This window comes from Protomyctophum parallelum (genome assembly GCF_964188405.1).
Source record: "Protomyctophum parallelum genome assembly, chromosome: 22".
Taxonomy (NCBI): Eukaryota; Metazoa; Chordata; class Actinopteri; order Myctophiformes; family Myctophidae; genus Protomyctophum; species Protomyctophum parallelum.
Window position 1 is genome coordinate 34,874,367 of NC_139714.1, and position 63,740 is coordinate 34,938,106.

At 43.0% G+C, this 63,740-nt stretch overlaps 4 protein-coding genes across 4 annotated transcripts; 2 read left to right on the forward strand and 2 right to left on the reverse strand.

The window, feature by feature from the left end:
- Positions 1 to 655: 655 nt before the first annotated feature.
- Positions 656 to 1,324, reverse strand: LOC310853800 (thioredoxin domain-containing protein 9-like; the record flags this gene model as incomplete). Its single annotated transcript, XM_083758262.1, has 1 exon — positions 656 to 1,324. One exon carries the CDS (start codon positions 1,322 to 1,324, stop codon positions 656 to 658), a length of 669 nt encoding a protein of 222 aa, XP_083614388.1.
- Positions 1,325 to 2,446: 1,122 nt separating this feature from the next.
- Positions 2,447 to 17,923, forward strand: tmem209 (transmembrane protein 209). Its single transcript, XM_083757763.1, has 16 exons — positions 2,447 to 2,500; positions 4,213 to 4,380; positions 6,272 to 6,330; positions 6,705 to 6,836; positions 7,211 to 7,443; positions 7,885 to 8,089; positions 11,345 to 11,520; positions 11,982 to 12,053; positions 12,689 to 12,785; positions 12,969 to 13,094; positions 14,024 to 14,121; positions 14,989 to 15,103; positions 15,743 to 15,840; positions 16,720 to 16,793; positions 17,703 to 17,757; positions 17,815 to 17,923. The coding sequence occupies exons 2-15, from the start codon at positions 4,241 to 4,243 to the stop codon at positions 17,755 to 17,757; spliced, it is 1,680 nt and encodes a 559-aa protein (XP_083613889.1). The 5' UTR covers positions 2,447 to 2,500; positions 4,213 to 4,240; the 3' UTR covers positions 17,815 to 17,923.
- A 2,845-nt stretch (positions 17,924 to 20,768) lies between these two features.
- Positions 20,769 to 24,760, reverse strand: cdk21 (cyclin-dependent kinase 21; the record flags this gene model as incomplete). The annotated part of the gene is made up of 7 exons (XM_083757388.1): positions 20,769 to 20,840; positions 20,944 to 21,076; positions 21,521 to 21,571; positions 22,387 to 22,496; positions 22,917 to 23,084; positions 23,888 to 24,023; positions 24,504 to 24,760. The coding sequence occupies 7 exons, from the start codon at positions 24,758 to 24,760 to the stop codon at positions 20,769 to 20,771; spliced, it is 927 nt and encodes a 308-aa protein (XP_083613514.1).
- A 6,771-nt stretch (positions 24,761 to 31,531) lies between these two features.
- Positions 31,532 to 33,247, forward strand: LOC310853151 (cell surface glycoprotein MUC18-like; the record flags this gene model as incomplete). The annotated part of the gene is made up of 1 exon (XM_083757389.1): positions 31,532 to 33,247. The coding sequence occupies one exon, from the start codon at positions 31,532 to 31,534 to the stop codon at positions 33,245 to 33,247; it is 1,716 nt and encodes a 571-aa protein (XP_083613515.1).
- Positions 33,248 to 63,740: the final 30,493 nt, after the last annotated feature.

Below are 63,740 nucleotides of genomic sequence, written 5' to 3' on the forward strand. Positions count from 1 at the left end.
TAGTTTGTCTCACTTTTTCTATACATTTGATTCATCTTTATGTGAAAACATAAAAATTCAATAAAAAATAAAAATAAAAGCTTGTAGATCAGCTAAGGTAACGATGCCCAACCTGTGTGCAGGGGCCCACTGGATGTCCTTGAGGACATTGCAAGTGGGCCCCAACTAACTGGCAAACTAAGGTTTCATTGTTAGCATAATAATAATAATAATAATAATAAATAAAAAAGTCATTATTATTAAGTGTACTACATTAATCCCATTGATCCAAGCCAGAACACAGAGAGCAATTGATCTCGGGAACCGTTGGCCAGATTACAGTGAAACTGCACACACTCCCTGGATGTCAGGTGTGCATTTTTGCAAAACACATTTTTTGATATCACTCCTACAGATTTTGTCCTTTTTTGTTTTTGAGTGGTGCTAAACTCTCCAACATGTGGCTTTGTGTAAAACAGTGAGCACTCACAGTGGCCCTGGGGCCACACATGGCCCTTGCTTGGTGTGGCGACCATAATGGCAGATCATATTATATTCTCAATCCTTCTGTTGATTATATATATATATATATAATAATATAAGTTACATATCAATTGTGTTGACAAAAGCAACGCTTGTTTTCCGCAAACTATTTGCAGAAGATTGGCAGCGCATTCTAGTCCTCTTCAGAACCTGAATCTGAATCATTGTCTCTACCTCGGATTGTCTTCTCCACCCTTTTGAATATAGAGGCTGACTTCTGTGTCTGAGTCTGTGACGGAGGCTTCAATCGGTCTCCGGTGTAGTTAATCACATCTGCACGCGCAAGTCTCCATTCCAGCATCTCTGTGGAAAACTCATCTGTATTTCCGAGGTCGGAGAATCCAGCAACATAGTCTGTGGTTTTGCCATCGATCAGTAGGGCCAGGGTAGGAATGGTCTTGAGCCGCAGCCTCTGTGAAAGGAAAGGGGCTTTCTCCACTTTCAGCTTGAGGAATTTGGTTTCAATATGCTTCTTGGCCAGGATAGCCAAGTGTTTGTCAAAGATTTGGCATTTGATTGTGGAGTCATTGTAGAAATGACAGACCATCTTCTTGCTTACCTTGGCCTCGTTGAAAAAGTCTTTCTCACTGGGGATTTCTCTGTATTCTCCATGGCCGTTAGCCAGCCACTCTTGCTTCTGTTTCTGGGCTTTCTTGAGGGCGTCCAGGCGCCTTTCCCTCAATTTGTCCAATTCCTCTTCACCCAATTGGTCCAATTCTCTCAATTGAGCATCCACCTGTTCCTCGATCAACTTTGCAGACTGCTCCAACACCTTAGCTATGATCTGCTGCTGACTTTCCATAATCTTACACTGTGAGAGCTATTCCGCCACTAAGTGCAACAGGGAAAACAACAAGTTAAGGTCATGCACAGTTGAGGTCCAGACTCTATGAGTGACCCCTTTATAAACACATTATATTACGACAGTCATACGACACTCCTTTGATCTTCTTCGATTGGACAAGGTGGGCAGTACAGTACAGGCTATATACTGTATGTATCTGAGTACTGTGCTGTATAATATTTGTATGTTCACAAAGATTTCTGATGAATTAAAAATGGAGGACCCCAATATAAATAAACACGCCATTGTGCCTTTCTATAGAGCAGGGGTGCCCAAATGGTAGATCTACCAGTAGATCACAAAAGCTGTGCAGGTAGAGCACATGACATGCCCTTAAAGGATATTTAATTAAAAAATAAGGAAAAAAAGAATATATATATATATATATATATATATATATATATATATATATATATATATATATATATATTTTTGCATATGTCACTTAAATTAAGGTGGCTTGATTTATTTACATCAAAAGGGCATGCGAGCTCAAACCCACAATTCAACATTTTAGTTTTAAGATGTTGATATTGATTTTGTATTCATCTTTAGGGCCCCACCTTGGAAAGCACAAGTGTATTTCAAAAAGTGTTTTTTGACAGCAGAAACTGCCTGTTATAATTTCACCCCCCTTTTGATTGATTGAAATATTTATTAAGAGTTTGCAGAATTACAGTACATTTCAGGCACAACTCAATACAAAGACTGTTAACTGTGAGTGGACGACCCAATAAAGCATTACACTTGTTTACAAGAGGGTCCACCTTGTTCAAAACATTTAGAGACGTACAAATAGACACTGATATATAGCCAAAAAGAACAGAACAGGAATTCATGGTGTGTGTGTGTGTGTGTGTGTGTGTGTGTGTGTGTGTGTGTGTGTGCGCGCAAATATAATATTATAAATTGATTTATTTTCATATAGGCTACCTGCATTATAGCCTCGGTACCAGGCTTTCATTTTTGTTGGTGCAAAAATGAAATATAACCTGCAAAAGTTGAACTCATGGTTGAACTACAAAAACAGTGACGTTTATTTCCACCGGAAGTATTAGGTGTAGTTCTTGACATTTTCCTTCCGGGTGAAGTACAAACTGATGCAGTGCCGCTGTTTCCTTCCATCACAACGCGGTATGAAATGATGAATGAATACTAATAATATACCTAATACTGTACTAATGTTAACGTATCCATGTGTCCGTTAAAAATGTACACGATGTGCGATGCAAGCCTGACCTCGACTCTGTTTTCCTGGCAACTTCCACTGTGTTTACGTATCAGCTAACGGTGGCTAACCAGCATCCAGCAATGGAAGCATGTCAGCCTCCGTTTAAGTAAAGTATACAATGCTTAAACATTCGGCAATTTAGGTCAAACATTTCTACAATTGCTAGAAATTGATACAAAATCCAGTAATTCTGGGGCATAAACAAGCAGGTGAAGGATTTGGATAAGTCTGATATTGTACCGTGCAGGTTCACAGCATCATTAAAAAAAATGAAAGTTTGGATAAACATTTTGGACAAAATAGACAATTGTACCCAGATGATGGATGTCCCCGGCCTATAGTACCTGTCCTGTATCCATCTGAGGATAACATGTGTTCATGTTAATGACAGGCAGGGCTTGACATAAATTTTTTGAGGCACTTGTAAAGTACTTTTTTATTATTATTATTATTATTATTTGTGTCTAGCACAATGTGTCACAATGGGTCATGTTGTGACTTGTGAGCATGTTATTATCTTCAACCTGATGTAGGATAAAGTGCGTAAACTTATTTTGATGCTATAAGTAACCCCAGACACCTCCGTATATGACATTTTGAGAACAACTTTATTTTTGATAAACTATGGTCACAGACATGCAGGTGATCTGATATATATACACGTGTGACATGTATAGTATATGGCCCTTATCTTCATATCAAGATACATACATTTCATTACCATCTGATGAGTCAGTGACGGCCGGATTTTTATAATTATTTTGTATTCAAACATCTATACCAAAGGTCCAGAACTTGAATGTAGTAGTACTGTATTTCTTGTATGCTTTCTGAGGCAGCTTGCTTTGTGTGTATGTCTGTCCTATGGTCTGTCCGTATGAGCACGGAATGTGCTCTGCTCATTGCTCAACTGAATGTTATGTAGACAGACACTTTTCAATGATATTATTATTGGATCCATGTTTAAATGCTAGATAACAGGTTTCCTTTTACACATTTATGCTAAGTTGGTCTGGAGAATAGATGCTGTAACAAGTGATATTTGTTTTGTTGGTTAAAACAATGTTTTTTGTTAAAAAGTGATTATGAATGAATTATAATCTTTAGCATTATTTGTTCAGTAACAGGCAGGTGAGGTGTAGACATTGAGGAAAATGTTTAGCTACTGGCCCACGAACATTCTTTTGAATCGATAAATAACAGTATCCTAATAATGATGGGCCCACAGAATGCTATTTTGTAATAGACAATTTGACAAAATCATTACAAGACACCAGTAGTAGTACCACAGGAAAATAATGTGAACTTGGTTGTTAGGGCGTTTTTTTTTATGGCATGACGATTATAAAAACATTTAGTCTCTGAGTGTACTGTAAAGTGCAACCCATTCTGGGCAGAGAACCCCTTTTGGTGTTTTACCCCTTCAGGACGGGAACCGGGGTTCTTGTTGCAATGTACCGTATGTTGGCAGCATAAGTAACATTTTTGTCATTTTTAATTAGGAAATTCTCAAAACTTCAGTATTTAGAAGGCATTTCTTAGAATCGGAATAGTCCTAAATGGGTTAAGGAAGGTAGGGTGCAGGGGTCTGACACTAAGCTCTGTGCATTTTCAGAGGTTGTGGAGGACTGCGTGCCGAGGTCATGTTCACCCCCCCGAAGGACGGCGTGTCGGCGCTCATCGACCGGACGATGAGACTGCGGCGGGAGGAGCAGGCCCGCCAGGTGGTTCTGGCGTGGGCCGTGCTCAACGTCTCCCTGGCCGGAATGATTTACACTGAAATGTAAGCCGCCGTCCGCCGCCATGTGAATGATTTACACTGAAATGTAAGCCGCCGTCCGCCGCCATGTGAATGATTTACACTGAAATGTAAGCCGCCGTCCGCCGCCATGTGAATGATTTACACTGAAATGTAAGCCGCCGTCCGCCGCCATGTGAAACCTGCGCACGCACCAGGGGGGCAGTCAGACAGATATTTTGTGAAGCCTGAAACTCCTGAAAGTTCATATAATGGCCTGTTGTGGTGCTGTCATTGGACCCAGAAAAACCCATAGCTCCATAGAGGCCCATGTATTTTGGCCCAACTTCACCTAGACTGTATTACCTTAATAAACATGGTCATGAATACTTTCTGCTTCCAGTCACTAGTTTAAAGTCTCATTTCTAATGTCATAATATTCTTTTTGGAAAATTATGGTCCCATTTATAAAATAAATTACCATAAAGTCGCGTATGTTCTGAGGGGCGTGGCTACCGTTACATTCTATGATCGGGAGTCCCCTCCCACTCGAGTCAAAATAAAAACCAACGGAGAAGAAGGGGGGAAGTCCCGCCTCGTTGTCAGCTGGGCCCAAACGGATCTAGAAAGATGGCGACTTACAGTGCAGGAATAACAGGCTTCATTTTACGTCCATGTTAGACCCGGGGAACACTTTGTCCATATTTTTTATAGTCTATGTCTATGGCACGCACTCAACGATCAGTGGTGGACAAAAGTACTCGCATTTGTTACTCAAGTGTACAAGTATCAATGCTGCAATGTAGAACCACTCCGTTACGAGTAAGAGTATGGTAATCAAAACTTACTTGGAGTAAAAGTACTAAAGTATCGATATCATATTAAATTAAAAGTGCAAAAAGTTCAAATGTATAATAATCTTTTGAAAGTAGCCAAAATGTGTAACAGTGGTTAATGTATGTTTTGTAATTATAATCAAAATCTACAAAGTAACTAGTAACTAAAGTTGCTAAATAATTGTAGTGGTTTCTGTTGCTATATCAGTGGTTGTTCAATGTCAAACTATTATTACTTTATATCTAAAATGATACGGAATGAATGGGTTAAAGTTCTCAGTCGCCAGAAACTATTTCAGTAATTCTATTTTAAAGTGTTAAGAATATCAGAATGAGTCAATAGCAATAGAATACATGTTCCAGAATGCCATTTCCATAAAACTCTAATGGTCTCTGATATTTCATAGACGCAAAGGTCACACACAGTCACAAGTTTTGCCTTTATCTGCTGTGAGAGGGCTTCCTTTCACGCTGTTTCACAAATCACAAAACTTGGGCCAAACAAAACCTTTTGAGTCGTGAGATTCTTTTTGCTCCCTGCACAGTGCACTGCACACTCTTTAAAGGTATATTCAGTGATTTCACTTAATTCAAATATCACTTATTTTTTTGTTTTGTTGTGATAATCCTCCCTACTATAGAGTGTGCTGGCCATATAAGGAGTTCCTCCCTGTCCCCAGTTAACCCCTGGGGGTCAAAAAACCTTAGGTTTCGTTTTTGACTCTCTATCCTGATTGGACGAAAGGCTGGGTCCCACAGCCAAAAACGAAACCTAAGGTTTTTTGAGTGAAATCACTGAATATACCTTTAATTTCGCAGTATCTCTGATTCAGTGCTGTACCTGGTGTCATCTCTTCCCTCAACCCACACAGTGAACATTCTGTTAGGCTGGAAACAAAAATGAGTTTTTGAAAAACCTGTTCCAATGGATTCAGTGTAGTTGTTATTTATTCATAAGCTCTTGTTAGTCATCGGTTACATATTTATAAAACTCACAAACTCTTTAGCTTTATTTTATTTATATTCTTTTAATCGAAAATATGGACATACAAGGTTTTTGCCCAATAGCCACGATAGTCTTTTTAAATTGTTTTCCTTAGGTCTGGGAAGCTGCTGAGCCGATATTACAACATCTCCTACTGGCCCATCTGGTACATTGGTGAGTGCTTCTCTTAACCCATTCTGGGTGGGAACCCCTTTTGGTGTTTTAACTAAGCATTATGTTATACTTATACAAGCTTGTAGGTCTGCTATTTTAGAAAAATCGTGAAAATGCGCCACGAATCTTTGAATATATATATTCTTTCAGAATACTTTTTTATTTATTTCGACGTCAGGCCTAAATGGGTTAACTGCTTAAACCGTACGTGGCCTGCTTTGTTCCCTACAAGTTTAGTTCATGACGTGTGTCGTTTATAAGTGAACATTTTCAAAATCAGGGATTCTTCCAGAATAGCTGTAATAGCACATTTACATTATTATATTGTGTCTAGTTGTGCAGAGGCCTATTTCTCTCTCTGTCTTGTCCCACAGAACTAGCCCTGGCTGCTGTGTTTAGCCTCAACGCCCTGTTTGATTTCTGGAAGTACTTCCGATACACTATGGCCCCTGCTACCATCGCTGTAACCCCTCAACAGCATGCGCTTCTGGGCCTACGAAACTCGGGTAAGAGCCTCGTAGAATAATTTAAATGTAATTAATCATGCATTTATTGATCGATCACTAGGCCTGTCACAGTTTTTACAAAATCACTGAAAGGTTTATATTATACATTTTCAAATATATAAAAAAATGGTGAGCTTGTAGATGAGCTATATCACTATTTAAATTTGTTAAACCTTTTGGCATAGTACATTTCAATTATGGTGCCAGTCACTCATTTCTTTTGTATATGTGTTCATTGTCATTATCTGCCTGGCCCAGCTACCAATTTAGTTTGAGTCCCAAGAGTGCCTTGCTAGTGGAGTGAAAGTCATCAGCTTGCTCTGTTCAGTATGGTATTCAAGTAAATGTTCGTTGTTACTGTCGACCACTGCCAGGTATCCAGGCCTCCCCTCCTCAGAAACCGGCCAAGGCGGAGACTCCGGCCCCTGCCCAGTCTTCCCCCATGCAGGGCCAGAACGTCCTGAGCTTTAGCCCCTCACGGCCCCCCACCGCCAGCCCCAAATTCTCCCCCAGCTGTGTCCCTGGCTACAGCCCCCCGCTGGGAAGCCCGTCCACACCGAGCAGCACCGGAGGAGGGGTCTTCTCCCCCTCGCTGCCCTTTGGAAAGGTGGGTTCGTTCATTGTGCGGTAGAGAGATGGAAGTTGATCTTGGTGCACTCATCTTGTCAGTGCTGGCAAATGATTGTTGTCTGAGGGCGATTCTACAAATGCCTTCTAAATCAGTAGTTCTCACACTTTCAGGATTTCATCATTCAAAATTAAAAAAATAGCTGATGTGCAAGCTTGCAGTGTGGCACGAAGTGACGCGCTGTGAGCTTGTATATCTGCTAGCCAACGCAAAAATCTAAAATGACAAGCTTTTACTGTTAAAGTAACCTTATATCAGATGGAAAGTTCAAAGTAGTGCAATGTTGTCATTTCAGTGTAAAATGTAAACATTTCACAACCGACCAACTCCTCCGCCGTGTGTGTGTGTGTGTGTGTGTGTGTGTGTGTGTGTGTGTGTGTGTGTGTGTGTGTGTGTGTGTGTGTGGTTTTCTCCCGCCAGGTGTTGAACTACAGCCCGTCGCCCGGGTCCTCGCCGTACCCCAGCAGCCTGGGTCCCGCCGAGGGCTCCGGGGTGCGGGCTCGCTACCGCACCTCTCCCTCTGTGTTCAGCTCCCCCGGGGGGAAGGAGGACTACATGGAGGACCTGAAAACCCTGGAGCGGTTCCTCCGTGCCGAGGAGGAGAAGAACCACCGCAGTCAGCTGGGTTAGTGATCGTAAACCGCTGTAGTGTTGGGCAATGTTGCTTTAACCCATTTTGACCTGAGCTCAGATTCTATAAATGTCTTCTACATCCTGACAGTTTTCTGAAAAAACTATGTTTCTGTGTCAGTCGTTCTTCGATTTTTCAAAAATAGCAGACCTACAAGCTCGTAGATCTTGTAGATCTGCTATTTTTCAAATAGCTAAAGCATACTGTAACATAATGCTAACACCAAAAGGGGTTCCCGCCCAGAATGGGTTTTAACCCGTTAAAATCAGGAAAGCATCTATCATTTTAGCTATATAATAGAAACATATGTTTTTTCCGAAAACTGTTAAGATTTAGAACATTGGTTTAGAACACTGGTTCTATAAAATAGCAACGTTGCAGTTCGTACACTAACCTTCCATATCTGCGGCGTGTCTTTCTCTGGCCAATCAGAAAGAACCACATTGCTACAGTGTTGCCCAATCATTGGTCCGAAGCAGGTCCTAGGCGAAATGATGTCCCGTGCGAACACGCCTAACAAAAAGCATCACAAGAACACCCAGTTAGGCCCAGGCCGTAGCGTAACGGTCTGGGCACCGGACTGGTGATCCAGTCGCGGTGTGCCGCGGGTTCGACTCCCGAACCCGACACGGCCTTTACCGCATGTCATCCCCCCATCTCTCTCCCGTTTCCTGTCAGCCTACTATCTGTCCCTTAAAAAATCTATAAAAGGCGTAAGCCGCAAAAAAAAAAAAAAAAAAAAAAACCACCCAGTTAGTCCATGAGTGGTGCGCTATGAGCTTGTAGATCTGCTATTTTTCCAATAGCTAAAGCATAACATAATGCTAACACCAAAAGGGGTTCCCGTTCAGAATGGGTTAAACACAAGAAGTGGCCAAGTTGGCCCCTATTTTGTGCATCATTATAGGGGTCTATAATAAATTTCAAATATTTTCAATATTAAAAAATAGCATGGCTAGTTGGCTACAAGCTTAAAATGTGTCATAGCGAGTGCACAAGTGGGTCCATTTGCTTCAACCTTTACAAGCAGAAAATTCATTTTCAGTTTGGGATGACAATTTTATCCAATCAGGTGAGAGAACTCGTGCATGATTCAGGATGAAGAAGTGATGATGCAAATAAATGAGTAAAATTGAAACTGGAACACTGCGAAATTGAAGCTGATAATTGGGTACTCCCTCCTTGTTGGCTGAAATTAGCTACCCACAAGAAAATGTATTTTATGTTTATTAACAAGGCGCTAGAGTGCCAGGAAGATGAGACAGGTTTTACTCTGAAAAGCCCCGCCTTTCATTACCCCCCAAAACCGGGAGGCATAACTTTCCCTTAGTACCTCACACTACCTCGTCTTATGTCTCTCTAGAAGCGTTAACATTCCAAACGAGTTGCTTGCCAACCCATTCTGACCTGAGATCAGATTCATACGAGGTTTCCGCCGGACACACACTGGTCTGATTAACCCATTCTGACCTGAGATCAGATTCTAAAAATGTCAGTCGCTCTTCGATTTTTCAAAAATAGCAGACCTACAAGCTCGTATCGCGACACTCGGTGGCACGATATGAGCTTGTAGATCTGCTATTTTTAAATAGCTAAAGCATAACATGATGCTGACACCAAAATGGGTGCCCGGTCAGAATGGGTTAAGTCAGGAATGACCGCAGTGGCATGGTGGCAGTCGGCAGTGCTGTTGTCTCACAACTAGAAGGTCCTGGGTTCGATTCCCGCTGGGGACACTGGGTGCGTGTTCCCTCCTTCGCGTCATCAGTGCCCGTACCCTAGGTGGGGTTGGCAAAAGGGCCTTTCTATGTGGAGTTTGCATGTTCTCCCCGTGTCCCCTAGGGTAGGTACCCTCACATGTTCTCCCCGTGTCCCCTAGGGTAGGTACCCTCACAAAAATCATGCAGGTCTCTAAACTACCTCCCCCTGGCCAGCTGGGGCGCCTGATGGAGGGGAAAGGAACTGGAGAACTAGAGTTATGAGCAACTTTTGTTGGCCCATAAACAAGGAAGTGAGCGGCAGTGCGCTTGCGCAAAACCGGTCTAGGATCGCTGAAGAAGGATTTTTATACTGGTAATATTGTTTTATATGAAAGGCACCCCGTGGTTTGGATTCTAAAGACGTCAATAGCATAATTAGTGTTAAAGAGCTGCATAGATGGGGAGACCCCTGTTACTGAACAAACACTCAGCTTTAACTAATAAATAAAAAAACCTATCGTTTCTACCCAACAAAGATATTTCTTTCTTTTTTAAACATATGTTTATTGATTTCTTTTACAGTACAAAGAAGTATTTTCAAAACAATTGACATATATTTTTCCCCCCCACATCCCCATGGCAGCACAAATACAAATAAAATATTATCACGAAATGTTTTGACAATAATAAATACAGAACACAAAAATAAATAAATAATGACAAAACGAAAAATAAAACGAAAATAAAACACATTACATACAGTTAACCAAACAAATACACAATATCCGTCACAGTTCCCTACCCCCACCCCATAGCTGACTACTCCAATTAACCACTATACATCCAAAGCCTCTTCAATATCACCTCGCTTAATGAAGTCCAAGAACTTCTCCCATATCTTATAGAATACCGCAGGTTTCTTCCTAATTACATATGTTAGTTTCTCATGTGCCAAACAGGTTGTTAAGTTCCTCAGCCAAAAGCCGATCGTAGGGGCATTTACATTCTAGCGCAATTGAGCGTCTGGCCTGTAACAGGCAAAGGTCGGTCATTATTTTTTCATTACTATTTAGTGTACAATTTAATGGATAAATACTGAGTATACATAATTTAGGACAAAGAGGAACTGGACCTGACGTAATCTGAGAGACATAATGGACCACAGACCTCCAGAATGTTTTAATCTCCTCACATTCCCATAAACAGTGGAACAGTGTACCTTTATGTTCCCCACATTTATAACATAAATCCGGGGTTATGTAAGTTCTCATTATCCAATTATACTGAATTAGTCTTAATCTAGTATTGATAGTTTGTGTTTGTGCCTTGGAACATATTAAACCCCAATCCATTCTGAGATTTCCACTTGAAGGTCCATTTTTGTCTTATTTTCTCCGAGTCATCTTTATGAAACCCTTCTAGTATACCATACATTTGTGAGACCAACCCCTTTCCTAAACAATCCTGTTTGGAAAACCTCAACAAAGATCTTTAAATGAATGCTGAGGATTTTACTGTGTGCGTCATTATTATTATATCTTCTCTCCAGGAAGTCCAGAGTCCTCGTCTCCGACTCACAGCCCTACCTTCTGGAACTACAACCGTTCGGTGGGGGACTACGCCCAGAGTCTGAGGAAGTTCCAGTACCAGCTGGCCTGCCGCTCACAGGCGCCCTCCGCCCTCAAAGATGACACCGACCTGGGCTCCAAACAGGCTGCAGAGGAGGTCAGTGGGGCGGAATTGTAATAACGGATTCATCTCAAATGTTTTTCTTCAGTCATCCCCATCCCAAGTTACAGTCCAAATTGACGGGTGGCTAATGTTCATTTGTCAAAGAAGAGAGGAAAAGATGGCTCCATATCGTCAAATCAATAAATCAAAAGAAAAGAAACATCACTGCATATGTTTTCCCCTCTTTAACCCATTAAAACCGGTCATTTTTTATTTTGGCTATATACTGTACAGTATATACTTCGGTGTGGGAGATGTATTTCCAGGGGGCGGTTACAAACGGATTCCAACGTCCCAGCAAAATAGTCTCACTTTGAATAGTGGGCTCCGATTGGTCACCCACAACTCTCGGGTGGGCGACATATACTTCAAACAGAGGACGCCAGGAGTGCCAGACCAATCTTTATAAAGGGGTTCATGACACTGCCTGTTTTAATGTCCTTGCTCTTGTGCAGGTGTGGGCCAGAATCACCACTAGTCGACCCGTGGTGGATCGCATCGACAGCTGGACGGCCAAGCTGAGAAACGTGAGTATTCCGTACATGTGGTGTGTCGATACATTTATTCAAACATGTACAGTATCTACCAGAAAAGTAGTATCCATGAACGATGAGAGATTAGACCAATAAGTGGCACTGGCGCTGAGTCTACACTAAATCCACCTTATTGATCTGAATCAGACCGAATGTTATCACTTATCTGTAACCCACAGCCTTTCCTTGTTCAGGGCATGTGTTCAGTATGGCTCTGAACATGCAATCGATAACTGTTTTTGCTTGTAATGTTGGTATGGTAGGAAATGGGTTGAATCACTGATATGCCACTCTGGATAAGAACATTATTACTCTACATAAAACAAGTAGCAAAACATGTAATGAAATGGCTCTTGTGTGTAATTATTACTTGGGTACATGGCAGTGTCGAGCACTTGAAATAGATGTGCAAGCTCACGATGAGTTGCGAGCTTGTAGAATCTACAATGTAGAAAATGGAAATGTTGATGTCCTCACAAGTATACTCAACGACCAATGGTCGACCAAAGTGCTGTACAGCTTAAAAACAGGAAGGAAAGAAAACAAGACAAGCAAAAGAAAAACAAGTCAGATCAATACATGCAAACATAACATAAGTGTGTCTGTGTGTCTCTCTCTCTCTCTCTCAGTGGATAAGTGACACCATCCTGGTACCTCTGGTGAAGGAGATGGACTCAGTCAACAGTCAGCTCAGGAGAATAGGCTGTCCAGAGCTCCAGGTGGGAGGTAAGTGCATGATGCCACCTTCATTTCATTATTTCTTGTACTACACTTTCTTGTACAAAATGTTCTTGTACTACCCTGCCCACTTGTGGTCAAGCTACAAAAAAAGCAAGTTTTCAGAAACAAAGTAGACTAATCATAATGGCCCTAGTTTGTAATCATTATTTGTTTCTGTTCACCCACCAGAGACCAGCATTAGCAGTTTGAAGCAGGCTGCCCTGGTGAAAGCCTCCTCCATCCCCACCATGAACGCCATCGTCCAATACCTGGACATCTCCCCCAACCAGGAGTACCTGGTGGACAGGATAAAGGGTATGTCCACACAGCCACACCTACAAGCTCGTAGCACGGCACGCTATTTTTTCAATAGCTGAAGTATAACATCATGCTTAAAATACCAAAAGGGGTTCCCGCCCTGAATGGGTTAATCAAATGATAGAGTTAGCAAAACGTATCAATTTGGGATGGGGTCCTTTTATGGGGATTAAGATAAGATGAGACATTTTCTGGTCCCACGAGGGAAATGCAGTCGCCAGAGGACGTACTGTACTGTAGTCTGTGGTTCTCCAACGTCCCCCAAATTGATATGTATTTGGCCCAGACTCCCATCTAAAAATGTACTGTGCCAGGGACCCCCAGAAGAGAAGTTTGCGTTCAAATTAAAATATACATTTTTGAATAGCCGAACTATAAATGGATGAAAGTGGGTAGAATAATTGCGATGCTACATTGAAGGGATATTTCACTTAAAAAAAAAAGAAAAAAAGTCTATTCAGGCTTATGTGAACACCCTGACCCCAGAGAGTTTTTACGTTGCTCCATGCAATATTTAGGTATTTGATATTCATTCATTCAAACCCATTGTAACTTCAAACTCCATTTTAACCATGATAGATAAATCGAAAACACCCAACCTTTTATCTGGTGTCCTTCCAATATGTGAGGGGGCCGTGTTTTTACCAGCTGCTGTGTAAGCACAGCTGGTCAATGTTCTCTCGGCTGTGCTTTCACGCCCACTTGCTGTAGTTGAACAATATTATTAAACGACAGTATACAACCTCGCCTTTAAATGAGTTATATAATTTGACATTCTTCACCCTGTGTGTGTGTGTGTGTGTGTGTGTGTGTGTGTGTGTGTGTGTGTGTGTGTGTGTGTGTGTGTGTGTGTGTGTGTGTGTGTGTGTGTGTGTGTGTGTGTGTGTGTGTGTGTGTGTGTGTGTGTGTGTGTGTGTGTGTTTCAGAGCTGGCACATAGTGGCTGTATGAGTTCATTCCGTTGGAACGGAGGTGGCGATGTGAAGGGCAGGAAGTGGGACACAGACCTCCCCACGGACTGTGCTGTGAGTCCACGCACGCACACACACACACACACACACACACACACAGACACACACACACACACACACACACACACACACACACACACTCTCACACTGCGTTTAGTTCACTTTGAAGCATGAAGTGCTTAAATCCAACTATAGCAGCTCATTTTTGACCCCCTCCCGCCGATGTTTACTGTACATATACATTCATTGCTACTAGTGTTCATTATGTCTTGTTTATTATTAATTGGCCATTAATCGTTACTGTATGTCTTTAAATGTCGTAATGGATTGAATACACAGAACCACAATGTAAACAAGCCCCTAGGTCTAGGGCTTTTTCTGTTCTCCTTTTAACTGGTTCAGCCCACGCGTCATAAGCAATCCAATCGACGGGTTGCAATGACGTGTGTGTACACGTCCTAGTGCATCTTCAATGATGTCAAACGAGAGAAGAATATTCTAGAATATTCACCGTACACTTCGCTTTTCGTTCATGCGCGGTCCGTTCACTTCCTAGTTTACCGCTGCAGAAAGAATGCCTCGTCTCTCCTAATCTATGGCGCTCTCCGCGGTTTTGAACTGATGGATATACTAAGCTCTTCCATTTCTGACTTCAACATGCCTCTCGTTCAAAATATGAACGCGAGGGACCATCGAGCGATATTATGGAAACGAGATCAAGGTAAGCAAGCAAAAATATGTCTCCGTTTCTTTTTTTCCGATCCGAAGTGGAGGGCTTTACTGAGTAAAAGCGGTCATGTCTTCCCGGCACCCCCGAGCTTCTATTTTTATGTGAAAAATTTGTTTGTACCGCACCAAAAGAGCCCTTTATTCTCTCTCTTCAAAGCAGTATTGTTGTCTTATTGTTTTGTTCTCATTCAGATCCTCACGCATGTGGTTTGTACCTACCTGGACTCCAGACTGCCTCCACACCCTAAATATCCAGATGGAAAGACCTTCACCTCCCAGCACTACAGCCACACCCCGGACAAACCTGGTAGGATTTGGACCATCAAACAGATATTCTGACCACAAATAGTTCATACCCAGTCAAGACATGGAAGTTGGAACAGGACCTCTAAATGTAACTGTCTCTGTCTGATGCTGCGTTTTGTTTGTCTGAAGCTGGGCTCAGACTACATGAGTTTTAACCCATTTAGACCTGAGGACGATTCTACAAAATGTCTTCTAAAGACTGACTGTTTTCTGAAAAACCTATGTTTATATGTCAGTGGTGCTCAGCCTTTTCCATGTCAAGGACCCCCAGAACTTTCTGTATTTGGCCACGGACCCCCATCTGAAAATATGTAGTTCCAGGGACCCCCCGCCCAAAAGCAAAGATTTGAGTTAAAAACTTTTTTTTCAGCTTGTAGATCTGCTATTTTTCAAAAGCTAAAGTATAACGTAATGTTTAAAATACCCAGAATGTGTTAAAGTCTTAAACTCTGAAAGAAAGTCTGGTAGCACACTACAGGTGGTAGTAGTACCTGCCACGTATGGCAAAGACACTGTTACTTATACCTTTAACTTACAACCTTAACTGTTCCTCTTAATATTTGTGTCCTTGTATGCTCTCCTTTATTATGTGGACATGAATACATTGTTAAAATGTGTGTGATGTGTATGTTTAACCTAGATGTGAGCAATGAGAACCTGTTCTGCATTCACCAGAGCAGTAGCAACCCTCCGCATTACCAACTCATCTACCAGGGACAAATCTACAACCTCCCCAAGGTCAGCAGCTCACTCACCACCAGTTCTCATGTCTTACTTGAAACGGTGATTCTCAATTTTTCTATTTCACGGACCCACCAGTTTAGTGTGCATTAGGCCACGGACGCCCTATAGCTCTCAGAATTACAGACGTGCAAGGGTCCATTTGGTTCCGTTTGAAGTTTTGTACACACTGTGTCACAGACCTGTAAGGATCCATTTGGTTCCATCTCTCAAGTGTTATCAAGAATACATTTTATTGGCACATCACAGGTTTAAATAGTACGCTCCCATAATTTGTCATCAGTTATAGACCAGAAAGGGTCCATTTGGTTCCTACCCATCAATCATTCAGCTGGGAACCTGCTAGAACCCCCTCAAGGACCCCTCGAGTTCCCCGTATCCCACTTTCAGATCACTTTAATGATCACTTTAATGACTTGGAATACTAAATATATATTACAACTAATTGCAGCATAGGGTGCCCAGACCACTACGCCAGCGGCCGGGGCCCTAGTGTTGTTTAACCTGAGTCTGACCACTCTCTCCACACAATTCCTGCTTGTAATGGGGGGGGGGGGGGAAACTAATTACTTTCACCAATTATTTTTAACCCAAGCCTTTATATTTCCCTTGCTGGTCAGGCGCACGCTTAATAATGTAAATGAGCATGTTATGCAAAACGTCAACAGCGACTCTGCAACAGATACTCTGTGTTGCTTTGTAGTATTGTACCTTTTTTAGCTGCCTGTGTGAACGAACACAGCATAACTCTGGTGGTGCTACTAGTGGTGCCTTGCTCACTGGTCCTCTGTAAGATAGACAGGGGTCACATAATGTTTTACGGCGTCTTTATTGTCATTGCACTGACATTGCACTTGTTTTGGATTGTTATTTCAGGGCAGGAACAATCTTTTCCACACTGTTCTCATGTTCCTCTATGTCATCAAAACCAAGGAGTCAGGGATGCTCGGGTGAGTACTGTGGTTTACTATAATACTCTTTAACACAAATATAATCTAATGCTATAATCATCCCAATTTACTGTAACAGTAGGGTAAACTACAGGTCATGGCATGAAACATTTGAAAATAACTTGATCAATCTACTGCACTATTCAGTGGATTATAAATGGCTGATCGCTAGTTTGCAGTCGCTGGTTTCCATCACAGAAGAGATAACTTCTGAAGAATGACAAACTTAAAAGTAACGTTGGAAAGGGAACTTTTACTTTCAGTTCTACTCGGTGGAGCAGCCTGGACATTAGTGTCAAATTCACAACTGTTTTGAGGCAATTGAAACAACAGGCTTGGCTTTGTAAAAGGTCAAATGTTTAAAGGTTTTATGACATTCATTTTCATTTCTTTTTCTTTTTTCTTTTAGGTTTTATGACTTTATCAATTACACCCAAAAAACCTGAACTTTGAACATTCAGTGGATTTTCTGTGGTCTGAAGTTTTCTTTGGGGTTTTTTGGGCCTTTTGAGCTACAATGAAAACAGGCAACACAGTGAAACGGTGACATCTGCTGGCAAATCCCATTGACATATACAGTATGGGATTTGCAGTAAGTGAGCACCTGTTTGAGCCAGAAAACCCCAGATCACAGAAAATCTACTGAATGTTAAAAGTTCATGTTTTTTGGGTGCAATTGAGATTAGAAAACCCAAACGAAACAACAATTCCAAAACCTTTTTTTTTATGTCAGAATCCCTTTAAGCTCTGTTTTTAAACTTTGTCACTTTGAATTATTAGTTGCATGTGAGAGGACCACAATGATACACACTGTGTGTGTATCCTTGATCTGCTGTAACCTTTGTAAATTGTAAGGTTTTTGCATATCAAATCAAATTAAACAGAACTTGATTTCTGTGCTTTCCGCAGGAGGGTGAATCTGGGTCTGTCTGGGGTGAACATTTTGTGGATATTCAGAGACTGATGGCAGCTCTCTGGTCATGATGCTCTGGTCTGGTCATCTGGTCATGTCAGCTTCTGGTCATGATGCTCTGGCCTGAAGAATGTGTGAGGACGATTCCCTGTGGGGTTTTGGAATGGCCTACAATGTTGTAAAGGGTGATTTATACGCGTGTCACTGTCTTGTCCTGCACTGAAAATAGCATATCTTCAAGCTCACAGCGTGTCATGCTGTGGCGCGCTCTGCTATTTTCCGTGCACAAGCGCCTATAAAAGGGCCGTGATAATGAGGCTCTCACACAGACACCGTACATCCATAATCATCATTAGATCTCTGTTATGAGACAAAAGGGCCGTGATGAGGCTCTCACACAGACACCGTACATCCATAATCATCATTAGATCTCTGTTATGAGACAAAAGGGCCGTGATGAGGCTCTCACACAGACACCGTACATCCATAATCATCATTAGATCTCTGTTATGAGACAAATGCACACTGAAGGACTTGTGGAATCTATTAACCACTTTCAACCTGGCGTCCCTGTTTGGTGCAGTCGTACTGTTCACACATTTTCAAAACATTGCAAGAAAATCAACAAAACATAGCTGATCTACAAGCTCACGCAGTGCAAACGCATTGTGATTTTGTAGACTTAGGTTCTGCCGGAATCTGTCTAAAATGGAATAGCACAGCAGAATGTTGGATATTATGCGCTCGCCTCTCAATTGTATTCATGAAAGGAACACTTTGGAAATGTGTTCCTTTTATGAATACAATACAAATGTTATATCCGTCACACGATAATGTCCTTGTAAAACAGTGTATTTTTTTATATAGTTGGTTCCGTTTGGGATTATTTTGTATACTGAGAATATACCAGAATGGCAGACTTGTAGATAATCTACAGTACCTCTTTCTGGTTGGGCCACACAAGGGTTCCAAGCACTTGAATGTAAATATGTGTGTAGTTAGTTTGTTTTCCTAGAGCTGGAATACATTTGTGGCCGTTTTGAACACACGGGATATGATGTAAAAACTCAATTCTACTGAAGATAAACAAAAGCATAGTTGAAATATTAGAAATTGCTCATTTTGGTGCCTATTTTATATAACACAAGGTATAGTTTCAAATTATGGATTACATTTTTTTCATTTCTTATTTTTTTCAGTGAAGTGAATGGCACATAATGCTCTTGGCTTGCTACCTTCCACAGGAATAGAAATGGCACACTGTAAAGTCAAAATGTACTTTGTACAGTACACAGATTACTGATCCAATGCGGCATGGCTTTTGGTTTTAAATTTGCTTGATTGTTAAATGCGACGTCATGGAACTTAGAATTTTGCATGGTTTATTTTTTGTATAGTGGACAAATTAATTGGAATTGGCAACATTTGAATACCAAATGACTTGTTTCACACTGAAGCCTTCTAAATGCCAAGGGGCTGGTCAAGCCGCCTCGTGTTTGCATAGTTTTATTTTAAGGTACCGGTAATAATTAATGTAATGCCATTTTATTGGGGACTTTGGCTGAGACGTGGCATTCATTAAAATAAAAGCAATTAAGAACCTCTGCTTAACACTGTTGTTCTTTGACACTTGCTGGTCTCTTCAACCACATGAAGCCTAGACTAGAATCACACATGCAATCCACCACCCCACCATATCAATCTGTCTTTATTTCAGACTCTAATGTCCATATAAAAGACAATACAGGGAACAAAACAAAGACTAAATCAACAAAAGAAACATACAAATGGAGGCACATCTAAATTCTAAAAGCCATACACCCTCTCCAATAACCCATAAGAACAGTACCTAATGCTTCTCTTGGGCATGGTTGAATTCCTTATCCTTTCATTGTTCACCTTGAACCTTCTCATAACATAAAACTGTACCTACCATCAGATTCCTGAGAACACCATTGTTTCACTTCTCCAGCAGTATTCTGAGAGCATTATAATTATGCCACCCACAACGTACCTTTACTGTAGGTGCACCACAAGATATTACAGATTCAAATACACAGTTCTTCCTTCCTTAGTTAACTTTGTTTTCAATTATAATGCTTTGTATGGTCCTGTTAATCTTAACCTTGCCTTGCAGTGGTGGCATGACAGTGGTGTACACTACACAGTATTAAAGCTTAAAAAAACCAACCATGATTTACTATTTTGAAGACCATAGTACAGTAATACAAAACAAAAAACCACCAACTTGAATCCGTAACTTATTTCCTCTGTTATTGCTTTCCTTCTCCTTATCCATCCCTTTGAGTGTATTCTTTTTTTATTCCATGTATTATTTTGGACAGTGCAAACATAATGTAGTCATATACTGCATGTTGCTTCTTTTTACTGTTTAGATTTATACATTTGTGCATTTTAAATTGTTTACCAGGTGTCCTAGTTAAAAATATACAATATGCTATTCACTGTTCTGTCTTTATTGACAGGGTGGGATGAATACATTGGTCTCACAGAGGGGATTACACTAAATGAGTTGAATTTGACCAATACATTAAATGCATGCATCTCCCTGGCTAAGTAATTAAGATAATTTATTTGGGATAGATTCCCTTTACAAACTGTTTTAAGGGTATTTCATCTACTGTTGCTGTGAACCTTAGTGTTGTAACACTGCCACCTACTGTTCACATTATGAACTTACAAGACTTAAGTTGCCAGGCAAGACAAAATTACTCTCATATTTACAAAAAACAAATACAAAAATAATACAAATTCAAGTTAAAAGAAAAGGATGACCAATTTAGAACAAATGATCAACAAAACCAAACATATGTGCAGGAAATTATGAACCAAAAGTGCATTGGTGAAACACCATGAACAAACCTTGCACATAGCAGCACTGTCATTAACCTGCAGTGACCTACTTCCATTCTAGGCCTGCTCCTTTTTCCGTCTCCAAAACCCTTCCGCGAAAGTAAGCGATCTACAAGCTCACAACGTGTCACATTGCGACACGTTGTGAGCTTGTACATCGTCTATTTTCGCTGAATGCCTGCCCAGGACTAGTGAAGGAAAGGATGTGCCAGGGCTCCCGAGGCAGAGATGCGACTGGTTGGTTTGAATGCCAGACATTGCTATAAATAAAAGGAAATATATATGTGATGAGTTCAAGACTACACGTTTTAAAATACTCAAGACAGCATGGCAGCTACCAAGTGCACTAAAAGTCATGCTCACAGTTAGAAGGTCATTCCCTTCTTGGCCAAGGTCGGGCAGCAGCCAAGCGCCAGGAAACTCTGGTCCCCAGGTAGGAGAGTAGGGGATTGCGCTGTCCTTGGGCCAATCCTCTACTCTTGGCAAGCCAATCGCCCTGTAAAACACAGATCAACTAAACTTCTCCCATATCCACAAGATGACAGTGTTGCGATGTACTGGTGAAATGAAATGCCCTCACTAAGAGTTAGCTAATACTACTTGAGTCTCTAGTCAAGTCAAGTTTCTTTATATAGCACATTTTAAAGCAACAGCAGTTGACCCAAAGTGCTTTCCATGAGACAATATCAACATAGAGACCGTAGTCTATTCACAATTCAATAATAAAAGCCTATAACATAATCAAAAAACAAATAGTAATCTGTTTGTTGACATTTTAAAGAATAATTGCATTGCAGAATAAAAAGGAAATTGGTTGAGTTTCCTTTAATTTTTAATTGCTCTGGATCACAATTATTTGACTGGCTGGCAAAATTAACCAACAAAAATGTCAAAAGTGATTCCACAAATATGATGCCAGCTGGAACAAAACGAAACTCACTCAAATATTTTGTGGAGCTGCTGAGCCTCTGAGTATCCTTGGAACAGTGGCCTGTGGAATGAAGAACCCTTTTAGAACTAGTGTTTTGGCAGCAAATTTCTATTTTAGTTTTAGTCATAGTCTCTAGTTTTCAATTCGTTTTAGTCACATTTTAGTCACCTGGAATGTGTTGGTGTTAGTTTAGTTTTAGTCGACTAAATGTCATGAGATTTTAGTCGACTAAATCTACAGGTGATTTAGTCGACTAAAATGTGTTTTGGTTGGCCTTGATGCCATCGTAATGACTGATTTTACACTTGATGAAAATAGCCGGTCTACAAGCTCACAACGCGTCTCTCTGCAACGCGTTGTGAGCTTGTAGATATGCTATTTTGAGCATGCAAACAAGTGTAAAATGACTTATAGTGGATCTCTTGTCCACTATTCCCTTCCTAACATTTTAGTCTAGTTTGTATTTGTTGACGAATTTGTCAGTATATTTAGTCTCAGTTTTAGTCATCGTAGCTTAGTTTTCATTTAGTTTCCATTTAGTTTTTGTCAGTGAAAAAAGGTAGTCGACGGAATCAACACTGTTTAGAACAAGGCTCAACTCATACTATCTTCTATACAGCAAAATACAAATATACTGTATTTGTTCATACAAATAGTGCATGATTGTGCTTCCATTTTTCTTCCCCCTCCCCCCCTATTTTCAAGCCACCCACCTCCCTCACTGATCGCCTATGGAAGGCGACATGGAGGGGAAAAAAGGTTATAAATAAAAATAATAGTGTAATGATGACAATGATAATAAGTATAGTTAAGTAGAGAAATCTATGATGGAAACCCAGGAAAAATAAAATGATAATAGCACTGCTCATACATACTTCAAGAGGAAGAGCTCAGCCAGGATGCAGCCAGCACTCCACATGTCAACTGTGGACGTGTAAACAGAACCGAGCAGGACCTCTGGAGCCCGGTACCACAGTGTCACCACCTGCAAACAGTGACGGGAATCAAGATTCTCTTTCTTAAAGTGCCTGCCTCATCAAAGTTGGTATTATGGCATTATATTGTCAATTACTTGCATGAGAGAGGGAGAGGTGGTGGAATTAGCTGCTTTAGCAGACAGTTTGAGGGTTAAGAGTTAAGAGGTTTTGACAGAAGCGCTTTTTAACACTTTTCAAACAACACACAGATGTCTCTGCTGTTTGACATCCTCTGTCAAGCCATTCCATGTCTTCACCCCGCAGACAGAAATGCACATACTCTTCCGAGTGAAGGCCTGTATCTCCAAATTGGTGCAATTAACAATACAATAAGGGTTACACGCGATAAAACCTTGGCAATGCGTGATAGATAGATTAATTAATGCTGCCGGTAAAACGGTTAAACCGACATGAGGTGCTTTACCTACCTCTGGAGTTAGGGCAACAGTGTAGGTGTAGATACGTGCCAATCCAAAGTCAGCAATCTTGACATGTCCGCTGCTGCTGACTAGGATGTTCTCTGGCTTCAGGTCACGGTGTACCATATTGTTTGTGTGCAGGAAGTCCAACCCATGAAGCAACTGCACCATCAGTTCCTATACAGTCAGACAGAAAGCAGCATGAAGGGGGTAGGTGGATGGATGGAGGTACAGCTAAGACCGCGACCATCACACGTCAGTGATCTTAAGACCTCTACTACAGCACTACTTCCTTAAGACATGACTCTTCCCTGGGGGCATTTAGCATCAACATGACATGAAATTCAATATTATCTACAAAAGAAAATGTACAGTATCCATCCATCCATCCATCTTCAACCGCTTATCCGTAGTCGGGTCGCGGGGGCAACAGCTCCACCAGAGAGCTCCAGACTTCCCTCTCCCGAGCAACATTAGTGACTTCCTCCTGGGGGATTCCGAGACGTTCCAAGGCCAGAGAGTCGATGTATTTCCTCCAACTGCGCCTTGGTCTGCCCCGGGGTCTCCTCCCAGTGGGACATGCGTCGAGGACCTCCCTAGGGAGGCGCCCGAGTGGCATCCTAACCAGATGCCCGAACCACCTCAGCTGGCTCCTTTCCAGGCGAAGGAGCAGCGGTTCTACTCCGAGTCTCTCTCGTGTGACTGAACTTCTCACCCTATCTCTAAGGGAGATGCCAGCCACCCGTCGAAGAAAACTCATTTCAGCCGCTTGTATTCGTGACCTTATTCTTTCGGTCATGACCCACACTTCATGACCATAGATGAGAGTAGGAACGAAGATTGCTCGGTAGACAGAGAGCTTTGCCTTCTGGCTCAACTCTCTTTTCGTCACAACAGTGCGGCAGCGGTACAGTATATGGAATGACATTTGAGTGCTTTGCGAGGACATGATATGTTGAAAATAAGGGTCAAGTTTGCACCTTAATTTTGCCACGGCCTAGACCTTGAGGGGTGGGGACCTTAGAGATGTATGCAGACAGATCCTGGTCAATGTATTCAAACACTAGGGTAAGATCCAGGTTCCCTTCAGTGTATGCAGCAAATACCTCGAACAACCTGCAGAGAAAAACAGTGCATGCCATAACAGTGGTTCTTCTGAACATTGTCAGGCCTTTGTTTGACCCCCTAAATAAGCATATTTAACTGGGGACCCCCACCCTGATAAGCACTTGGAATGTAGGAGTTCAATTTAATTTGACTCTGTTCAATAGACAAATATTGTGAAAATAGCCTATCTAAAACTCACTGAGCTTGCAGATCTTGCAGCTTTTGTAAATTATTGACAATTTGCCAAATGTATGTATGACCAGTTTTTATAGTATAGCCTACTGTAGTTTGTTGATTCACCTACTTGTGATGCAGAAATGGTCTTTTCTTTCTTTATTTTTGTTTGTCTGTTTGCTTGTTTCCTTTCTTTCTGTCTTTGTGCCCCCCCCCCCCCCCCCCCCCCATAACAAATAAACAAACAAATTAATCCAAATTCAACATCGATTCAGAGTTGGACAACAATAGCCTAATAGCTGAAAATACACTTACCTCACTATGTTGGGATGGTCGTGGTGCTCGAGTCTGCGCAACATCCCAACCTCGCGGATCATGAGAGCAGGGATGCCTCCCGCAGGGTCTGTGCCTAATTTCAACCTTTTCACCGCCACCATGCGCTGTTCACCCCAATCCTCTCTGGCCTTGTAAACCTTTCCATAGGCACCGCTGCCTATTTCTTGTAGAACTGTGTAGGTCTGCTGGATTGCAGGAGCGCAGGAGTCATCCATTCTGACTTTGCTGAGAGCCATGATGGACTTGGGCCTATTCAATTCAAGTAAATCTAGGGATTTAAACAATAAGCAATGTGGGCAAAAGATGGCAAATTCAACCATATATGGAGGCATGACCTGACTGACTGAACGGACGGGTTTTGCAGGTTTTCATAGTAAACTGCGACCTACAGTATACTGTCGCAATAACAATAGGCTAGCATTAATTGTCTGCAAATCATGTGGATTTAAGGTGACAGAAATATCGCTTGTATGGGACAAGTGGGAAGGGACGGGGTTAGCATCTTACTTGAGTTGCTATTAAATGCCTTGATGTCACATTTGACCATAGGCCTAATATTGCCTATTATTTTGTTATTAAACCCCTCTGGCGTCTTACATTTTGTTTTAAAATTGGTCATGGGGTAAATGGGTATGGCCGACTTGGTACAGTAGTGTAGCCTATAGGGGATATTTATCTATTTTAACAGGCTTAAAAACACAACTTGCAACAGAAAGCCAACTTTGTGGACTAGCCTGCCAGTCACAATGTGGGACAGGGTCTCAATTTGTGGGACGCCTGAAAAGTCTTGAAAATGAGGCACTGTTCCACGCAAAGGGGGACATCTTTACTATAAGTCTAACTTGCTATGGTAGATATCTATAACCTCCAGATAGTGGTACTCTGAAGGAAAATGTTATACAGTTATGGGGTTGCAAAATTAGATATGCTATCTAACATTGATTGATTGATTGAAATATTTATTAACAGTTTGCAGAATTTACAGTACATTTCAAGCACAAACTCAATACAAAGACTGTTAACTGTGAGTGGACGACCCAATTAAGCATTACACTTGTTTACAACAGGGTCCACATTGTTCAATTCATCAAAACATTGGAAGCTTCAGTCTGCAGCTGTCATCATAGTGTACAGTGCCTTGCTGCACTGACCTACTACATGTATATAGATTTATTACAAACCTACATAAGCCTATGACAAAAAAAAACAATGAATCAATCAGAAATACTACATGCAACACATTATAGGCCTATAGAGGAAGCTGTTTGTATGCATAAACAAGCATAACTTAATTGCAAATAAAACAATATTCCCGGAATATTACCTGTTGTAAGTGGCGATATACACAGAACAGGCAAACCCCACGTACAAGCGCTCGTACAGAATCTACAGATGAGTTATATTAAATGCAATAGTTGTAGACAGTATTTTCCTCCATTACGCACGAGACGCACGACCATAACATTCCCGGGGGCGCATGGGTAGTTTGGGTATACCCACCTGACGTGGGGGGGGGGGGCGTCATGTCCGCCTGCAAAAATGCTAAATTCTGATTAGTTGGGAAAGGGGTGTGATTGACAGGAGTCACAGACAGGACCCATCATTCTTCTTTTTCCGTGTGCTGAACGCTTGCTTTTTCACCCGCATGTTCCAGGAAGGCCCGTCCAGAAGTCAGAGGTAACGACATTGCATGCACAAAGTAGGCCTAAGGCGATTTTAGGTCTTGTTTTGGTAATTTGCACAACAAGCCAAACGATGTTGGTTTATCTCTAGCCCTGGTCCAGTGCTTACAGCGAGTCTCTCTGGACCAGGGCTAGTTTATCTCGTGAAATGGTGTCTCGCTTCTGAAAGCAGAGCAGGCCTTGCATGGATAATGGCGCATAAGGTCCGTTTCGTAATCCACGTAGGGCAGTGGTTCCCAAACTTTTACATTTCAGGAAATGAGTAGGACCCCCAAATTGACACTAATTTACCCGCGGACCCCCATTTGAAAAGATATGCCAGGGACCCATACGAGAATATCTTTACGGCTCTAGCAGTGATTCTTAATTTCAACGACCATGCTGAACTCGGTAGAATCTGCACATGACTCGCTGATAACAAACTATCCTTACACCTGGGAAAAAGAGTGGGTGACAATATTATCACACGAAAAGATCAAATTACCTACCTAGGTTCCATCCTGGAGGCCAATCTTTCCGGTGATAAAATGGCCACCAACGTAATCAAAAAAGTCAATCAAAGAACAAGATTCCTTTACAGGATCTCCTCACTGGTCAGCAAAAACACCTTGAAGACCTTAACAGGAGCCCTCGTACAAGGTTTCTTTGACTATGCATCCACCTCTTGGTACCACAGCACCTCAAAGGCCCTTAAAACAAGGCTCCAGACCTCCCAAAACAAACTGGTCAGGCTCCTACTTGGCCTCACCCCCCGAACCCACCTCACCCCTGCCCACTTTGACAGGCTGGGATGGCTTAGGGTCAACGACAGAGTACAGCATCTTGCAATGGGTCTGGTCCACAAGATTCGTTACACCACCAAGATACCCATGTACCTGTCTAAATACTTCCTTAATGTAAACGAAGTCCACACCCACAACACCAGAGGGAGTGCAACAAACCATGTACAACCCAGATTCGGCACAAACAAGGGACTAAATTATTTTCGCTCCTATGCCACCAAAATGTGGAACGCCCTACCAACAGTCATTAAGACATGTGAATCCCTTGACTCCTTCAAAACCGCTCTCAAAGGGCACCTACGGATGGCTGCAATTCGAAACTGGCCTCTGTAAGATCTGAATCCCCCCCACCCCACCCCCCCCTTTCCCCTCACTGTATATGTATCTTTTCATGAATTCCTGTTCTGTTCTTTAGCTACATAGAAATGTCTATTTGTATGTCTCTAAATGTTTTGATGAATTGAACAATGTGGACCCTGTTGTAAACAAGTGTAATGCTTAATTGGGTCGTCCACTCACAGTTAACAGTCTTTGTATTGAGTTTGTGCTTGAAATGTACTGTAAATTCTGCAAACTGTTAATAAATATTTCAATCAATCAATCAATCAATCAATCAATGCATATAGTGTTTTACCTATACTTGTGAGGACCTCTGCTTGGATTCATGGTGAGTGGGGCACCGACGATCTGCAAGCTCACAACGCGCTGCATATGTACGAAACACTTGGAGCTTGCCAAGCCGTGTATATCCACGGCGAGCCGTACCTGTACTATATTTTCACCTGTATTTTGAGATTTTTCCTGTACTTTTAAACAGAGAGAGGGGGGGGGGGAGGAGGAGGAGGTAAAGTGTCTAGTTATAGTGAGAGTTGAGGGGGGCGAAGGGGGTCATCAGCCTCTTTTGTTTGAGTGTGCTGGGTCGTTACTACAACAAGAACAACAGATCCACCTGTTGGTGGCGCTGTAACTGGCCAATGTGAAAAGGGTGGGATATATTCCTCAGCCTAGTATGAAAGTCTGTGAAAGATTCCACGTAAATTGCACACTGCCTTCATGATTTGAGTCATTTTCAAAAATCCACCTGTTGGTGGCTGTTCTCCTGTTGAAGTAGACCACTGGCCTATGAAATAATGCAGGACCAATGTGAACTTCCTTTTGTTTTGTTTATTTAAAAAAAACATGTACAAAGGCAATTTAAATAAATGTAAGCCACTTTAGCATATTTAATATAACAGAAATGCAATTAATATGTGTAAATGGCTCAATTGAATAACAACATTAGCTGACCCCTAGGCCTGGTCCAGTGCTTACAGCGAGTCTGCACTGGACCAGGGCTATAGCTGGCCCCCATTTAATGTCATTTCTATCTCTGGGACTGGGACCCCAATTTATCATCATCATCATACTCTAATTCAGTCAATGTCTGTCTGTGTGTCTGTGTGTGTGTGTCTGTCAGAAACATCGCCGTAGCTCCTCACTGCCTGCACCAATCCTTCCCACTTTTCACACAGGCATTGACCATAATAATATGGTCTTAACTATATTTAAGGCAAATATCTCACAACGGGTAACGGACTAGTATTGTAAAATCAATGTTAATTTAACTCCCTCAAGGACCCCTGGGTGACCAGATCATAGTGCTGTCACAGTCCTTCTTTGTAAACATTTCAATGGTTGCCTCACTTGCCTGACAGGTTGAGTCAATACACTTTACAAAAACACTAAACATGACATGTGGATGCTGCAAGAAATGAAGTAGTTTTGGTGCCTATACATTCAGTACATACACATGTATACTCTGACACATCCACAATATATTGTACACTACCTAGTGCAGGAGTCTTCAACAGGGGGTCCGGGACCCCGACCCCTAGGGCAGTGGTTCCCAAAGTTGGGTCCAGGAACCCCCAGGGGTCCTTGAGCGAGTTCCACGGGTCAATTTGGTTCCGTTTGTACACTCCCAGTTAGTTAAAGTAACATTGATTTTACAATATCAATTGGGGGTCCCAGAGTAATGCATGTCAAACTGGGGGTCCTTGAAATTAAACAGGTTGAGAATCTCTGCTAGAGCCGTAACATTTTTCTCTTATGGGGGTCCTTGGCATATCTCTTCAAATAGGGGGGTCCGCACGCTAATGAGTGTCAATTTGGGGTTTCCTTGACATGAAAAAGTTTGGGAACCACTGCCCTAAGGGGCCAAGAAACTGTTGCTGTCTCAAAGAGATGAAGTAGGCCAGATGTTCAAAAGACTCACACGGGCTGAGTGAGAAATCTGTTTTATTTTAACAATCTGCACATTTAGTGACATTCCATGTATCTGGCATCCACGGGCCGACAGCCTGGAATAAACTCCCAATGCACCTTAGACTGGAACCCTCCCTAGATGTTTTTAAAATACAGTTTAAGACCCACTTTTTTACTCTTGCATTTGGCTGAGTCTTTTTTATGTGTGTGGCTGTGTCCGAGACTCCGAGCACGAAAATAGCATTATATCGTTTGTTCACCAGCAAGTGTCACTGTTGCACAGCCTAACACACACACACACACACACACACACACACACACACACACACACACACACACACACACACACACACACACACACACACACACACACACACACACACACACACACACACACACACACACACACACACACACACACACACACACACACACACACACACACACAGATGTTTGGTGTTTTTAGCATTTTTTGTACTTTGACTGTGCCTTGATTGTTATGTTTTTTCTTCTTTGTTTTATATATAGTTTTGTCTTGTAAAGCATTTTGCGCTGCACTCGGGTCACGAAAGGTGCTCTATAAATAAAATGTATTATTATTATTATTATGTTCCTCCTCCAGATCACAGCCCGAGTGAGTGTAGACAACAGGACCAGAGCACTGGTGAAGGGCCTGCAAAGTCGCTGACATAAAGGTCCTCACCGGCAGAATCGAGGAACTTGGCTACCATCTAATTGGGTTCCTACAAACTCCAGGAGTTGCCATACGGTCAGTTTCTTTTGCCTGTGATAGCTTTTAGTTTTTCCAATTCACCTATACTAAACTAACCAAACTTAAAGGTGCACAAAATACGAGCCACATACCTACCACAGCAACTCCAGCCGATTGCAAACAGGACCGAGAAAAAGAAAAAAAACACCATGTTACTTTCTTTTAACAAATACAGGTTTACCAAACAAATATTACTAAAAAAGAGACACCATATAGGAGTATGGGCTCAGTTTTAGCAACAACCAAACAAGAAAGAGATACCAAGTGAACACAGTACAAGCTCAACTTTCTTTTGGAAAACTGACAAACACTTAACAATATGCACTTAACATGGGTACTTTTGAAAAGCCAAAAACCAGGTGAGATCCCAACTAATGGGTTAATTTTTGGAAAAATAAATCCAAATTAACGGGTTCACTCTTACCAACCAAAAGACCAGACATGCCACCAATTATTAACTTTGGGTTCACTCTTGAAAAAATCAAGATCCCGGACGAGCAACCAATTATGTTACGAAACGGTTCAAGTATAGGGGTTTTACTGCCCGTAACATGTATGAAAGAACAACACGGCTCATGAAAGAGTATTTGGTTTAATACTCAAATGACAATAAATAACAAAGTGGCTTAAGTGCATCACAAAATGGTGGACAGAATGGCTCTGTGAGCCCAGAATTATGGAGTGACTTACATGGCGGATGAACAAACGACACAACCTAACACACAGACAAATGGAACTACAACTAAACCTGACATGAAACACATAAGCAGTCGGCTGGAGGGAAGGCCACACGCTGGAGTGCTCCCACACCACACGCAGCAGTGTTCCCACCCCGAAGTCCAGACAGAGAGTGAGCTTTATAGTCCAGGAAGCAAGGCCTGAGCTGCCACAGGACCAATCCGAGGGCTGATCAGGCTCCAAGCCACGCCCTCCTCAGGACGGCAACACATTAGGGACAACAATGCTCAGCACCTGCAGGGGACAGAAGCAACAACCAGTACCAGGCAACATAATAGGCACTCCTCCTATAACCTAGTACCTGCTAAAAACCTACTAATAAATATATATATAGATATGATAGCCTCAGCTCTATATATATTTATTATCATTAATCAAACATAATCAAAACAGCCAACAGCTGTCACAGATGCCTATTTTGCAGTTAAAACCCATTCTGACCTGAGATCAGATTCTAAAAATGTCTTCTACATCCTGACAGTTTTCTGAAAAAGCTATGTTTCTATGTCAGTCGTTCTTCGATTAAAATAAATAAATAGCAGACCTACAAGCTCGTAGCGCGCCACTCGGTGGCGTGCTATGAGCTTGTAGATCTGCTATTTTTCAATAGCTAAATGCATAACATGATGCTAATTACCAAAAGGGGTTCCCGCCCAAAATGGGTTAAAGGGTTAGTTCAGGACTTGTTCCACCACTGCTCCTAAACCTGCCTCCTTCCCTCCCTCCTCTCTCCTCTACCTCCACTTCATTGTGCACTGTATCTAGGAGAGTAACCATAACATCCACACCATGGCTTTCAACCGTGCCTTTCTGCTGCTTCTACACGCGTGTTCCCTGACCTGCGGCGTGTGGGCCAAAGTGGAGCTGGCGATGGAGAAGAGCGTCGAGGTGTACTTGCATGACTCGGCACAGATCCCCTGCCGGTACAACTTCAGGGACGACAACACGCCCAGCCTCGTCATGATCCAGTGGTTTGTGAGGGCCGCCAGCGGCAAGCGTGTGCGGATCTATTACGGCGACGGCATGAGCCAGAAGGTGGACGAGAACACAGAGTACAGCCATCGCATATTCGCCATCTCGGAGCAGCAGGACGTGCAGCTCGTCGTACAGGATGTTAAGCTGTCTGACGACAGAGAGTTCTTCTGCCAGGTCAATGGACTGGCCGCGGGCACCGCCGAGGGCAAGACACACCTCCGGGTGTTTGCTCCGCCAGAGGCTCCGCTGATAGAGGGTGTCCTCACTGGAATCTCTGTGACCAATGAGCTGCCGACAAAGGTAGCGACCTGTGAGGCCCGTTATGGTTTCCCCAAAGCCAACATCACCTGGTACAAGGACGACATGCCCCTGCTGCCCGCTCACCAACGTGTCAACCTGGTCACCCGGCAGCCCACTGGCTTCTACACGGTGCAGAGCGAGCTGCAGTACAAGGTGACCAAGGAGGACATGGACAGCCACTTCTCCTGTGAAGTCAGCTTCTTTGTTCCCGGTGCCGTCCGCACGGTGGAGTCCGAGCGCATCAACATCACTGTGCACTATCCCACCACCACGGTGGAGCTGTGGCAGGACTCTCCCCGGGTTCCCGTCAAAGAGGGGGACACCGTAGAGCTCCGTTGCCAGGGAGACGGAAACCCCCCGCCACCCCTGGTCTTCAGCAGAGAACAAGAGCCGGAGGTGGGATTGGACAGCAGCGGAGGAGACACGTTGGTCCTGACAGAAGTGACGCGCAGCGACACTGGAGTCTATCAGTGTCGCTCTCAGGATGAATACGACCCAGTCACTGGAGATGTGCAACTCACCGTGCACTACCTGGACCCAGTCGTGATGATGCCCAAAGAATCTGAGATCGTGTTCAGAGGAGATAGTCTGGCTGTGTCTTGCAATGCCCTCTCCTCTCTAGACACCTTCACTGTCTGGTTCAAGGACGGGACGCTGGTAGGACAAGGCCACACACTGTCCCTGCAGGACGCCACGTATGACACGTCAGGAGAATATGTCTGTAAGGTGACCGTTCCTGCCCTGCCAGACCTGCACACCACTGGAATCGTCCACATCATTGTCCAAGGTGCACCCCAGATCAAGGATGTGGCACTGGAGGAGGCAGAGGGTCACCTGGTCAACCTGAGCTGTGAGGCCTACGGACACCCACTGCCCACCATCTCCTGGAACATCGTTGGCAGCCAGATCTGGCATGAGGTGGTGGTGAACAGGGCCAATGAGAACACAGCTCACAGCGTGGTGTCAATCAATGTGACGTCAGACATCAGCGTGATGTGCAACGCCTCCAACGACATGGGAACAGAGATCAAGGCCTTCAGCATCAAAGCCATCCCAATGGTCACCTCTGCAGCTCCCTACTCACCTGCCGAGGACAACGGGGTGATCACCGCAATGGTTATCCTGTTCATCCTGCTGTTGGTCACCTTGGTTCTCTACTTCCTCCTGAAGACGGGCAAGATTCCCTGCGGACGCTCCGGAGAGCAGGAGAGTAAGTGGGTAGAGCTGTGAGCGGGCCAGCTGAAACACAATCTGTCCCTGCGTGGGAGCCTCTGGAAGCCCCCCATCCTTCCAACAGCAGCAGCACTACCACCACCATGCTGAGCCCACTGAGGACTGGCTTCTGCATCCATCACTTCAATGTACCCATCTCTAGTTCTCAACGGTTTTCTTTATTATTATTTTTTGTTCCATTTGTACGCTCTCAGATTTTTTTTGTTGCCAATTTTTTGGGGAAACAATACATAATCACGCACCAGTATATAGACACACATGATTCATAAACACACACAAACACACCAACTGTCAACACATACGATGACAAAGACCACAAGGTGTGTACATTTCTCTCTGTTTTTTTTTAAAGATGTTTGAATCGATGGTTCTCCAGGTTTTTATTTTATTTTTCCCCCCAAGAGATGTGTAGTCGTTTGCCGTTTTGCGTGTGAAATTTACTTTAGCGTGTGACATTTAATTTTGCTAACAAATACAAAAAATTAATTCAATATTCAATTAGTCAACACACCTTTCATGTATATTCAGAACAAGTGGTGGTTGAAGAAATTCAAAATGCAAAGCATTTAAAATGGCCCTCGCTAGTTAAATACATGCACAATGTCATCCTCCTACGTTACTGTTTTGCCATTATGATGAAACAAAAACAAATCATCATGGAGCATTCAGACAAATATGTTTTTTTGCAAACTACTGTTAAGCTTTTCTATTGTTTGCAAATAGTTTCAAACACAGATTGTCTTCTTTGTTTAGTTTTTTGACAAGGCTGTGCATTAGTAATAATCTGACTTGAGACTTGTCTTTTATTCAGAAGAAAGTTAAATTTTCACAGTTTTTGGGAGAATGTCCAGGCATATCTTTGACATGTTAAGCTGTAGCCTATCATTTTGGTTACTGCAGCCAGCCACGCCTGCTCTCTGTTCACATCGGGCCGAATCCTCGTAACTTCATAATTCAGCTCATTATGTTTTTTACCTTTTGCCCTAAATCAATGCCCACTACTGCGTCACACTACAGTGTCAGACAAAAGTAGCTAAAATTGCCTGTCTAGAAGCACATATCTGCTATTTTTCCTTTTTTCACCTTTATAGTATGTAAAACGTGGGGTTTCCATGCAACATGTAGGAAGCGAAGATAATAGACTTTTTGCCTTTTTGTTCTGCTGGCTGGCTCTACTTTGGATGTGAGTTGTGTAGTTGTAAACAAGCATTTATTTATGCTTTCCTTTTCTTTCTCTATTTTGAAGTGAAAACTTCTGAACCAGCACTGTTCCAATTTTTTTGTTTTTGTTTTTGTTTTAAATGTGTGTAAATTAAGAACAGGAAATGTTGTTATTTGATGCTTGCAACTCCCTTTTTTGCAAGAAAAGCAATAATAATAAAAAAAGATTCAAGTTGAAAAGGGTGTGTTTATATTTTTGGACTTCAAGCTGTATGAAATACTTGCCATTAATGTAGTGGTTGCAAAGCTATTAATTGATTGCCTGAGTCCCATGGCGGAGTCCCCAATAGTTCTGGTCATTTAGGGGCACTGGGGGCCACTCATTGAAATTAAATAATTCCACAAAACTAGCATGATTTGTATTGTTAACCTATTTCTACGATATATGGTAGAAATAGGTTAACAATACAAATGACGCTGCAAATTATTGAGCAACTTTCGTTCAACTTTGGCCCCTCTGTCCATAAATTATGATCCAACTCCACCCTGCCAATCAGTGTGTGTGTGTGTGTGTGTGTGTGTGTGTGTGTGTGTGTGTGTGTGTGTGTGTGTGTGTGTGTGTGTGTGTGTGTCTGTGTGTGTGTGTGTGTGTGTGTGTGTGTGTGTGTGTGTTAACTTGGGAGAGTGAATTAGATGGATGATCCAAGATTTGGGTCACAAGGTGGCGGTAATGCACCAAAATCTGGATGCCAGCTGCGGTAAAACAAAAAGAAGAAGAATAGGGTTGTCATTGTCACACGAGCCAAACTGAACTAAGAAAATAACAAAATACAGTAGTGTTGAGCGTTTTATTGCCTTTTAAAACTGTATTTGTGTGATTCTACTCTTTCTACATCCTTAGAAACAGCTTTTTGAATCCAAAGGGAGTGGTGAAATAAAATTACCGTAGTAGACTAGACTTACTAGACTAGAGAGAATGGGTGAGAGGCTCATGGCTGAGAGTTCCCTGGATCCAAAGTGTCCTAAAGAAGTAAGTCCTAGCATAAATTATGGTGCACTGCACTTGTCAAAGGTGATGTCATTCTGTCCCTGGGAAGACATTTGTTTCAATCTTTTTCTTGTGCCAATGTATGTCATATTGTGAAGAATGAAAGTCAACTGCAACAACTCCAAAAGTGGAAGGTGTCAATGTCTGGGATGTGGCTGGAAGGAGCTAAATAAGGTAGTAAAGGCATTATGATTCTTGGTTAGGATCTGCCAAGAATCTGTGATATGTCATTATATGTATAACACCTGCATTCTAAGGATGGCTCTGAAAATAATCGGGTAACCCTAGCTCTCACCCAGCCAGTGCACTTTTTATCCCACTTCTTCAGGGAAAAGGTTCTAAAGTATTTAGAGCAAACCACTAGTTTCTGTAACAGCACATATCCTGAGGCAGTGATGAACCATAACTTTCCATCATCAGTTCAGAACATTTCTTTTTAACCACCTGAACCTTAATTATTACCTATTCTGGGAATGTCACAATAGGCGAATATTTGGCAAAGACAGCAGGTTATGAGCCAACAAACACCATTGGGCATTTGGGACAAGGAAGTAATTAATATAGGGTTTAAGTGTTAATTGCACCAGTCATTTCTGTATTTTGTTGTTTTGTGTGTATTGCATTTCATTATAGTGTTTTGTCTCCTGTGTTCACACCAATTCAATGACTCTTGAGTTGATTCAATTAGTCTTGATACAGTTCTAACTTTGGCCTTCAATCATGATCCTCTCATGTACTTACCGCATCTGCCCTCCAGGTGTCAGTAGTGACTGAGCACTAGTGTTGATTTTGACAGCAAATTTCGATTTAGTTTTTTGTCATCAGAAATGTTTGTTTTAGTCGACTAATTATAAGATTGTATGCACTGTGACGTGTTGTGAGATTGTAGATTTGCTATTTTCAGCATGCAACCAAGCATACAATGACTCGTCTTTTAGTTCTACTGGATCTCTTCTCCACTAGTCCCTCCCTATAACATTTATTTTTTAATTTGTTGACAAAATTGTCAATATATTTACTTAGATTTAGTCATCATATAGCTTAGTTTTTATTTAGTTTTCGTCTGTGATTAATGTTTTTATTTTTTTTCCCTTCCTTTCTTCGTCTTCTTCTAGCTATGACGTGTTCAGGAACTACTGCTGCCGGGAGCGAGGGCCCTATGGAGCGAGGGCCCTATGGAGCGAGGGCCCTATGGAGCGAGGGCCCTATGGAGCGAGGGCCTATGGAGTGAGGGCCCTATGGAGCGAGGGCCCTATGGAGCGAGGGCCCTATGGAGCGAGGCCCTATGGAGCGAGGGCCTATGGAGCGAGGGCCTATGGAGTGAGGGCCCTATGGAGCGAGGGCCCTATGGAGCGAGGGCCCTATGGAGCGAGGCCCTATGGAGCGAGGGCCCTATGGAGCGAGGGCCCTATGGAGCGAGGGCCCTATGGAGCGAGGCCCTATGGAGCGAGGGCCCTATGGAGCGAGGGCCCTATGGAGCGAGGGCCCTATGGAGCGAGGGCCTATGGAGTGAGGGCCCTATGGAGCGAGGGCCCTATGGAGCGAGGGCCCTATGGAGCGAGGGCCCTATGGAGCGAGGGCCCTATGGAGCGAGGGCCCTATGGAGCGAGGGCCCTATGGAGCGAGGGCCCTATGGAGCGAGGGCCCTATGGAGCGAGGCCCTATGGAGCGAGGGCCCTATTGAGCGAGGCCCTATGGAGCGAGGGCCCTATGGAGCGAGGGCCTATGGAGCGAGGGCCTATGGAGCGAGGGCCTATGGAGCGAGGTTCCACTACCTAGGCGACTGCACAAGATGGCAGGCCATCAGGGCATATTCTGCTGCACCAGGAGTTTGTCCTGGGAAAAAGACCTCCACCAGGTAGGATACCGGTATAATATATTATACCCACATACTGTAGGCCTATGTGCAGCGTGAAATCATATAAATAAAGTGTTCTACAGTATGCAAGAGTCAAACTCACTCAGGATTTTACTTTACTACTACTGTAATATTTCAGCGTTAACTTTCCGCTCACCTGTGTGATACAATGGTTGTTTTATACCCAGACTCGTTGAAAGCATTCAACATCTTGTTGAGAAACCTTTTTGTATTTTATTTTCACTCTGTCCTTGATTCATTCTTTAAAGAACTCAGTTCAGATGGTCTTGCTGGAAAGATCACAGGCACTCCAGTTGAAAATAAGCAGGATGGAGCTCTAGAGTTGTAATTGTTGTTGTTAATTTGTTACAAGGCCTATACTTTGTCTGTTCGTAAACATACCTTTTCCATAAAATTGCATATTATGCAGGATGTTTTGTAGTATTAGGAATGACGCAAATGATTATATTGATCTCCTCAGTCTCATTTCTCTGCGAGCCTCCTGACACCACTAGACGTTTGTGTGAAAGACCGATTTGCTCACCAATCAATACACTCATGCACAGGCACTAACATACTACATTTCCTGAGAGGCTATGTCAAGGCCAGACGCCGCGTGCATGCATGTGCACTGCATGTGCACTGCATGCGCACTGCATGCGCACTGCATGCGCACTGCATGCGCACATACATGCCTGCCTGTGCATGAGGGCTCCACTACTTCCCCCAACCTTGAAGGCAATCTCCTAATTGGTACAAAAATCTGTGTAGGGAGTTAGAGTTCTGAGAAAGAGAGAGAGAGAAAGGGAGGGTGAACAAAGTGAGAGGGGGACAGAGAGGTGGGGAGAGAATTGAGTACACAAGGTAAGGTGGTGAGAGAGAGAGGCAGATGGAGGACGAGACAGAGACAGTGGAGGACGGTGCAGAGACAGAGTTAAAAAGGCGCACTCCTCCTTATTGGCTCTGGTGTCTACTCCACCCACACACCAAAGGTCTTCTCCTATGAGTCAGTCTTCCTTCCTGGAGGGGAACGGGAGGAGTTGCTGAGTCGTCCTGAAAGAACATCATGTGATCACGGAGCTTTTGTTAATCAGTTCTACGGGTGCGTTCCAGGTGACCATAGGGCCCCGCAAAATGGTGACGCTGTATCGATATTGTGATGGGAGACTGTTTATCGTCTGGTGTTTTGGATAGCGTGACAATGGTATCACAGTGTAGTGTGTAGTCTTTTTCTGGTTTTAATCACGTTAGCCCTATTTTATGCTCTGAAAAAGTGATATTTGCTTTTGTCCATATCGCCCAGCCCCTATAGGTGGCGCTATGTGATGTTTCAGGTGGCCATGAAAATGCAGCATGACACCTTGACAAAACTCTGACAGTTTCATGGGAGTGCGTGCGCTTGTCGCTCTGCTTGTGTCCATAGTATACCTGCTGCGGTTCTCAACCTATTCTTTATGGAGGGACAGACAGTAGAGTAGGCTGACAGGAAATGGGGAGAGAGATGGGCGGGAAGACATGCAGTAAAGGTCGTCGGGATCGGGAGTCGAACCCGCGGCACACTGCCAGACTGGATTTGCCAGCCAAGGTGCCTGGACCACTGAGCCATGGCCCAGAACCTCCACATGATTATTGTTCTTGAATTTAGATATGACCATTGACAGGGTTGCTGTGATTTAACTTCAGTACTACTTCAGTACTAATAATATAGTCCTCACTCCTTTGGGGTATTTCTTGTCACTGTACATTTGCACACGTGTAAAATGTGTCCACCAAATGTACCCATCCAAACAATTAGGTAGTAGAGATGCTCCGATAATCGGCCATATCGACCGATATTCACTCTGATCGCTAATCGGCATTTACCCTATCTGTGATCGGCAATTTACCTTTTTGACTCTGCTGGAAAATGGCACATACTGTATCAGAAATATGTAAATGATACAGTATATCACTTAACTGATTATTCGATTTCTCAAATTGAATAGGATTCCTTTTAGAATAATGGATGGTGGTCAAGTAGCATGAGCCAATTCTGTTCTGAGGTTTATTAAGAGGCTTTACCATCAGATGTCAGCTGAACCTCTAAAACAATAGGATGCAAACTGTCCAGTGACGCACTGCGTTAGGCAGTGGATGCCAGGTCTGTTTCTGTTGAGTCACTGTTGGCAGTGTCTCACAGTCGGAGAGAGAGAGAGAGAGAAAAGGACACTGCCTGGTAGGTACAGGAACTGGGAGGCCGGAGAATGCAAATTGAGCTGGTTTAGTTGTAGTTTGGCTACAGGCTGTCAACCAACATGGGCTTCCTTTTCTTCTCTTACACAATTAGGAAGGACACACATCCTCAGCGCACACCCAGGCTGTCATGTGTCAGCATAATAGAACGAGACAACAGTGGCCAATAAATACCATACATTCACTTAGCTCTGGTCCATAGCTCTAATGCGTTTCATTTAGAGCTATGTTACTCTCAACTTCCGCCGCTCGCATGAATGCAGACCAGCCTCTACTCTTTAGCGTAAATAAAAAGAACGTTTTTGCTACTCACCAAAACAAAGGCGAGTTGTGTCATTAGAAAGCCTACTTTCCTTAGTGGACGCACTCTGAGCCCCCCACCACACGTATAAACTGTACTTTTTGGATTTTGTTTCCACCGGGAAAAAAATATTTTTAGTTACTCCGCTGCGCCCTCTACCGATATTGCCCAGAGAACTGCCTCATAGAGAATATTTTTCCTCCGGTGAAAAAAAATCCCTTTCTGGCCAAAAAGTACCGTTTATACGTGTGGTGGGGGGCGGGGGGGGGGGGGGGGGGGGGGGGGGGGGCTCAGAGAACGTCCACTAAGGAAAGTAGGCTTTCTAATGACACAACCAGCCTTTGTTTTGGTGAGTAGCAAAAACGGTCTTTTTATTTACGCTAAAGAGGAGAGGCTGGTCTGATTTCGATTTGAGATTTAAAACGGAAAGTTCCATAGCCTTACTGCGCAGGGCAGAATGGTAGAAGCAGTAAGGCTATGGATCAGAGCTAACATTCACCCATCTCTAGTCATTTCCCAGCAAACACTTTTTCACACTCTTCAGTGAATAATAGATTATTCTAACTGAATTGTATACTACGTCAGTACGTCTATATAATGCAGTGTTCACTAGCTGACATTTAGAACTACACTTATTTTAGTTTGAAGACTTCAGTTCAGGTTCAGCAGGCTCCTCGCAGGTGTGCTGGATTATCTACTGACATACAGTAATTCATCATTCTTGGCCCTGATAGCATCCAGGATGGGCACAAGTACACAATATTTACATATTATAAACCTATTGTTATTTACAATATTAGGCTGTTGATGGTATAATGATGACATTTTTTATATTATTAGTATTACTCCAGATTTGAACTGCACAAACTAAAATGTAAGTCATGAAGCTAATTAAGGAAAATGTGCTTTTTTCCCCTGCCTGACCAAATTAAGCTATTAAACCATAAAACTTTAATGAGCTTCTTGAGGTGGTTGGTATTTAGTTTAGCACAAGCCTACAGACATTGAGTGTAGTTCTAATTATGGACATTCATGCCACTGTGTCAACAGATGGGGACCGAAGTGAGTGAGGATTATTGTAATTCACCTGTTTAATGTCATGAATCATGATCTTATTATCTAAACTGGGCCCATAAATTCCGGCTTCCCTGCAATCCGGTTTAAGTGTGCCTTTGAGATTAGGCTTGTCCTTTCACCCACCAAATGTTCCCTCTCCCTTGACAGGTCCTAACACAAGAACCCCCAGTGGTCAGCCTTTGAAATGATGCCGTCACTAATGAGTCCTAATCTCCAAATGCCACTTTGTCTATTTATTTACTGATCAAGGCCTTATTTCTCCTAGGGAGGCGATGGAGATTAAAATAGTGTGCTAGCTCTTGGCAGGGGAAGCTGTTGTCAGCCTCCTCAGCCCTTCTTTATTGGCCCTTATTAGGGCAGTGAACTGACTTCTCCATTCTGTAGGCGTTTAACTGATGGTTTTATCCAGAATAACTTTCAGAGAGTGAGAAGGACTGCACAACATTTTAAAATGGTGAAAATAGTCAATCTCCATTGTAACTTTAATTGTTTTACCAGTAAGTTAGATATTAGAAGTAGAATCAAATGGGACCTTCAAATCATGTTTAGTGGCCCAGCTCAAACATCTGGTCACCTAGGCTGCTGAGGCAGCCTAACGGCGTGCCGCGGGTTCGACTCCCGATCCCGACGGCCTTTGTCTTCCCCCCCCCATCTCCCTCCCCAATTCCTGTCAGTCTACTTTCAACCTATCAATAAAGGCAGAAAAAGCAACAAAAAAATAAAAGTAATCATGTTTAGTTGCAGGTTTAGATGCAGGGATGAATGCGATCCTTTGGCTATGCACTTTAAACAGGCAGGCCACAGTATCAGCCAATTGCTATGTATAGGCATGGACAAATCAGGAGCACCGCCTTTTTGATTGATTGATTTATTTATTAACAGTTTGCAGAATTACAGTACATTTCAAGTAAACTGTAATCTTTTCTTTTTTTTTTAAACAAAATGGCATGTAGTTCATCAAAAGTCCCAGACGGTGTAAGATTAAGTCTCCCTGATATTTGTTCACCTCCTGTATAATAACACAGTTCTGGGTTGTGAAGCCATGGAGGAAATATGGCATGTCACTGAGTTCTGTGTGTTGCTCTCACATTCCTCTGAGCTCCATTCAACGCCCACCGGTCTCACTACTGTACCAGTTCTCATCGCTACCAGCGGTATTTCTCAGGGGAAAGTCTGCCATTGCCGTGGACATCACCAAACGCACGCACACAACAGACACAGGCAAGCGGGAACAGCACACACCCACACATGGAAACCAGTGTACACACACTGTTGACTGTAGCACAAATAAAGACATGGACACACGCTCTCACTCTCGATGTCACACACCAGTCTTGGGGGAGTTCTACCATTGTATCGGACAAATGTCAACACACCCACACAGCTTGTCACATAAGCACAAAGTCACACACTCATCCGCACACATTAGCAGATTTCCCACATTTTCAAATGCCCACATATACACACACTCATTCACTCATAAACCGTAGCTGTCAAACAGAAATCACGTACCGGTATGTCCAAAACACTTTCAGGAAATGAGGAAAAATAACCTGTGTTCCAATGCAGTAACAAGCTATTGTTAACACTTTTCATTGGTTATATTTAGGTTTATTTATGGTTGGAATTGAGTCGCTGGCAGTGCCAGGAAGTTAGGTTTGTCAGTAATAATGTACTTATTTCACATATATACGGTATATGTGATTATATGATCAGCATTGTAGAGACAACCGGTAATACTGTTAGTACTATAATACAACTTGTGTTGTGCCTCACTGCTTCTTTTGGTTTTCGTTTTGTGTAAGTGGAAGTGCATGCTCCTGTACTGTACGTCTTGGTGGGGGTGGGGGGGTGGGCGGGCGGGTAAATACAGGTGTGTGTGTGTGTGTGTGGTGTGTGTGTGTCACCTGGTATCCATATTTTGGGCATGTCATTGGAAACACATTCTCCCTGCATGCTGCAGTCATGGCACCCATCACAAGTGTGAATTTGGACATGCATACGTGCAGAAGGTCATCCTGGAATGTTTGGAGAGTGGTTTACGAGGAACATGCTACCATTCTGGACGACTGCCCCACAAAAGAAGAAAATATTCCAATGTTCTCCTTGAGAAAATGTCAAATTTCAAGGCTGTGAAAGGATGTTCAGCCCCCCCCCTTCACCATGGAGATCCCTGACCCTGGTAACTAATCACCGGTGACCACGATACGTGTTTGATTGGCCTCCGAGTGGATTGTAGCAACTGACCGTGCTGGGTTTCATGTGTGCTGTGATTGGACGCATGCTAGACCTCATTAAGGTGGCCTGACCCAGGGCTGTCGAGGTCAGGAGGTCACAGCAGAGGACCAGCTGGTGTAAACAGTGAGGAAGACGTCCTGTCCACTGTGGCCAGGCCTAGATTCATTAGGACTTTGGACTCATGGTCTTGACCTGCTCTGCAACCGTGCAACGTAATGTGTCCCGAGACAACCTATACTATTGTTTATTTGTTTTAAGCTGTGTTTGTGTTTTACCTCTGAAGGGCATGTCAACCAATTGATTGTGTAAGATTATACTCCAACCAGAGCCTGAAAATGGATCATTCATTCATTCAGAGATTGAAAGTATTCGTGTCTTCCTCTCTCTATATATAGGGGGGTGTTGGGTAGGGATGCACCGATCCGGCTTTTTGGCATTCGATACCGATTTCGATACATGGGGGTCCAGTATCTGCCGATACAGAGTACCGATCCGATACCCCCCACAAAGAAACGTAATAACCTATTAAGCTGTATGCCTCACTGTGTGGAGTCTGGAATCATTATTTTGTGTAAGGCAACATCAAGGCTTGACTTAAACATTACTTTCCCAACTTTGTAAAACAAAATGTAACAAACACAGATATAAATGCACTGAATTATTTATTAAATAACTGTGCAACAATTAGACCAGGTTAATGTGTGCGCAGGCTAGCCTGGCTGCATTCCACATGTTATACTGTCAATACTACACTGCTGTGTCACAGAGGAGGTAGAGTTGTTTTCATACTGTAATTACACATAATTATCGGATCGGATAATGGATCGGCCACCGATCCGATACCCGATCTAGAATTTTAGCCTGGATCGGCGCCGATCTCCGATACGAGTATCGGATCGGTGCATCCCTGGTGTTGGGGGGGGGGGGGGGGGGGGGGGAGAAGCTTTTTTGCAGTGGCTTTGAGACGGCGTAGCCTTGGATGAGGGGGGGGATCAGATCCGCTGATGTGTTCGGCCGTCCGCACAACCCTCTGCATTGCCTCGCGGTTGATGTCGGTGCAGCTGCCATACCAGGCAGTGAGGCAGCCCGTCAGAATGCCCTCTGTGGTGCCTCTGTAGAAAGCTCTTGGGACTTTGGGACCCAGGCCAGCTTTCTTCAGTTTTCGGAGAAAGTAGAGGCGTTGTTTGCTTTCTTCACCACCCGCTCGGTCTGCACTGCCCAGGTGAGGTCCTCTGTGATGTGCACCCCCAGGAAATTGAACTCTCTGACCCTGTCCACGGTTGGAGCTGAACAAAGCAACGAAGTCGTGGGTGTAGAGAAGGGGCTTGAAACGCATCCCTGAGGGTCGGAGGCAGAAGTTGTTTCTGCCACCTGACGTCTTTCTGTAAGGAAGTCAAGAATCCAGCTGCAAAGGCTTGGGTTTAGACCCAGATTCCTTAGCTTGGTGTCGACTACCCATAATGGTGCCAAGCAAACTAGCAAAATGTACTATAGTCATACTGAAAAAGTGACAGCAGCGCAGGATCAAATTAGTGAGTCCTTTCTGTACAAGAGTTTGACAATTGCACCCTGGTGCAGAAAATGGGTATCCATGGGTGGTATTCAAGTGACCTTTCAAACCTCTTAGTTGCCAGTGACTGTATACTAATAATATTATATTTTTCAGTTTTCTTTTATTTTGTAAGGACTTTTGAAACACACATTACTCCTCCAGATTCTGTCCAAAAAGCTTTCAAAGTATGCAGGATTGGCCCCGTTTTGAACAAAAAGTCTCAAATCATGAACGCAGCGTGCAATTTATGTGAAATCTTTCACGGACTTTCCTACTAGGCTGAGGAATATATCCCACCCTTTTCACATTGGCCTGTTATAGCACCACCAACACAGGTGGATTTGTGCAAAACACATTTTTGGAACAAAATGCCTCAAATCATGAACGCAGCGTGAAATTGACATGAAATCTATCACAGACTTTCCTACTAGGCTGAGGAATATATCCCACCCTTTTCACATTGGCCTGTTATAGCACGACCAACAGGTGGATTTTTGCGAAACACATTTTTGGAACAAAACGCATCAAATCATCCAATTGCCATCCAAGGCGTAAGAAGAAATGGCACCCTTTTCACATTGGCCTATTATAGCGCCACCAGGAGGCCACAACCTGACCTGCCCAGACCTGTGCCTTTACCTTATTATTATAACCTGCAACCTGCTGGATACCTGGGTTTATGCCCTCTCAGGCACAGAAGAGTTTCGCTCATGGCTGAGAAAAGGTAGAGAAACTGGCAGCAGTCCAAACCATCATCACAGATTACAACTTGTCCAAAATGCAGCAGCTAGAGTTTTAACTAGAACTAAGATGAGAGAACATATTACTCCAGTTTTGGCATCACTGCACTGGCTTCCGGTTGTTTTTAGGATTGATTTTAAAATTCTGTTACTTGTCTATAAAGCTCTCAATGGTCTCGCACCTCCGTACCTCCGTGACTGCCTACCTAGATATGTCCTTAGCCGCCCCCTCAGGTCCTCCAATGCTGGCCTACTTGAAGTGCCTAAAAGAATGTGCACAAAAAAGTATGGTGAGGCAGCTTTTTGCTTCTACAGCCCAACAGCCTGGAATAAACTTCCATTCGAGCTCAGACACGCACCCTCTGTAGACATTTTTAAATCTCAACTCAAGACTCACCTCTTCACCCTTGCTTTTAGTTGAGTTTTACTATGCACGTTCCTACCCTGCCCTGACTGATTTGCTGCATGTGGTGTTTTTATTTGTTTTTATTTATTTAATGTTCTTATATTCAATTTTGTTCTCTGCCATTGTTCTATCATTTTAACTACTTGTGTTTTATTGTATTTTATTTTTGTGTCCTGCCCTGTGAAGCACTTTGAGCTGCATTTATGTATGAAAAGTGCTATACAAATAAAGTTTATTATTATTATTATTATCATGGTGCCAAGGTCAGGCCTCTGGCCAATGCAGAGAGAGCATCTCTGCTCCAGCAGCTTCCACCACCTCGTACAGCACTCTGTCCATTGTTCCATGATTTTCACACACCAATTCAGTAAAGTGAATTGCCATTGGATGATTTTCACAGCTAAATCAAACATATCATTTAAAAAAGCATGAACATGCTTCACATACAAACCGATGACGATATAGAAAAGTAACTTCAACAGAAGCACTAATGTCATCTATTTCATTCATATTATGGCATGCAAATGTAAATCTGCATGCATGTAAATCGTTTATTGTGCTGTGAATAATTAACATATGGTTGAAGCAGTAATACAATCTGTATGGTAGGGTATGTTTAGGTTAAGTTATACAATTTACAATCACGGCAATAATACAATATGCACATATTTATATCTGCAGTGGTTTGTCTCCCAGCCTAAACTACTCTTCTATTGAGAAATGTTGACCGTGGTGTCAGGTATTAACACCTACTGGTTGACAAAAGTCAATAAACTAAGCAGAATGATCACCGGACTGAACATTAGATGCACCACCACCTTTATTGTATAGCTCATTGTATGGGAGATTAATCGGCAAACACATCGGTATCGGCCGATTCTAGTTGTTTTTCGATTAATCAATCAAACCGATTAATTAATCGGTCCTGTGTGTGTGTGTGTGTGTGTGTGTGTGTGTGTGTGTGTGTGTGGAAAGTGTGAAAGAAAATAATTAAAGGGATCCTTTTAATAAGCTACGCTGTCACTGAAGCATGTTGGTGAAGCACTTCATATATTGGCTACTGCCATGCAGAGAGAGAAGACTGTTTCTAGAACCTTAATTTCACCATGCTGGCGGAAACACACTGTTTGTTTTTTAACCCTTGTTGTTTTTTAATCTTCATGAAATAAAGGATTTTTCTAGGGCCTTGGACCCTCTTTAAAGTTTGCCACTTTCTTACCTTCTCTCTGTGAGTCACTCTGTGTAGCGGTCACAGCAGGCCCCGGAGGCCAGGAAATCTTTTTGTCCAGCTCTGCAACTCTTGAACACATTCACCCAAACATGTTGATGAGCCTTCAGGCCACTGCAAAGAGTACAACCTGGCATTGATCAGGGCAAGAATTCGATGGATGCTGACAAAGGGTTAATGGTGTCGGAGACGACAGAGAGGTGTGTGTGTGTGTGTGTGTGCGTGTGCATGTATGTGTGCGTGCATGCGCGTGTGTGTGTGTGCGCACGTGTGTGCATGTGTGTGTGTGTGTGTTTGCGGTGCCCCTCACACACATCATTAACAGTGTGGGCTCCCTCGGGCTAATTGGCACATACCAGTGTATCTGAAAGGTGTCTGTGTCATCAAAACTAAATGTTGAGTCAGTGCGTGGTTTACTCCTCCATGTTCTTGCCCCCCCCCCCCCCCCCATCCCACACACCCCCCCATTTGACTAAACTGCAAAGTCTCATTAAAATGGAAGAAATGGCATATTTGGGAGTGTTTTGTTTTTTGCATTTTAAGGTATGCACAGTTATCCTTAACTTTCATCTCTTCTCCTCTCCTCTAGGATGGAGGTCTACCTACAGAACACCAGCCTGAAGACCATGCTGGACCAAATGTCCTCAGCAGTGCTACCGACCCTCCGTCGCATTATGAGGTATCTCCTCGTCTTCAAATGTCTTAAAGGTACACTATCACAAACATGTCCACTGTATATTTGTTCTGTTGTATAGGGGAAATGTTCAAAATAGTAATTTGTTTCTATAAACTATGATAGTCATCAATAATTAACTGAAATCCACCGAAACAGTGTGCTTAGATGATCAATCAAGCTTAAATGCCTTATGCTTATGCAATCAAGAATAGGTCAACCATGATATAGTTGTCATTTCTCGTAATATCAGTAATAATCAGTATTGCAAATGAATTAACTAGTAAATAGATCAAAGTTGTAAATTTTATGTCAGTTAATCAAGTAGTTTAACTGCTTATTCTGCTAGACTAGTAGAGTCTAAAGGGATGGACTGACAAAAGCACAAACTGTTACAACTGATTACCTTACATGACACAACAGCAGGTGCTAGTTCATGTCCTAATGAGGCATTATAGACTGATCTACAAGCCTTTGCACTTACCCCTGAGCACACGACACTCATTATTAGTCGTTGTTAGTCGCATAATACACTTTTTAAGACTTGGTAGAAAACACAATTAAGCAAATGGGGTTGTTAAATCAAAAATAATTTGATTAGTATGCAAGTTTTTCTACTAATGTATCTTTTGCTATTAGTATTCGTTCTGTGTGTTGAGAGGAGAATTGAGAATAGGGGTATTTGTCATGTAATGTTATCAATGAGTGTGGAACGCGTATATCTAGTGTGCGGCTGAGCATAGACATGCTAACGCCCCACCTGCCTCTGATTGGCCTACTGACACTGCCCGTCTTGACTGTACACTGTTTGTACCGCATCGCTGAGCACATGTAACTGGTTGTAATGATAGCTAAGGGGTCTGAGCTCATGTAACTGGTTGTAATGATAGCTAAGGGGTCTGAGCTCATGTAACTGGTTGTAATGATAGCTAAGGGGTCTGAGCACATGTAACTGGTTGTAATGATAGCTAAGGGGTCTGAGCTCATGTAACTGGTTGTAATGATAGCTAAGGGGTCTGAGCACATGTAACTGGTTGTAATGATAGCTAAGGGGTCTGAGCACATGTAACTGGTTGTAATGATAGCTAAGGGGTCCAAGTGCTTTGGATAAAGGCGCTATAAAAATGCACTATTTACCGTTTTACCTGCTGCTGTTGCACCCTCCTACCGGCAAGATATGACCCAGCCCTACACCCCTTCCCACATATTTCTATATGCAAGTATAGCAGTGTCTCAGAACCTCAGCCTGATGGCCTCAAAGGTCTAATATCTCCCCCGGTCCATAGAGATATCCCTTTGGTCTAGTGGTTAAGATGTTGGACTTTCATGCGGGAGACCCGAGTTTGAATCTCGGGCGTTACACAACCACAAGACATCTTTACCTATGTTCCCTAAAGACGACCTCGCCAAGCGTCCCAGATTCCTCTCCCTCTTGGCTCTGAAGCTATGGAATGAACCCTCCCTATCAGGCAGGACTGTGGCTTTGCTTCCCAATTTCTGCCACAGTCTGAAAACTCACCTCATCACACCCTAGCACGCCTTATTTCCGTGTCATTACTTGTTCCTTACTGCCTGCATTCTTGCCTATACTATTTAGATAGATGCTAGTTATACTAAGCAGATAAAATGTTGGTTTGTATGCTTTTTGCTTGTTTGCAGTGAAATTTCTCTAGAGGATACGGGACAGCAACTCGTTTTCAAGGGGGTCCTCACTCCTCACTCGCTATGTAAATGGCACCTGCAATCCTAGCTAGTTTTCTTGACTGCTTTCCCCGTTGTTGGTTGATTAGGTTTCTACTTCTGATCTGACACTTACTTTGCAAGTCTCTGCATGAGAGCTCTACTAAATTTTAAATTGCGTTTTTGGCAACAACAAACCTGGCACATATTTTACACACCCCACTCATACACAATTGTGAACAACTCAAACGGCACCACAAATGAAGTGTCACCAAAGAATCTCCTCCTGTGATTTATAGCTTCTGCCAATTGTGCCATCGATTTTCCGCTCCATTCTTTCCCTTCCCATTGACGGTCTAGTCAGATTTCACAGCATTCATTCCAGCTTTTCAGCCCCAATCAACGTGAATGATACTTCACAAGGAGTCATACTACCAAGATTAAAATGTAAATGTTTAATTCCTGTTCTGTCCATCTATGTTTTCTGTCTGTGCTTATTGATAAGAGTTCACTCATAACCAGCTTTGTTTGTAAGTTGTTGCCTTAGGCTTAGGCTAATCCTTCTAGAACAGGGTCTGTATATATCTAGGGTTCGAAATGGTCAGAAGTAGACCTATCACAGCTTAAGCCGATACGGGCATGCTGTCATGAAACTGAGCCACCGTTGTCCATGAAAGCCTGACATGCCAGGTAAAGTGAAATTCATGAAGAGCGTCAAAGTTGCTGTGAGTCAACTGACCTCTGTCTTGATCCTAACCATGAAGGCACTTGGGATGGATTGTGAGTGCAGTAGGAGCGTCCGAGCCGGACCGGAGCAATCATTCCAGCATGTCATGGTCTGATTCATGGCCCTGCGTTGCCTAAACGTGGCACTGCTCTGGAATGTTCAGTGAAGACAGTGGTGCTGGCGTGACAAATGCTGTAGGTGCGTGTGAGACGGTAACTTGAAAGCGGTTTAAAAAAGAAACCCATTCCTGATGGGAACAGGTGCACAGCAGCAGAGCTTCTCTGTTCCCAAGTGCCTCTCGGGGGCCTGGCGAGCTTAAAGGGATTGTCTGGATAACAATACACTAGAGCGTTTAAGTGTATGACAGATATGCCATTCAGTCAGTGGAAAGGTAGGGAGTGTTAGAATATATTTATGAGTTAATGGTTTAGAACAGGTGCTGGAGAACAAACAATATTCACAGAACAGTTGTTTTAAAGTCATCTCTAAGTATCCCAGAGGGGAACAAAAGGTCTCTGATGCTGTCTCAAAGCCCAGAGAGGCTTGGTGCAGTTACAACACGGTACTTGTGTTATACTGGAGCTTGTCCAATAGAATCCAGCTGGACCAGATTGGCCTGTCAGAGTGCACTTGAGAATCACATTCATTAGGTTACTTTGCCCAAAACTACGAAGGCTCTACTGCCCTCTCGGTGAGAGAGGGAAAAACAGTTCAGAACATTGTTCAAAAATATATAATTTTGTTGCATAAACATTGCCATTGAGATTGAGATTTACACTTTTAAGTTATGCAATCCGAGTCAGCCACCAGGAGGATCTATACTTAAGCACTGGAGTTGAGTGCTTTGTCCACCACTGGTTTTGACCTGTGCCACTCGGGGAGAGGGGGACCGGCCAAGACAGATCTACAAGGGAAATGAGACATTAATGCTGACCAGTCGTCTTGTGTAATGATATCCTGTTGGTGTTTAGCGCTATAGGTCAGATGTCATTGGTTAAATGGTGCCTGGCAGCCCCAGGAAACAGGAAATGAATGCTTGTGGGTGCATGCCGTACCACCACCATTTGTCGGCTGATTTAATTGTGTCAGGAACTGTCTTCACTTCTCCTCCTCTTCCTCCGGAGAAGGGAAAGAAAAAAAAAGAACAGGTTTGAATTGTCTTTCCTCATGGTGTTCCCTAGCAACCGTTACAGTCCCCCAGTTCGTTTACAATCTCCTCAATGCGTGCGCACCCACGTCCACGACTAAATCTGTCCCTGATCTCGCGAAACAAAACATGTTACGCAATCCAATTCTGTTCTTCTGTATCTTCAGTCGGATTAAGCGTGTTACATTTCTCATGAAATTAATTGAATTCACAAACTTTGACGAGAGATGGCCCATATTTGCACCACTTGTTTTATCAACATGGCCTTCTGACTTGACATATGCCGTTATCTTGCTTTTTCAACACGTCCCCTGCTGCCCCAAATTCAACGCACGTGCTGTTAGGAGGGACAGATTGTTTTCAAGTGTGCGGACCACACCTCAGGCTCCAGCTGTCCGTGGCGTGCGTTGTGTTTTTGATGAATGCACTAATGAGATAAGAGCCAGTACACAACGGTATCGGCATTTGCTCGGAACAGCACCCCACCCACTATGGTTAAAAATATAAACAATGCTTTGTAACAGGAGTACCCTCCCTTGCATGTTAGTAATAACCAGCAATCTGTGAGTGATGATCATCACTCACTAGATCATCCCACAGAGTCGTGGTTGCATGTTGGCCTTGGTAGTAATTATGCAACAAGGGATATTAACATCTAGCACTATTCAACACATTTGTGTGTCTAGGTTGGGACAAACATGTGTATTGCTTTGTGTGGCTTTTCAACACAACAGATCAACTGAATACAGCACATGTGTGAGGTCTCCACATGAGAGAAGCCACATTTCTCAGGCAAGTGGCAACGCCCACCTAGCCTGGGAAGATATATTGCTCTTAAGGGCTTCAGGCAGGGCTACTTCTCAGCCAGTAATAATAATGCGACCCAACAACACCCCCATACAGATTGGTTAAAAATAACATTTTATTCATTAAATTAAAACCTGGATTGAAACTTTTAGTATGCGATCAGAACTGTAGGCTATAAGTTTACCACAGCTCCACAAATCTGAGCCTTGTGTTAAATAAAAGAGAGAGAGAGAGGGAGAGAGAGAGAGAGAGAGCAGTGGGTGAGATGTGTTGTGAAATAAACTTACACACTTTCTCCCACTCTCTCTCTCATTGCACACATGCACACACCGCCTACCTCAGAATGGAACCGGATGAAATAGAAAGGGACAGCTTTGTTACAGCCTCTCGCCTCACCAGACACAAGATCCCCCTGGAGGGCTTAGGAGAGGAGCGTGAAGATTCATGCCACATACAGTATACAGTACATACATACAGTATAGACGCACACAAACAAAAATAACCACAGCATTTGCCCTGGCATGTGCTGCTGGGGTGAGAGAGAGAGAGAGAGAGGAGAGAGAGAGTTCTACTAGTCAGTCTGTTTCATACACTGGTGTGTGCCCATTCTGTGCTCCCTGACCAAGTTAGGAAGTCTGCCATGTAAACATAAGTGTGATGGACTCCGGTGGCTGTTAAAGTGACATATTACGTATAATCATAACATTCTGGACGGTGTGTATCATAAATACACAACGTCTTTGAATTACAGCTCACGGATTCATGTTGAGTCTACACCGTATCCTGAGTATTAATGTAATGCTGGGAATGTTCAAATAGACCTGTGACAATGAACTAAAGACTGAATGGACACCGGGTCCTTTTGGGTCCATTTTGTATATTCTCAGAGTTAATCGAACACTGATCTCACTGTGTATGGAGATTGGAGAGTACCTTTGTGACCTCTTCTTAAATGTTCTTGATGGTATCAAAACAGGAAGGTATGGGAATGTGTTTATACTACAGTATATACTACTAAGTATACAGTATAGTCTACATAAAACAATTCTGGTAAATCTTACCAGAGACATTTTCCAGAGTAGGACGACGACTGTTTTGTAGGGAAAAACCCTCCCCTGGTTTGACAGTGTGAGGGAGTATTTGACACTGTGCAGTGGTATGTGCACAATGTCACACTGTATAAGACAAACACCTGTCTGTCTTGACTCTTCACGACTCATTGAGAGGAAACGGACAAACTGCTGGGGTCTCCTGCAGGTCACTGTCCGGCTAATGCAGAGGTTCTCAAAGTGGAGTGTGAAGTCGCTGCGGGGCTTCACAGGGGTCAGCGATGTAGTGTCAAGATCACTTTAACCACTTTAACCCCACTCCATATATGGGCAAAATAGAGGGTGTGCCCGAGCATAATGACATCATGGCATGGGCATGAAAGGGACAAGGACTGACAGATAATAAAAAGGGGCTATAGGTAGACAGACGGATGCAGAGATCTCCAGGTACTATGTATGACAAAGCCTCCATATTCCACATCAGCCATGTTGGTCAGATTGGCGATGTGACGTAGGTGTGAGGGCTGCGTAGCGGCATTGACTCTAGTATGTGAGGCTGGCCGGCGCAAACTAATCAGTCGGCTATATTCCTTTTTTCTTGTTTCATTTCAACCTTTATTAAATTCACAAACGATGCATAAGAAAATCTCCCACACGCTGTCTGTTTTTTGAGCCTCTCAGCTGAAAATGTCTGTCTGAGTAGGACCTTTGACCCCTGACTGAGTAGGACCTATTGACCCTGCAGCTGCTTAAGTCAACTACTGTGCTTGCATGGCTTCATGGCACTCCACGGCACCTCACACACACTATAACACAGTCACTATAACACAATAACTATAACAATAAAAGCATAGTTCCACTGCTCAGTTCGCACGGGTGCGATTTATTTGGGGCTTTTCATGCCTTTTTATTGATAGTACAGTAGGAAACGGGAAATGGGGAGAGAAAGATGGGGAGTGACACGCAGCAAAGGCCGGATCGAGACTCGAACCTGCAACACGATGGCAGGCTACATTGGAGCCGCCCGGAGCACTAGGCCAGCGGTCCGGGACAAAACATAATGTCTCGGTCTGTAGTCTGTACACCTTCATCAGGTTATCTGGATAACCCAAACATTGTTTTCCAACATCATTGTAAGAGCACCACAGACGAAAAACTTCCTAATTTCATTCTGACCCCTCCACGAAAAGGCCTCGTTGTCCTGACCCCTTATCTATCATTTATACATTATGGATAAATAGTGTGGACTTTTCGTCTGTGGCATTCAATTTTATTTAGTCAACCGCAGCGTTTTGAAACACTAGACTGTATAGTGTATACATTAGGCCTATATACAGTATATATTTGTATACTCTTTTATATGTGTTTTAGGTGCAGCATGAGAGAGAGGGAGACGGTTGGTATGAGATAAACACATCATTACTGTTGTTGACTCGCGTTGGCATCACATGTCAAATGTCACACCAATAGAGGCTATCAAATTGAATTGATTTTAAATGAATTGAACTAAATTCAATTGAATTGAAAGGAAGACAAGAGAAATAAGCTGACAACATGATTGGCCTTACGAGGGTGGGATGGGGGCGACATTAGGTTGACAATGATGAATGTGTTTGAGGCCTATTGTGTGTGTGTGTGTGTGTGGCCCATGTGCGAGCATGTTGATGGAGGTCATTAATGGAAATGTAACGTGCATCCAATCATTTAACACCAGCACCCTCCCTCCTCTCCTTCATCAAAACCTCAAAACCCACCTCTTCAAGACGGCTTTCCCCAACCCTTGTTTAACCTTTTATCTTTTTAACCTAGCACTGATCCTGTTTTGCTTTGTTTAGTTTCTTGATTAAAGTCGGTTCCTTAGTCTTTATGTAAAGCGCTTTGGGTATTTAGAAAAGCGCTATACAAATGTGAGCTTATTGTTAGTAGTAGTACCAGGGCCGGATTTAACCAGCCCCATTGGAGGGGGCTGGGGGAAATTGTAGGGGGTGATGCTGAATTTTGGGGGGGGCTTAAATCACCCAAAACCCTCTACATGTGTAGAAAACTATCAATAACTACTTTGAATGATTTACGTTAAGGTTGGCAAAGAATTGGCACTCTGAACTCTGCCCTGACTCTGACTCTGGCTTTTTGTCTGATGAAATGGTGTCGGTTTGGTGGTGCCACAGTTGTAGTTAGTTAGTAGCGTAGTGTTTCAAATAGTTTTAAATATAAACCCTTTAGTTTGGGATTAAATTTCTTAGATGCAAAAACATTAATCCACGCTTTTGTCTTTTCACGTTTAGATTATTGCAACGCACTTTTGACTGGCCTCCCGAAAAAGTCTATTGACAAGCTACAACAAAATGCAGCAGCGAGAGTCTTTTTTTTTTTTTTTTTTTTTATATATTTTTTTGCGGCTTACGCCTTTTATTGATTTTTGAAGGGACAGACAGTAGGCTGACAGGAAACGGGAGAGAGATGGGGGGATGACATGCGGTAAAGGCCGTGTTGGGTCCGGGAGTCGAACCCGCGGCACCCCGCTACTGGATCACCAGTCCGGTGCCCAGACCGTTACGCTACGGCCTGCGCCCGCAGCAGCGAGAGTCTTAACGAAAACAAAGATGCGGGACCATATCACCCCTGCAGTTTTGGCCTCCTTGCACTGGCTCCCGGTTGCTTTTAGAATAGATTTTAAAATTATTTTACTTGTGTACAAAGCATTAAATGGCCTGGCCCCCGCCTATCTTCAGGACTGCTTACCCAGGTATGTCCCAAACCGCCTCCTTAGGTCCGCCACTGCTGGCCTGCTTGAAAAGCCACAAAAAATGGCTCTAAAAAAATACGGCGAAGCAGCGTTTTCTTTCCACGGGCCGACGGTTTGGAATAAACTTCCAATCCACCTTAGACTGGCACCCTCCCTAGATGTTTTTAAAACTCAGTTTAAGATCCTTTTTTTTATTTTAGAATTTGGCTGAATCCTTTGATTTTAATCTCACTGTTTTTACCTATTTCTTTGTCTTTATATGCATTTTTATGTCGTTCGGTGTTTTATTTTTGCATTTTTTGTACTGATTATGCCTTGATTGTTATGTTGTTTGATATTTTTTATACTTTGTTGTCTCTTAAAGCACTTTGCGCTGCACTAGTGTCATGAAAGGTGCATGAAAAGTGAGGCCAGTAAAATATAGCCATACATTCATAAGCTTGTTTTCATAAGGCTATTTCTTTTCTCAATTGGGGCAGATGTAACACTGAAATATGTGGCCAATTGAAATCTGTGACTCTAGAGCTCAGGTCACTGTTTTGCCACTTAGGAAATCTCGTCCATTTTCTACTCAATGGATTTACCAATCCAGCTGAACCTGTACATAACTGCCAGCTGATCAGCAGGTGTTTTTAATCGTGTATTACACAATTACATTGTGCTTAGTCTAGCCTGTACCTGGTACCGGACGGTCCGAACTTCCACCGATACTGTCTCTGCCTTAAGGGCCGATTCATACTCCTATTTTAGAGCCGAATAAAAGTCCGTTCGGCGCTGTAAAGCCTACAATTTGACGTCATTTGAGGTTCAGAGGGGAGGGTACCGTCCTAAAGTCGGCTTTTCGGTGCTACTGAAAATTTCTGACGAGCCGAAATCATTTCGGCACTATAGCGCCGAAACAGCGGTAAAATAGGAGTATGAATCGGCCCTTAGGCTGTGACCAGGCTTTTCTCTTTGCAGATGAGTAAGGCTGGGACCAAGGCTAGCTGGCTGGGGTCCGGCTGTCAGGGCTTGTTTACACGTGACAACGCCAGTCAAGGACTCACTGCACTCAATCATGTAAAAGTCACAGAGCACTTCGGATTTAAATAAATGGCAAGCCCCAGCATGGACTGGGAAGTTTGGGTGTGCATGTAGCCCCATATATATGCGACTTCAGTCCCTATGCTCATTCTGTAGCTCCGAGATGAAGTCACACCGTGATAGCCTTCAGCCACGTTTCAGAACCGGCGCATGGTTTCCACTAGGCACGTTGCTTACCATTTTCTGCACATCGTAACCAAAAAGTAAAGGTCAGAGATAATGAGCTAAACTAATTTTACTTTAGAAGCGGACAAGAAAACCCAAGTTACGTGTTGAAACGAGCGTTTAAATCGCTTGTTTAGTCAGCCGCTTCCATGTTTTTCAAGGAAGTTGTGCGCATTAGTGCCTCCACTGTATATGTTTCTTTTCCCTCCTTTATGATGCATTCCTGTTCTGTTCTTTGGCTACATAGAAGTGTCTATTTGTACGTCTCTAAATGTTTTGATGAATTGAACAAGGTGGACCCTCTTGTAAACAAGTGTAATGCTTTATTGCGTCGTCCACTCACAGTTAACAGTCTTGAGTCTGTAATTCTGCAAACTGTTAATAAATGCAGTATTACAATCAATCAATCCCCTGGTCGAATGTTGAGTGAACTAAAGTCAGTTGGAAAATCACATTTTACATTTGACCAGGGGAGACGCAGGGGAGACCTAGACTGAAGTCACATATGTGCGCATAAGTGCGCATCTATTTATCTATCTATCTATCTATGCATCTAATCTATCTATCTATTGCATCTAATCTATCTATCTATTGCATCTAATCTATCTATCTATTGCATCTAATCTATCTATCTATTGCATCTAATCTATCTATCTATTGCATCTAATCCATCCATCCATCCATCCATCCATCCATCCATGATCCTGTTGTAAGTAAACACCCTAGGCTCCACAATATCACCTTACTTCCCCCGACCCCACTTTGTGACTTGTGGTTCCGACTCATGTTCCTAGAATACAGTATATATTTCTCACGTAGTGAAATACAGCCGAGCAGCCACCACCAGTCAGTGTGTGACCCCGACCCGCGGGCCGGGAGTGACCGAATTCAATATTTGACCAATTTCGGTGTAACATCGTGCGCCTGCGCAGCACGACAGCGTCGAGCTGCTTGGTTGTAACAGCAGGCGGAGACAGAAATAGAGAGAGAGAGAGAAGAGGAGAGACTGGAGAGATCAGTGGAACACAGCCTGCTGCAGCGGCAGGGGAACACACGCGTCTCGCACGCACGCACACACACACACACACACACACACACACACACACACACATACTGCTCACAGAAACGATCCTTTGCTGGCAGACAAAAAAAAACATCACATACAGGCGGACAACAGACTGAACTGAACAACCAGAGGGGTGGGAAATTACGCGTTTTTGTTTTTGTTCAACTGGACGGTAAGTTTGTATGCGTTTGTGTGTTCGTGTTAATTATTTTTGTTTGATTGCGGGTACGTATGAATGATGATGATGATGATATCTGCCGCTTGACGGGTAAAACGATGCGCATTTGTTGGCGCAGTGTGGAAATGCCAAGTCGGTGAGGAAGGATGCCGTTCCCCGTAGCAACCGATGATGTGGCGGATGATTTTGACGACGTCCAGGTGTAAATAAGGGAGAAACGGGCCGGTATGGAGACAGAGAGGGAAACAAATGCTGGTCCCCCCCCCCCCCCCCCTGAGATGAGCAGAGTCGCAGACTGTTTTATATATAATATAGGCTACACTTGCACAGGCGCAGCAGCTATAATACAATTAGGATATATGATGGCATATCGTGACGGGTCCAGCGGTTATTATCTGAATGAAATGGCTTTAGTATATATAGGCCTTTCATTTCATAGATTCAAATAATAATAAGCGTGCGGCGGACTGTCAGACCGGCCGGTGCAGGCCTGCGATAGGCTATGGGAGCGGATTAATTGATGTCTGCCAGTGATATTTGCTGAAGCTGAATGCGACTCCCCGAGGTTTCATTTGCAGTGTTTTGCCTTAAAGCCAGGCAGCAAGCCCGTAGAACGAAGCTTGGCTGTAATGAAGTGGCTTGAATAGTCCATGTGTTTTTTTTAAATAATGAACATTTGTATTGCCGCCCCGGCCCCAGTAAATAAATACAATAAATTCAACAGTAGGCTGTAGGCCCATAGGCATAAAACATATAGCAGAAACATGCAGGATTAGCGACTGCGAGTTATCACCAGATTAGAGGGTCACTCACACACACAAAAAAAAGAAAAAATAACTTTGATTATTTTAAAGGTATATTCAGTGATTTCACTCAAAAAACCTTAGGTTTCGTTTTTGGCTGTGGGACCCAGCCTTTCGTCCAATCAGGATAGAGAGTCAAAAACGAAACCTAAGGTTTTTTGACCCCCAGGGGTTAACTGGGGACAGGGAGGAACTCCTTATATGGTCAGCACACTCTATAGTAGGGAGGATTATCACAACAAAACAAAAAAATAAGTGATATTTGAATTAAGTGAAATCACTGAATATACCTTTAAGATTTTCTTCTTTCAGATACTGTATTGCAGTTATATGTATAGGCCTAGCTGTTAGGAGCTTATGACAATAAAAACTCAAACTTCAGCGATAAATAATAGCTATAGGAGACATGTTTGCATGTCTTGTGGTAAAGCATGCACTAGGCCTACAAACAGAAGAAAGGAAAAAAATAAACATTACAGCTACCATAGGCTATATGTTTGGACCTCCGACCCCGTGAGGTCTAGTTAAGATACAGCCTACAACATACCCGCTAGCTTTGACATGGTATGATGCCATTGTGGTGTTCTACTACAACCTACAGAAAACTCGCTTAATTTACTTATTATTTACTTGTTTTGTACTTTATCTGTATTTTGTTAGAGCACTTTGGCAGGATAACTAATTTAGGAACGGAACAGGGCTCCCTAACCACTAAAATAAGTTGGTTAAGAGGAAAAAGAAAAAACTGGGAATCTAGGATCAAGGTATACTAAAGAATTTCCCATCTGTGAACTATACAGACCACTGTGGATTATGGAATAACATTGACGGATTCTTTAATTCCAATAGTTGAATACGGCCTATAATAGTACAGCAGTGTGAAACAACACCTCCTTGACGATATTTACCATAATAGTCAGTCTACAAAACGTAACTTTTTGAATGTGGAAATGCAATATGAGCAATATTTTTCAAGCAGGTGGCAAAAAAAAAGTTTATGGCTGTAGATACTGGGCCACAAATAAACATTGAAATATTGCTGTGATAAAAGGGTTGTTATTGCATGTTCAGTAGCAGTATTTTTTTCAAAGCCCAATATAGCGTTTTAACACTGTAATGAAATTAAATAGTAATCATTGCTGTGATTCAACTTTAAAACCCGGCTTTGCTACTGTCCATATGTTCCATTCTCTGTTGGTGATTTGATTGGCCCCACCCATGCTAATTTCAGTGTCAACCAATTGGGAAGTGGTTATGTAATAGGCTGAATTTGGTTGACATTTTGATAGTTACCTCCAAATAGAACTTGTAAGGAAGACTTTATATTAGCTTACTTACTTACGCCTATAGCCCAACTTTGGGCATATAGGCCACGAACAAGAGCTCTCCAGACATCCCGGTCCTGGGCCATTTTCTCCAGCTGTGTGGCCAGATCTCTTCACATCTGCATCCAGGTCACGGCGCCAGGTGTTTCGTGGTCTGCCTCATATTAGCTACTGTACAACAAAAGGCTGGGTTCACAGTTATATCTCTCTCTCACACACACGCACACACACACACTCGCACGCACGCGCGCACACACACACACACACACACACACACACACACACACACACACACACACACACACACACACACGTTTTGCTATAGGCTGTTTGAAATTGTCAGTGGGCTTGTGTGCATGTCATAGCATACATTTGTAAGGATGTGTGTGTCTGTGTGATGGTAGAACGCTGTGTGTTATTGTCCTACTGGGCATGTCACGTCTGACCTCCTCACAACCCTCGGCGACAGGAAGCATCACGGTGATGCTACTTGGAATGTTTAGTGTTTGCCAAGTAAATGTGAGGTATTTCACTCAATGCTGACATGTGGGCAATGCCGTGAGGATTATAATATTGCATGACATTGTAATACAGCCATTAGGAAAACAACAGACTACACAGTCAGCCCTTTGATATTGAGTTGGCATGGTACAATGTCTTTATGCTGTGCTCTTATTATATTAAGAACGATAACAAAACATTTCCCTTTCCTAAACACCACTACTGTTTGGTTCGGGGGTGCCTGTTCAGTGTTGGAGGGGAACTGAGAGAAACCCGACTCCTCACTGTCAGGTGCAAAGAAGCAGCTGGTGACTCCATGTGTATCGGAGGAGGTCCTTGGTTGTCTACACCTTCCCCAGGCCAACAGTGGGGGTCGACAGTGACGGGGAGACTGCGAGAAAAAAGAGATTTGAGTGTTGTGACATCCTATAAACAAGGCGCACGTTTTATTGTATGTTCTTATTTCTTAACATTGCAACCAATAAGTATACAGTACAGTACCACACAATCCATGACACGTTATCTGATAAGGTGGTGTGGCAATTCTACCCACTATAGTGACGAGATGTAACAAGACATGACTCAAGTCTCCTGTGGCAGCAGTAACCCCCCCCCCCCCACCACCAACCCTTCTCTGTCATTGCTAACTAAGCCAACGGTGTGCTGTCAGTCAAGGCAGATGTGCTGTCATTGTCACCCAGTTCACCCGGTTAGCTATGGCTCATTAAACCCCTGTCAGGTGGTGGTGATGGTGCTTGGCTCTTTTCTCCTTTGTGACTGATGCATCTCGTGCAGTGTCATCCTTTCAGGGATGGACGTGACTCAACTTTGTTTGGGCAACAGAGAGTTCCGCTGTATTGTCTAGTACATTCTGACCCTGCGTGTGTTGTATTGTGATCGTAATTCTCTCCCTGTCCTCCCAGTTAACCATGCATGGCACATTAGGCACCATGTGGGGTGATAGAGCTCCCGTCTCTCCCTTACAGATGATTTACAGCAAGTTGGAGGCTGATGGCTTTGCCTGGAAGATGGCAAGTGCAACGTTTCCAGACAATGGAGGAGGCTGCATTTGTTCTGCCTCATAGGCCTATGCAAAATTATTATCGCCCTCCCTCCGTCCAAGTTGGTTACAGTTCATTAGGTCAGGTGACACAGTGGCTCCTGTCTCGCTGTCTTATGGCGGATATATAGGATTGTGATGTCATTCTGCTGCAGAAGGCTATGGAGATGGCTGCTTAACTGAAGCCTTTGCATTTTGGTGCTGGAATTGCTATATCCTCCTCACTGAGAAACAAACAAATTTTTATAAACTCACAGAGATAAAGTATAATTACGGATTTGGCAGTGTACCTTGGTCTTATATTCATGTGTGCACATCTATTAATTTGTCACACTCATCCATGAGGTCGCTAAACCACAGCCGGCTGAGTGCAATTAACACTGCTTTCCGTATTTTATCTAGGGAGATAATTGGTAAATTAGCATTGTCCCCCCCCCCCCCCCCTGAGAGACAGTGGGTATATAAGAGGAATGGGTGTGTTGGAGTGGCTTTGTTTGGGTGCTTTATAGTTCATACCACCCTCAAACGCCACCCTGAGGGTATGAGGGTGGTATGTGTGATTTTTGTTTTCATGCTGAACCACAAGCACATTAAATTATCATGGCTGGGTGAGGATTGATGAGTTGGAAAATGGGCGACAGTTTAACGTGGTGGCGGATCGCTTCCTTGAAGTATTCAGAGAGAGTTTGGGTGCTTTTTAGTGTTCTTTCATTCTTCTTACTGTTGCAGTACATTTTACAGCTTGGCTCTGTAGGAGGCGAGCCGTCTAGAAATGGACTTGTCTGTCTGTCTGTCTGTCACATTGCTCATTTTGTGGTGCTCGAGGATGTTACAGTGACCTATATTTCACAAGGTGCCAGACTGTTGGGTGTGTTGTCGCGGTTGTATAGTCATTTTACATATTTTATATTTTACAGCTCTATTAGTGGTTCTAATGGATTCAGGGTTATGCATTCACGTCCCCTGATATAGTTGTTCTTTTTCCAAGTGAGGGACCCCCACATTGATTTCACCACTGACACCCATCTGACAAGGTTTTGTTCTAGGGACCCACAGGAGAGAAGATTTATGTTAAAACAATTCTAAATTATGATTCAAACTTTCTTTGTATTATTTTTTTATAGCAGGTGTACAAGCCCACAGTGCTTTTTGAATACCCCCCCCCCCTACTTAGTTTACAGTATACCTGATGTAAACAAGTCTTAGTGCTTTATCTGGTTTTATCCTCGTAACAGGTTTTGTATTGACCTATTTACAAATGTCAATCAAGCTTGTTCGTTAAATGTAGGCTATATAATTAATTGTACAATCCTGTGCGGTAGGCTATATTAATATCTGTAGTTATGAATGCCTGTAGTTATATGTACTGTACATAGCCCTACGTTATCCGCGGGATTCAGTGTTTTAGACCAAAGCGATAATTTAAGCATAATAACAAAATAATTTGAAAATGATAGATCTCTCTTCAACAAATGGGAGCCAGAGGCAGGCTTTAAGGCAAAGCGATGCAGGCCTAATTATTCTTCATTCCAAACCAAAACGGTGTCGCGTGTGATTCTAATCTGTCATCTCTGCCTGTGTTGACACCACAAACACGCAGAAAACTGGGAGCGAGTTTGACTGTTGATGTGATTTTTCC

Excerpts from the sequence above, each read along its gene's own strand:
- tmem209 (XM_083757763.1), top strand. The coding sequence starts at position 4,241 with ATGTTCACCCCCCCGAAGGACGGCGTGTCGGCGCTCATCGACCGGACG. Across the intron at positions 12,054-12,688 it reads GGACGGCCAAGCTGAGAAAC|TGGATAAGTGACACCATCCT; the intron begins GTGAGTATTCCG and ends TCTCTCTCTCAG. Across the intron at positions 14,122-14,988 it reads ACCTCCCCACGGACTGTGCT|ATCCTCACGCATGTGGTTTG; the intron begins GTGAGTCCACGC and ends GTTCTCATTCAG.